The sequence below is a fragment of the Urocitellus parryii genome, chromosome 3 (genome assembly GCF_045843805.1).
Source record: "Urocitellus parryii isolate mUroPar1 chromosome 3, mUroPar1.hap1, whole genome shotgun sequence".
NCBI lineage: Eukaryota > Metazoa > Chordata > Mammalia > Rodentia > Sciuridae > Urocitellus > Urocitellus parryii.
In genome coordinates, this window is record NC_135533.1 from 72,595,708 (window position 1) to 72,667,796 (window position 72,089).

The window sequence follows — 72,089 nt, forward strand, 5'->3', positions numbered from 1 at the left end:
TCTCACCTTTTACTTTCTGCCAGGCTCCTGGGTCTCCCTTGCAAGGATGTGGTTTCTGAGCCAGCCAAGAATGTGTGTCTATCTACTCTTTCTATGGCTCTCTTATTTACAGGACCTGTCTGATAAAGTTCTGGATCATCCATGTGTATTCCAGCTAGGACTGTACCCTCATGGGAGCAAAACTGCAGGTTTGCCCTTTGTTTCCTACTGACCATGTTACATTCACTGATAACACTGTTGCCACTCTCTGCCAGCAACAATTTCCCAGACAGTTCTGTGTAGGTAAAACTACTGAGCTGGTGGAACTGGGGTATTGTGTCAGGGGAAGGAGGATGGGACCAAGGATACCATTGTTATTACCCAGAAATCGAGTGGCTTTCCATGTGTAATCACCTCTTAATATAGACTTTGTAATTGGTTAAACTTTAAAGCCCTGAAATGGATGTGTCTTACTTTTTTCCTTTTTCACCTATTTTAGGGGAGAAGATATCCTGACATTTTTATATTGACATTGATGGAATTCAATATTTTTTTAAATAACCATTTATTATGAAATAATTTTAGATTTATAGAAGAGTTGTAAAGATAGCATAGAGTTCCTGTCCTTTCCCCTCTTTTCCCCTTAACGTTAACATTTTATTTAACCATGGAATTAAGAAATTAATATTCATACAATCTTTAGGCTTTATTTGGATTTCAACCATTTTCTATCAGTTTCGTTTTCCTATTCCAGGACTGAATACAGAGTACCATATTTTATTTATGTTGCCATGGTATCTTGGTTGCCAATATATGAAGGACCTCAGTCATGAAAGACCTTGACAGTTTTGAAAGGCACAGGTCAGGTGTTTTGCACAATGTGTCCTAATTTGTGTTTTCTTATGACTAGACTGGGGTTTCAGTATGAGGAGGACTATTACAGAGGCAAAGTACCCATTTTTCCCCATAATAATGGAGCTTATGATATTAATGTGGCTCATTACCAGTGATGATAACTCTGATCATTTGATTACATGGCTGTGTCTGCCAGAGTTCTTCACTATAAACCTCCCATCTCTCTTTCTCTAGGCTTGAATCATTAGAATTGAGCCACTAATCCAGCTCACACTTAGGGAAAAGACATACCAAAGTTTGGAGATACGCTAAAACCACACAATAACAAATAATTTGTAAAATATACAAATGTTCTACTTCTCTTTAAAGTTTTGCTCACTAATTTTAGCATTTGTCAGTGAAGGATGGAAGCAGTGATTGTTACTGTGATGTCTAATGGTGATTTAAAAAAATACTAGTTATGTCTACATTTATTAATTAAAATTCCGTAGGAAAGATTTACCTTTATTTATAAGGGCATTTCTTTCATCCCGTTGATTTCACACACAATTCTCCATATTCACGATGAATTGTGCAACTCTGTGGCTTAAATGTGTCTGGAATACATTTTCCTCCCTTAGTAGCAAACTTCTTTTCCTTTAGGAATCAGTGAAATGCTCCTAGAATTAAGGGTCTATGCTCTTGATCACTACATTATTTTACTTCTCAGTACGTAGACTCACTTAGTTTATCTCTAACTTGAAATTCTGAGTTTTTTTTTCCTCCTTAGAAAAGTGCTTATATTTTATCCCTCAAAAGGTATATTGATGTCCTAATTCCCAGTGTTACAGACTGTGACCTTATTTGTGAGTGGTGTCACTGCACATGCAGTTGGTTAAGATGAAGTCGTACTGAATAGGGCAGACTTATAACCCACTATGATTTGTGTCTTTAGAAGAAGCAAAGAGACACACAAGGAGAACGCGCCATGTGACAGCAGAGGCAGAGATTGGGGTGATGCAGATGAAGGCCAAAGAGCACCAAGGAATTCCAAAGGACAAGGAAGGGGCCTCCCCACAAGTTTAGAAGAAACAAGGCCCTGCTGACACCTTGCTTTTGAACGCTCAGTTTCTAGAACTGTGACAGTATATTTGTCATTGTAAACCATCTGCTTTGTGGTACTTTGCTACAGCAGCCCTAGAAAACTAATATACTCTACCAAACAGGACAGTTTGGAGCAAAATGTGAAAAATTAAGTTAAATTTGTCTCAGACTCAGAGCATATAATTCTAAATTTAAAATTTGTTGAATGTCTTTTTAAAATTTTAGGAATAGAGAGAAATTCTGGCGCTTTTTTTTTGGCATAGAATTTTATTTAAAAGATTAGTTACTAAATCCAGAAGATCTGAAATAAATTCATGTAATCTGTCAGTGAGAACACATGCCATTCTAAAAAATATATAGAGTGTAGACTTGTGGTAAAGAGATATTTCCTAATATGGGCTTTAAATTACAGTTCAGATGAAAGGTAACTTCCTCTTGACATTACTGTGAAGTAAGAAATTTAGCTTGGAAGTGAAATAGCTAGTCCATGTGCCTTTAAAAACAGAAAGGTCATTCATAGAAACTAGCTTGTTTTAATATTTCCACAAAAAAACGATAAAAGTGCATATTTTCAAAGATGAATTTAGAAATTATTCTATTATTAATTCTAATCACTGAGCACCTATAGTACTAAATTACCTGTTCTTTAATTTAACCAGCATTTATTGATTATCTAGCATGTGACAGGCACTGAGCAAGAAATGGTACATATAAATGTCAATAAAACCATCTCATATCCTTTGTTTAATAATTAAAAGGCAATTCAAAGGGAGAAAAACAAAATAAAAATAACAGCAGTCATTAACGTTTACCATAATGTGATTTTTCTGGTTGAATTATAACTGGTTGAATCACACAGCTAAAAACAAAATAAACAAAAAGATCCCTTGCATTTCAGCAAATCCCATCAAAGTTTATGCCGAATAAAGGGAATTTAAACAACAATAAGAATAATTTGTATTTCAAAAACTATTTTGGATTCATTTTAGATCTGATCATTCAGAAGTAAAAACTACATTATTTAAGTACACTTTTAAGTATACTGTCTTCACTGATATGAAAATGCATAAGGAAATATATATATATAGGTGCTGGGGATTGAACCCATGGCCTTGTGCATATGAGGCAAGCACTCTACCAACTGAGCTACATCCCCAGCCCAAAATATTTCCATTAGTGCACAATTAACTCAGATTACTTAGGAAGAAGCCTAATGGGGAAGGTAGTACACTCTCAGAGAAAAATGAGGCAGGGGAGGCAGATAGAGGATGACTGGGGTTGATGAACCTAGGGTCACACATTTAAATGGTGACAGTGACAGTATTTGAACAAAGAGGGAGTAAATAATGCAGAAATTTGGAGGAAAAGAGAAGTAAATAGTAAAGTCCCCAAGGTAGGGCATGTTTACCATTTTAGGGGAATGGTAAGCAGGCCAGGGATGCTAAGACCCAGTGAGCAAGAGTGAAAGAAATAGGTGAAGTTGGGGAACTAGTGAATGGCTGGATTGTGTAGGACTTTGTTGAGCATCATAGGAACTTCTGTTTTATTCTGAGAAACATGAACCCACTGGAAAATTTGAGGAGAAAAAATAATGTGATTGTCATGGAAATGCTAATGTATGAACTACTAGGAAGAGACTGGTTTTCTCTGGGGGGCTTGAAGCCCAAGGGGAGAAAACTAAGGTAGGGAATCTAGTGTTAATTGTACCTCAGTGTAAGCCACTTTGTTTTCCTCCTTCGGTATGTTTAGAACCTTTCATGCAATGTACTTTTTTCCCCTTCTGTCACTAAATCACAGAGCTGGTTTCTGCTGCCCCAACACTATGTTTAAACTTGATTATAAGACACTGGTAGATATGATGGCTGTAATAACATCCTATCACCATTACACATAAAAGCTGATGATAATTACCATCCCATCTTGGCATATGCTGTATCATTTTCTGCAAAACACGTTTCTGTTACTTGCTGCTTTAGGAAACCAAATGTATTGAATTTTGGACATAACCATCAAGATATTATTTTTGAATATTTTATGTAGTAAGATTGGTAAAGAGTCCCTACATTAACTTTCTCAGACCAGTAAGTATACCTAGAAAATATTTTTTCAGAAACTGTTACATTTGATTGTTAATTTCTTTCTTGTTTTCTATCATATGTGAAAAAAATCCAAGTAACCTGTAGTGATCTATATACAAAATAAGGCATTGAGCCTAATGACCTTCTCTTAAAGTTTCAAATGTATAGTTTTGATTGTTGTATTAGATTATACAGTAAAAAAAATGTGACAGAATTTTGAGTACTTGTGAATTCATGTAAAAGACAGTTAATGAAATTCAGAATGAAAATAGGTTACTTGCATAGGCTCCCAGACAAAGCATCTCCGCACTCAAAATGATTCTAAACTTTAATTAGCCCAGTCTCAAGTTTTTGTTTGTGTATTGTTTTGTTTTTGTCAAAGACAAAGGGGAGAAAAAAGTCATCAGAAGACAAATAATTACTTTAAATAACAACCTTTTATATTCTTAGCTATTTTATGCATCGGGGCAAACAATTAGAACTCCAAGATCTATGGAATATAGGTTTTAAATAGAAAATGAAACTTCTGTTTTTCTTCTTTACCCATGTTAGAAATCAGTAATACACTAACATTATTTCCATTATGATTGGAAATAGCCTCACAAGTTTTCTTAAGTCACAAAACAGAACAAACGAAACGCCTCTACCAGCTGTCACTGATTATAGTGACTCTTAGGATTGAACCCTCTCATTATCCTTGACCTAGAGCCTGACTTCTCCACTGACATCATGAACAAGATCACTCTGTGCTTCATGGGGCAGTCTAGTTCACTGCAGGATGCCTCCCTGGTCTCTTCCCAGTGGATGCCCATAGCAACTACTCCTCCCATCACTACCTCCAAGAAATGCCAACTAAATCTTTTCAGGCCCATCCTTGTTTGAAACCATTCTCCTCAAGATAAACCTGATAAAGAGAAGGCACAAACCAAAATTCTTAAACTTGGTTTTCTAACGAGTTGTTTTCCGTTTTCTTACTTTCGTACTCAGGCATTATCTATCTCACAAATTCTGTCTAGGTGACCCTGATAGGGCACTGAAAAAAGACATTTGGATATTAAAAAAATCACCAATTTAATAAAGGTCTCAGTTGATGACATCTTATTAATGCACATTTTTAAAAATTGGGTAAAGGCATATATTTATCCACGTATCCTTAAGATCTTTCTCTATATAGGTCTATATAAATAGATTTCTCTCTGCTGACTGCCTTGAATCTTAACTGAATTCTCATATGTAGTTTTTAAAATTTTGATGCTTTGTAAATAAAAAAGAGGGATAGTGAAATCTCTGTAAGCAGTGTTGCATTTTGTCATGCTATTTTCCCTGTTTAAGAGCTTCTGTTGCTTTTAGAAAGCTAATGTCTAATTAAAAAATCTCTATGAACAAGGGTTTAACAGAACAATATTTATTCTCTCTTCAGTAAATCTATGGTTCTCCCCAACATAAAACTTCTTACACAATCAATGAAGTTCTGAGCCAAGAACAGAATCATAGTAAGTTGGAAGAAAAATTGAAATTTACTTTTTATTATATTAGTAACCATGGTAATGGAAGACCAATCCAACACTTTAAAAGTAGCACTTATGAAGGAAATTGGGAGGATTTTTATTTATTGAGATGCTTGCTAAATATAATATTATTACACTTGGAATAACAATTGCTTTGTTGCTGAACATTTTGGGCTTCAGTAAATTGACTTTTTACTTTTTCACCTTTTTCTCTTTTTCTTTCCAAAACTATAGACAGCTGCCAAAAAAAAAAAAAAAAAAAGAAAGAAAGAAAGAAAAAAGAAAAGTGAAAGTCTTTTAGAGACTATAGTAGTTAAAGAATAGAAATTAAAAAATAATGTTACAGAAATAGAACAAAGACTTAATTACTTTTAATTTTAATTGTGTTATATTAAACAATGCAAGTATATAGAATTAAATTGAATTTGTTAGCAAACTTTCTGGCAATCAAAATATTAACACATAAAATTGTTCTTTTATCTGAAATTATGTAGATCATTAAGCATAACATTCTGAAAATAACTTTCAGATTTCAGTTACTGAAACTGTATATGGAAATACCTTTTTTATATTAAACTGTATATTTGTGTAATCAAAACATTGATAAATTTCTCTTGCCTAATAGTACTTCTTAAAATGAAGCACGGAACTAACTTTAAGGGATTTTATGCTTTTATTTACTTCATGCACTGTATTCAGAGGGTTTTCTCACTAACTGAGGAAATTTTGGCCCAAGGTCTCCATTCTTCAGATGAGTCTGTGTGTTAGTTAGCTTTTTGTTGCTGACAAAATGCCTGACAAGAACAACTTAGGGGACAAGTTTATTTTGGCTTGCAGTTTCAGAGGTCTCAGTCCATGGTCAGGAGGCTCCATTGCTGTGGGCCTGAGATGAGGCAGAACATCGTGGTGGACGGTGGAAGGGGCTGCTCAGTTCATGGCAGCCAGGAAGGAGGGAAAGGGTGAGTGAAAGAAGAAGGAAGAGAGAAAGACAAAATTGGGCAGTAACAAACCCTTCCTGGGCATGCCGCCAGTGACCATTTAGCTATCAATAGATGAATCCATCAAATGGTCAGAGCACTCACAATCCAGTCATTGCCTAAAAGCCCCACCTCCGAACCTCGTTGCTTTGGGGACCATGATTTCAACACATGAGCCTTTTGGGGGACATTCCAGATCCAAACTAAAACAAAATACAATAATACATTGTTATAAATATTACTTTTATAATATATGCCTTTTAAATAAGCTGGGGAAAGAAAGGAAAACAAGCATACATCCACAGAATTTGTTAATTTTAACCTTCCTTATTCCTTTCATGTTTTCTTCAGGTTCAACTCTGAACCTCTTTTGTGGGACACTCCAGATCCAAACCATAACAGCTGCCTTCTATTCCCTTGCCTGGCCTGAAATTCAGGGGTTGATGGATTGAATAATCAAAGCTATAATTCATCGCTTTCAATGTATACGTTGAATATATTTGAATCTGATATTTGTATCTCCTGAAACTATATTTAAACTGCGATTCTCAATGACTTTCCATTCAATGTCAGAAAAATTATCTTTTTTTCCTTCAATGAACAACTTTATTTTTTACATATAAAGGATAACGAAAAACCATTACTAATCCTACTGAAGAAAATCCAACATTTCAATTGATTTGCTCATTAAATACTATTTAAGAAATTTTCTAAAATATAATTTGAAAACATCCAGCATGTGTCTTTAATTTCAGTATAATGGATTCAAGACTGAATATACAGGTTACAGGCATCAGAACTAGATAACAAAATTATCATAGTAGTCGTCATCATCATCTTCATGTTTTCTTTTCAACGCATTTGATGTTTCATTGGCAGTATTTTGTGATGATACCATATTGGTAATAAGGATGTGTTTGTATTAAATTAACAATGGATTAACTAGAATACTCTGAATTGCTGATGTTGCAGGAATTGGGCCTTACAGCAGGGAATTGTAAATCTGGTTTCTGTACTATAAACCTTTGCCCCATAAGAGTCACTGGAGTCCCTACTTTAGTTGAAACAAACATAGTTTGTGTGGGTTTTGTGCCTAGGGTGGGAATACTTGGTCTGCTAGTAACTGAACTAACACTTAATCATGAAAATGTTATTCTTGCAGTAGAAGTAGATGCCCCCCACTTTTTTGGGTAAATATTTGAGCCTATAATTTAGAGCTGTTAAGCAATATCAATTAGGTGGCAATGTAGAACTGAATAGCTTGATAAATAGTAAAGGGGGTTGATTTCTTTGCTTTGCAATATCTAATAAAAAGTATCTTGGGAGAGGAGAGGTAAAGGCTGGTCAGCTGGACACTGCATTGCCAGTGGCACATCATTTGCATCAACTGTATCATTCTAAGCATGGCTAGGACTTTAGCATCATCTAGAACTGTGGTCACATATTGGGAGGCAAACTTCAACATCTGGTTCATATTCTGAATAGCAATATCCTTCAGTACCCGTGCATCTCTTGGCATACTCCTGGGAGAAGACATCTTGTCGAACTCCGTGATATCCCACCATCAAGCTTCTCAAGCTAAATCACCCACATTGATGTATTTCCATCCTGATCTTGATGCAAGTTCTTTGCCTAGTGTGCTGTTTCCAACTCCTGGAGTATCAGTGAGCAGAATGTTCAGAAACAACATAGTCCTGCACCTATACGAGTGCGTCAGCTCACTGCTCTGCAGTCCAGAGCACTACCAGGAGGAGTCGCAATGTCAGAAAAACTCCTTGAGATAATATAGGTATTTTCCTTTCATTGCTAAATTAAAAAAAAATACTGAGCTTCAAAAAGTGAAATGTGGTACAATAGCATAGATGAAGCCAAAACTCTGGGGAGCTAATTCTCCCCTCATTTTCTCTGTGTGACAGCATATACACACAATCTCTCTCTTTCTCTCAAGAAAAAAAATAGATATCTCCACTTTATACAAACATATATGACCATCTTTTTGCTTCCTCTTCTATTTTAACTTTTATTTAATGGGTTGATAACACATTGAAGTTTTCGAAATAGATTATTCAGAACTGCTAAGTTTCCTTTTATAGAGAAGCTTATATAGTCACTTGATAAATAATCTGTTTCACATTTGGGTCTCAAAAATAAAATAAAAAAGTATTATCCTAACATGCATAGTTATTTTACTGAATGTCCTACTTTGCTTGAGATAGTATAGATTTATGCTGATTGTCCTGGGTGATGGTTATAGCATTCCTATTACATCCCAAAGTATCTTGGCTTGAAGGGTAAAGTGAATGGTTCAAAACTTCTTGAGAAAAAGGAGCATTGTAAGTGTCAATTGAAATTTAACCCAAACGAAAGCAAAATAACTAACCTGTGTTTTATGGATCAGAGGTCAACTAGAACATACACCAGAATGCAACTGCTGGAAAACAACTATTATTACAGTATATTGTGCTCTTATAAATAGAAAATGTAGGCTGAAAACAGTATTGATCTTTGTGTGCAAACACCATAACCCTTTTTTTGTGATTATTCTTCCTTCCAGAATGTTCAGTGACTTAACTTCTGGCCCTCATTCTGGGCAAAACAAGCACTCTTCCACTTTTAAGTTCAGTTTCTAGAATGGGATGATTTAAAGGAGTGAAGGGCCATATTTACTCTAGGAAACAAAATATTGTAAATATTATTTTTTCAATAAATAAGGAAAAAAATATAAACCTTTTGCTGGAAAATCTCTCCTACAGTGAAAAAATTCCATAATAGTCCAAGTAACATGCAATTGACATTGTTTTCACTGAGATTTTCCCTTTAAATGATAATGATATCTATACATGGAAACTAGTTATCATGCAGTGGGAAAAAAAGACATGACAGCCTATTTGTTCTGCTTACTCTGGTTACTTTGCTTATTTTGGTTAGATTTTTTTCCCCAGAAGCCAAGAGAATCTTTAGAATAAATGACCCAAATAGGAATAAAGGCAATAACAAACTGATACCTGTATATTGAAACTCTTTGGTTTTATTAGATATAAAGATAAGTAAAGAAAACAGTTGAGCATAAGAAAACAAAGTCTGAGTAATAGTGAGTGGACAATATGTTTTTTTAAATAAATAAATCATAACAAAACCAAATCAGGCATTTCAGTGTAATTAAGACTGATATACATTTTCTGTCTTCAAAACATCATCCTATATTAGTAATAAAAATATTTACTAAGAAACATACCAAAAGTGAATAATAACCTACAAAAAGTGATTTTTTCTTTCCTCTAATAATTACATGATTGAAAAAATATATGGATGGGTTCTAATTAAATATTTTTCCTCAAATTTTCCTGTGGTCCCTATTGGAATTTGTTTTCATTAATATGTCAAGTGAATTTTTACTGAATAAGAACTCAGTGTGTCTTTCATTTATGTCTTGAAGGTGTGTGGCTTTGAACAAATTACCTAATCACTAAAACTCTACACATTCTCAGTCTTTCTCTTTATGCCTTGTTTAAAATTAAACTTTATATTTTAATATAATTGTATATTTACATGGATGGAGTTGAGGTTTGTAAATATTTTCTCCCAGTCTATAGCCTGTGTTTTTATCCTCCATCTTTCTAAAAATTTTTATCTTACTGTGGGAAGAAGACTGACGGTTAATTTTTATGTCAACTTGATGTGGTTAACAGATGCCTGGATAGTGGGTAACACATTAAATCTGACTTCCCTGTGACAGCATTTCTAGAAGAGGTGAACATCTGAATCTGTAGGTTGAGTAAAGAAGATCTATCATTAGCAATATGGGTGACTAACTGAATGAGGGGTTAGATAGAGCAAAAAGGCAGAAGGGTTGCTTTCCCTCTCTTCTTGAGCTTGGACAACATCTTCTGTTCTTGGACACAGAAGTTTGTGGTTCTCAGACTTTTGGGCTAAGAAATTATTGTTTGCCTTCTTTTTCAGGCCTTCAGTGTAGGACTGAATTGTGCCACCAGATTTCCTGGTTCTTCAGCTTACAGATGACACGCCTTGGAACTTCTTGGCCTCCATAATTGCCTAAGATGATTTCCCTAATAAATAATTCCTTATATATTTATATATATTCTGTTGTTTCTGTTTCTTTGAGAAGTTCTAATATAAATACATTTAATGAGATGTACCCTATTAAAAAACATTATTCAATAAGTAACTGCTGACTTTAAGCACCAAGTTATAGATCTCTTGAGCCCATTCTTTTTTTATTTGTTCATTTTAGATATACATGACAGAGTATATTTTGACATATTTTACATACTTGGAGTATAACTTCCCATTCTTGTGGTTGTATATGATGTGGAGTCACACTGGTCTTTGTATTCATAGATGAACATAAGAAAGTTATGTATGATTCATTCTACTGTCTTCCCATTTCCCTATCTCCTCCCTTCTCCCCACTCCCCCTCTATCCAATCCAGTGAACATCCACTCCTCCTTCCCCTCCACCTATTGTGAGTCAGCATTTTCATATTAGAGAGAATATTTGGACTTTGGTTTTTGGATTGGCTTACTTCACTTAGCACGATAGTCTCTAGTTCATCCCATTTACCTACAAATTCCATAATTTTATTCTTCTTTATGGCTGAGTAATATTCCATTGTGTATATATACCAGATTTTCTTTATCAATTCATCTGTTGAAGAGCACCTAGGTTGAATCCATAGCTTAGCTACTTTGAATTAAACTTCTATAAATATTGATGTGGCCTTGTCACTGTAGTATGCTGATTTTAAGCCCTTTGGGTATCTACTGAGGAGTGGGATAACTGGGTCAAATGGTAATGCCATTTTTTTCAGAGAAATATCCATATTGCTTTCCAGAGTGGTTGCACCAATTTTCAGTCCCACCAGAAATATATACCTTTTTCCCCACATCGTCGCCAACATTTATTATTGTTTGTATTCTTTATAATTGCTATTCTGACTGTAGTGAGAAGGAATCTTAGTGTAGTTTTAATTTGCATTTCTTTAGTTGCTAGAAATGTTGAACAATTTTCCGTGTATTTGTTAACCATTTGTATTTCTTCTTCTGTGAGGTGCCTGTTCAGTTTCATAGCCCATTTATTGACTGGGTTATTTGTTTGTTTGTTTTGGTGCTAAATTTTTTTAGTTCCACATATATCCTGGAGATTAAGGATCTATCTGAGGTGTAGGAGGCAAAGATTTTTGCCCATTCTGTAGTTCTCTGTTTGCATTCTTGATTGTTTCCTTTGCCATGAAGAAGCTTTTTAGTTTTATACCATTCCATGTATTGATTCTTGGTCTTACTTTTTGTGCTTTAGGAGTCTTGTTGAAGAATTTGGTTCCTAAGCTGACATGATGGAGACTTGGGCCTACTTTTTCTACTAGTACGCGCAGGGTCTCTGGTCTAATGCCTAGGGTCTTGACCCACTTTGAGTTGAGTTTTGAGCAGGGTGAGAGATAGGAGTTCAATTTTATTATTTTGCTTCATATGGATTTCCAGCCTCCTGTCTCACTCTTGTGGCTGAGGATTGCTTTGGCTATTTGGGGAGTCTTATTTTTCTAAATGAACTTCATGACTTCTTTTTCTATTTCTATGAAGAATGTCATTGGAATTTTAATAGGAACTGTATTAAATCTGTATAGCACTTTTGGTAGTTTGGCCATTTTGACAATATTAAGTCTGCTATCAGAAAACATGGGAGATATTTCCATCTTCTAAGGTCTTCTTCAATTTCTTTCTTTAGAGTTCTGTAGTTTTCATTATAGAGGGCTTTCATCTGTTTTGTTAGATTGATTCCCAAGTGTTTTTTTTTTTAATTTATTTTTCTTGAGGCTATTGTGGATGATTAGTTTTACTATTTTCTCTTTCAGTTCATTCATCACTTATGCATAGAAACAATTGATTTATTGGTGTTAATTTTATATTCTGCTACTTTGCTGAATTTGTTTGAGTCTAGAAATTTTCAGGTAGATGTTTTAGGGGTCTTCTATAGAATATTGTCATCAGCAAAAAGGATAATTTGAGTTCTTCTTTTCCTATTTGTATCCCTTTAATTTCTAATTGCTCTGGCTAGAGTTTCCAGGACTCTGTTGAATAGAAGTGATGATAGAGAGCATCCTTATCTTGTTCCAGTTTTGAAAGGGAATGCTTTCAATTTTTCTCCATTTAGAATGGTATTGGCCTTGGGTTTAGCATCTTTACAATGTTGAGGTATGTTCCTAGTATCCCTAGTTTTTCTAGTGTTTTGAACATGAATATTGTATTTTGTCAAACGATTTTTCTGCATTTATTGAGATAATCATATGATTCTTGTCTTTAAGTCTATTGATGTGGGGTATTATGTTATTGATTTCTATATGTTGAACCAACCTTGTATTTCTTGGATGAACCCCACTTGATTATGGTGCACTATCTTTTTAAAGTTTTTGGATGCAATTTGTCATGATTTTATTATGAAATTTTGCATCTGTGTTCATCAGGGATATTGGTCTAAAGTTTTCTTTCCTTGATGTACCTTTGTCTGGTTTTGGTACCAGGGTGATACTACCTTCATAGAATGAGTTTGGAAGAGTCGCCTCTTTTTCTATTTCATAGGATATTTTGAGGTGGATTGGTGTTAATTCTTCTTTGAAGGTCTTGTAGAACTCAGCTGAGAATTTGTCTGGTCCTGGGCCTTTCTTTGTTGGTAGGTCTTTAATGGCATCTTCAATTTCAGTGCTTGAAATTGATCTGTTTAAATTTTCTATGTCCTCCTGATTCAATTTAGGTAGGTCATATATCTTTAGAAATTTGTTGATGTCTTCATGATTTTTCAATTTAATTATAAGTTTTCAAAATAGTCTGATCATCATCTACATTTCAGTAGTGTCTGTTGTGATATTTCATTTTTCATCATGAATTTTAGTAAGTTGAGTTTTCTCTTTCTTTCTTTTTATTAGCTTGACTAAGGTTTATAAAATTAATGAGCTTTCCTCTTAGAACTGCCTTCATATTTTCCCAGAGATTTTTATATGTTTTGTCAGTGTTCTCATTATCCATTGGTCTTTCAATAGTATATTATTATTATTATTATTATTAGTAGTAGTAGTAGTAGTAGTAGTAGTATGGGGGTTTGAATTCAGGGGCACGCAATCACTAAGCCACATTCCCAGCTCTCTTTTGTATTTTATGTAGAGACAAGATCTTATCGAGTTGCTTACTGCCTTGCTGTTGTTGAGGCTGGCTTTGAACCCACAATCCTCTTGTCTCAGCCTCCCCCCCCACCGAGCCACTGAGATTACAGGCATGTGCCACTGCACCTGGCACAATAGTGTATTATTTAATCTACAGGTGTTACAATAACTTCTCCTATTGTTAATTTCATCATTTATTTCTAATTTCACTTCACTATAATCTGATAGAATGCAAGGTATTATTTTTTTGTATTTGCTAAGAGTTGCTGTGTTAACTAAGATACAGTCTATTTTAGAAATGGATCTGTGTGCTGCTGAGAAGAAAGTGTATTCAGTCTTTGATGGATAAAATATTCTAAATGTGTCAGTTATTTCTAAATTATTAATTATATTTTTTTAACTTTCTAGCTTCTTTTTAGTTTTTGTTTGGAGGATTTACCCATTGTTTAGGAGGTGTGTGAAAGTCGCCCAGTATTACTGTCTATTTGATTCTTGAAGTTGAGAAGGGTTTGTTTGATGTACGTAGATGCTCCTTTGTTTGGGGCGTAAATATTTATGATTATTATATCTTGCTGATGTAAAATTCCCTTAAGCAGTATGCAATGACCTTCTTTGCCCTTTTTGATTAACTTTGAAGTTCACTTTTATCTTATATGAAGATAGAAACTCCTGTTTGTTTAAAAGATCCATGTGAATGACATGTTTTTTCCAATATTTTTACCTTCATTCTGTGTGTTTGTCTTTGCCTATGAGGTGAGTTTCTTGGAAATTGCATATTACTGCTGTTTTTTAATTCAATCTGCCAGTATGTGTCTTGTTTGATGAGTTTAGGCGATTTCTACAATGTTATTTTTGAGAAATGATTTTTTTATTCCTTGTCATTTTGATTTATTTCTTATTTTTAATTTGAATAATTTTCTCCTTCATTTGTCTATTATTTCTAGTGTAGTTCCTCCCTTTACTGGTTTTCACTTTATTTTTCATCTTCATGAAATATTTCATTGAGTCTCTTTTGTTGTGAATTGTTTTAATATTTGTTTAAAGGTTAATACTTCATTGTTAATTCTGAAGTTTAATTTTGCTGGGTATAGTATTCTTGGCTGGCATCCATTTTCTTTCAGAGGTTGATATATGTTATTTGAAGAACTCCTAGCTTTGAGGGTCTGGTTGAGCTATCACTTGAGATCCAAATTGATTTCTAAGTGTGAGCTATCATTTTTGTCTAGCAGCCTTTAAAATTCCATCCTTTTGCATGTTAGGCATTTTCTTGACAATGTGCCTCGGTGTGGGTCTGTTGTAATTTTGTATACTTTGTGTCCTGTATGCCTCCTGTATTTGATTTTCCATTTCATTTTTTAGGTTTGAGAAATTTCCTGATATTATTTCATTGAAAAAATTGTACATTACTTTGGGATTTATCTCTGAGCCTTCATCTATTTTGATACATCTTAAATGTATCAGGTTATCGCATGTTTCTTGGAAGTTCTGTTCATTGTCTCTTAACATCTTTTCTCTATGGTCAACATTATTTTTAAGATTATGTATTTTGTCCTCATAGTCTGAAGCTTTTTCAAGTGGACCAGTCTGTTGCTGATGCTTTCCATTGAATTTTTAATTTGGTTTATGGATTCCTTCATCTTGAGGTTTTCTGCTTGATTTTTTTTTCCAGAATCTCTGTCTCTTTAGTGAAGGGATCTTTTATTTCATGTATTTTTTTTTTCTGATTTCACTCCTGACATTGTCCTTTACCTTGCAATTCAGTTTATATATATTGTAAACTCCTCCACTTACATTTCTTCCACTGTGGTGTCAGCAGATTCTGTTATTGAAATATCTTAGTTTGTTTGGGGTTATTTGTCCCCCTGTTTTTTCATGTTGTTTGTGTATTTATTCATCTAACCATTGGATCTGAGGCAGTAGAGTTTCTATCCTGTGGACTTCTAGTGTCCCTGTAGGTTTCCAGTACATCACCATTTAAGGGGGGAACAAATCATAACTAATTCATACAATTTATAAAGCATTAAACCAAATAGTTTCTGCTATGATGACTGCAATGTTAACTGTCACAATAAACAGAAATGATATGATCAGTTGTTGCTTATAATAAAAACCGCAAGTTTGCAAGAGTGTTTACATTTTCAAATGGTAGACAGAGAACAGAAGTGATATAGCATGTGATGATTATGATGGAGGAGGAGAGAAGACAGAAGCAGGAGATTAAAGGAAGAGTGAAAGAGAACAATAGAGATTGGTCCTTAGCAGAAGAAAAGTGAGAATCAAGGGAAACGGGTAGAAAAAAAATATGCATATATATATAAAAGCAAAAATTTAAAAAAATGAAAATGAAAATAAAAGAATATAAAACAAAACTAAAATACACTAATTAAACATCCTACTTCTCTCTCTCTCTCTCTCTCTCTCTCTCTCTCTCTCTCTCTCTCTCACACACACACACACACACACACACACACACACACACTAATCCATGTAAAATAACTGGCTTCAAAAATGCTAGAGATGCAAAGAAAAAAAATTAGGAAACTGTACAAATGTCCATATACGATTAAGCTCACAAACAGTGAAAAAGATTGGAAAAAAAATCTTGAGGAGAAGTTAAAGAATTGTTTCCATTGTTATTCAAAATATTCTCAGCTTCTCTTCTCAGCAGTTTGAGGTGGGGTCTTCTGAAGTGTGATGCTCCATCCTCTGGATTGCTGGGGTAAGAGAGGTAATCCTGTAAGCTCAAGTGGGCTCCAAGGTCTTTGCTGAATGCTAATTGGTCTGGAGATTTTAAATCAGTGTACCTCCAGCGCCTAGTAGTTGCTGGTCCATTCTGGAAGACTTTACCCTGAGGATCTCCCCTGGGTTCCACTCATGTGATGTGGAAGCCCATTCCTAGTTCCCTAGGTCACCTGTAGACCCCACATTTCCTTGTCTTGGGTTCAGTCTCCAAATAATTTCTCCCACCCCACACTTCCAAGTTCCTGGCCAGGACATCTTTCCCAGCAGGTTCTTCAAGCAGTGGGATTGAAGAGGGAAGGGGTAGAGCTGGGTGGGTTTCCTCAACTAGTTGCCTCTGTGTAGACCTCTCTCAATGTTTGAGTTTTTTTCCTAGTCACTTAAGCACACTCTGTGTTGTGCAGCATGTGGTTACTAGGCCTGTATTTCAAGCCAAACTTAGGTTGAAGAGGAATTGGCTTTCTCAGTTGCGGAGTCCCCTCCTTATAGCTGCAAAATGGTTCTCTCCTTTGTCCTCCACAAGCCACCTGGAGATATGGTGGCTTCTTTTCCCACCCACGGACATTGTTTAGTGGATCCTTCAGGTTTGTTGTGCAATGTCCTTTGTCTCTGAAGGTTCCCTACCCAGGCTTGCCTCGACCTCCAAACATGGGGGTTGCTTTAATTCCCTTATGCCTCCACTTTGCTCACAGAGGGACCACTCTGGTTGGAGCTTTCTGCTCAGCTGTGGCAGGGCTGTGCCTCTGGGGATTTTTTTTTCTTTATTTTATTATATCTGACCTCCTGTGTTCTTAGTCTGCTTTGAATGTTCAGTATTAGGTTCTAGTAAAGTTCCCCCAACATACCTTTTTATTTTTTTGTTCACCTACATTGTGGTACTTGTCTGCTTTTTTGATTTCACACCACAGAGAAGCCAGGAACAAGACTTCCTCTATTCCCCCAACTTCTGGCATATCCCATTCTTCTTGATTAGCTGATATTTTATGTGTTTTGATTAGTGAATTCCAACTTCTTCCCCTCACCCCAGCCTTTGGCAACTGATATTTCAGTGTTTGATGTTGTGACTGTGTCTAGTTTAGATATGTCATATAAGTAGAATCATGCAGTGTATACCTTCCTGTAACAGGTTTATTCTAGCATAATGTCCTCCTGTTTTACCCATGATGTTAAATGTTGCAGAATTTCCTTTTTAAAGGCAGATTAGTATGTTTAAAATTTCAATATCACATTTTTAAAAATCTACTTATCTGTCGGTGGATCTTTAGTTTATTTTCACATCTTGGCTATTGTGAAAGTGAATAATCATGAGAGTGCTAATGTGTTCTTGATTTCATAATCTCAGTGTATTTGATAAATAGCTTTAAGTGGGATTGCTAGGTATATATGGTTCTGTTTTTAATTTTGTAAATTTTACCATCTTTCAACCCCATCAATAAAGTACAAGGGTTCCAATTCTACAAATCTTTGCCAACACTCCTTGTCTTTTTTTTTAAATATAATAGCCATAGTGAAAGGTGTGAGGTAATATTTTATTATGGTTTTTATTTTCTATTGCCTGATGGCTTGTGCTGATAAACATTTTTCTCATATACCTATTGGTCTTTTGTATATCTTTCTAAAAATGTTTATTCAAGTCCTTATTCCATTTTTAACTCATGTTATTAGGTATTTTTGCCATTTGGTTTTTTGAATTTCTCGTATAGAATTAGGCTCCTTATTAGACACGTGGTTTGCAGATATTTTCTCCCATTCCATAGGTTGCCTTTTCATTCTGTTGCTTGTTTGATTTGCTATGCAGAAACTTTTTAGTTTAATATAGTACCACTTACTATGTTGTTGTTGACTGTGCTTTTGGTGTTATATTTATGGAATTATGCCAAGAAAAATGTCATGAGGATTTCTTCAATAGATTTACAGTTTCAGCTCTTACTTTTAAGTCTTTAATCCATTTTTAGCTTTAGAGGTGTGTGTGTGTGTGGGTTGTAAGAGAAGTGTCAAATTTCATTTTGTTTGTACACTGATCTCCGATTTTTCCAACAAATATCTGATGTTATTTGTCAAAGAGATTATTCTACACCCACTGTATATTCTTGGTACCCTTGTTAAATAAAGAGTTGAACATAGGGGTATGGATTTATTTTGGAGCCTAAGAAGGCAATCAATTTTTGTATGCTGACTTTGTCTCTGGCAAATTTATTAGTTTATAAGTTCTATTAGTTTTTAACTGATTCTTTGGGGTTTAATGTATATAAGTTCATGTTATTGCAAGCAGAGTTTATTAGTATTATGAATTATTATATGGCAATAAATTGGATACCATAGAAGAAATAAATAATAAGTCATATAATTTCAACATTTTTGTAGATTTTCCAGGATATTTCTTCTGTCTTTGGTTTCTAGTTTATTGTGGTTTGCAGAGATACTTGGTATTATTTAATCTTCCTAAGTTTGGTAAGATTGTGGCCTAAACATGATCTATGATGAGAGGTATTATTTAATCTTCTTAAATTTGGTAAGATTGGGCCTAAATGTGATCTATGATGAGAAAATTCTGCATGCACTTGAGTACAATGTAGATTTTACTGCTACTGAGTGGACTGTTTTGTATGTCTGTTAGATCCACTGTGTCTGCACTGTTGTTCAGTTCCTCTGTTTCCTTGGTGGTCTTCTGTTTGGATGTTTTATCTATTATTGAAATGGAGTCTTCTACTATTATTGCATTGCTATTTATTTTTCCTTTTAGTTTTTTCAATGTTTGTTCTATATGTGTAGGAGAACTGATGTTACGTACATATATAATTATAAGTGTTATATCTTCCTAGTATATTGATGGATTATCTTTACATATTGCCCTTTGTCTCCTGTGACAGTTTTCAACTTTAAGTTTCTTTTGTCATAAGTATAGTTATTTCTACTCTATTTTTGTTCATTTGCATGTTATCATTTGCATCTTTTTCTATACCCTCACTTTTAGTCTGTGGCTATTAAACCTATATGTGTCCTTAAATCTTGAGTGACTTTCTCATAGACAGCATAGAGATGGGTCTAACAGTTTTTTTTAATGATTGAACCAATATGTATCTTTTTGTTCATTATATTAAAGTAATTATAGATAGAGAAGGCCTTTAAGTGTTCTTTAAATCAGATTACCAACTAACTTTTATGAAAGCCTGAAGTTTGGGATATTTCCCCCCCCCCCCGAATTTAATGTAGTCTGAGTGTGAAAAATCTCCATTTTAAAGAAATCTCTGACTTTTGTTTATGATGACATAGCTCTCATATACCTGTGTAAAGGTAGATTACATTAAGGCTTATGATAAACCTTCAAGGCCGGGCACAATAGTGCATGCCTATAATCCCAGCAGTACCAGAGGCTTAGACAGGAGAATTGTGAGTTCAAAGCCACCCTTAACAAAAGCAAGGCACTAAGTAACTCAGTGAGAACCTATCTCAAAATAAAAAAAAGTACAAAATAGGGCTGGGGATGTGGCTCAGTGGTCAAGTGCCCCGGAGTTCAATCTCTGATATCCAAATAAATAAATAAATAAATAAACAAAACTTCAAGCCAATGTTTCTGTATATTATTTATTTGTTTGTTTGTTTTTTACCATTTGTTTCTAAAGAAAAAGTGTTAAAAGGAAAATCCCAATATTTGGGAATGATATCACCACTAATTTAAGTATAATCTGTGATCTGTGTCTTTTTGTGTGTGTGTGTGGTATTGGTGCTGAGTAGAGCTACCAAGAACTATAAAATATATGTTAGTTAAGAAATTTTACGTAACTTCTTTCTACACCAAAGTATTCTTGAAATGTAATTTTTGACCCTGACTCTGTGACAATGTCTTACTTCTTCTGTTGTTAAATATCCTCATTTTATGGAAACTTTTGTACTCACATTATAGAGAAGAACCTTTTTTTTTTTTTTTTTTCCAGGACTCTCTTTTGAAGCTCTTCTGCATGACTCCTCACTTTTGGGCAAAAAGCCAACATTAGAGAACAGTGTTGCTGTGTTTTTGGTGTGTGGTGAAGTCCAGTCCATTACCACATGCTGAGCTCATTACTCAAGACACAGTACCCTACATCTGTGTTTAACTGCCTTTTGTCTCCTGATGGTGCCAGCCAAATGCCCATTACCTCTGCCTACTTTGAAAGAAACAAACAAGAAAAACCCTTGGACTGTAAATATAAGTATACATCAATGTTATAAAAAAGTACAATGGAGCCGATATTTTCTGGTGCTGTGAACAAATGTTTTATTTAAATCCAAAAATAATGCTGTAAATTATTTCCAGCTTACTGAATTCAATAAGTTGTCCCTTCCCTCTGCTGTTGCTTCAGGTCTGTATGCCCTAGTTGTCCTTCTTTATGCCTGCTATTTCTGGGGTATGGCCCCCTCTCATGATCCATATTCATGATATCATGTACTGTCCTCCTACCCCAAGTCAGCTGTGGGAAGGCTGAATTGCCAGTGTGTGATGAAAAATATGAATGAAATTCTATGACTTTTTATCCGACTTTCTCTAAGGGCCATTAAATTGCCACTGAGCCCTGTTCTGACTCCTAGAAACAAGACAAATTTCAGGCAGGGGAGAATTTAACTTTAATCCATTCTACTGGGAATCCCTAACCTACTTTTAGTCCATGGTGAATTTGGTCACTTGTCTGATCAAAGGTGCTTCTGGTTTCTCCACTCTGATTCCATGTTGTTTTGGTGACCTACCACGCTTCACGTTTTCTCAAGGGAAGTTTCTGCCTTGCCTCTTTAGTTGCTTTGCTCTTCCTTGCTGTGAAGTGGAGCTCTGGCTGGTATATGGGTATCTTACTTCTCTGCAGGTACCATTTACTTCCAATGTTGGAATTCCTATTCTCATTATCTGTTACCTTTGTATACAAAGGCTTCACTAAATACTGTTTGTTATTTGTCACTGGTTAGTCAATCTAGTTGGGTCACAGTCACATTCCTTGCACCTTGTTCTTCCCAGAGTATCTGCTGAAATGATGTGTACCGGAGCTGGTTACCTTCTGAAGCCTGGCTAAGTTCACTTCAACCTCCCCATTCATGACTCTAGGTTCTCCATGTAGAGTCATGGAGAACTCTGGAAAGGCCCTGTTCTGAAAGGCTGTGTTTTGAATCTTGTCCATCAGAGGAGACATCTTTTTTCTACTCACATGGGTTGTCCACTCAGATTTGTACAATTTTCTTATGTTTATAATTGTGTCATGGAGACTGGTAGAAACCCTAAACTGCTCTTCTTACCCTAAGATTCAGATGACAATTATTTGAGTACTTTTCTCCAATTTGTTATCATCTCAGCACTAATATTTCTTGAATGTAAATTAAATTTATTCTGTAATTTTATCATCTAGATTGATTTATTTTTTGGCAATGGAAAAGCAGAAGGATAAAAATACTCATTTGCTTCATCTTATTTTACCATAGCTTGTTAGCTATAAAAAGCTCATGCAAAATCAGAAATGAAAGTGTGCAACTGTATGTTTTGTGATGGAGTAGAATTAGAAAAACAAAAATTCCAGCTGAAAATAATGTGTAGTGATAGGGGAAAGGAAGCATTAGGTTAATTCTTGCAAACATGAAAAATATTTTAAATAGCAACAATTAATAACAAAACAATTGGATGACTTAGAAGGCTGATTGAAATTTATAAATGATGTAAATACATTATGAAGACTCCATTGTACATGTTCACTCATCCAGAGATTACAGTCTTATGATTCTCAACTCTTGTGAAGTCTTATTTCCTTGACTTTTCTCACTGTAAATCTCTGTTCTGGGGGTTGGGGAGATTTGGTTAGAACTTTGGGAGGTCCTTAGTGACACTATTTCTCATAAAGATCATATTCTTCTAACTCAAAATTGCAGTATCTCATATTATTCCAATCCTCTCAATATCTCAAGATATGGACACTACTGGCTTAAAGCAATTTGAAATATTTATATTTATATTAAAATGAAATTCATAGTTTTTCATTGAAATTGTATTGTCCTGTAACTTGCTAATTTGTTCACTCAATTCTTTCATGTTAATTTCTTTGAAAGAAATTCAAGAAGCAGGAAAAAGGGACATGGTTTTATTCTCCATGTTATCCTCACTGTTAAATATGTCAGAATATCACTTGGAACGAATAGAGTATTAGCAGGTAGAGAAATATATGTTCTCATTCCATTATAACATTGAGAGAAGTGAACTTTGAATAGTCTCTTCTAGCAGAGTTGTTTTTACCTGTAATGTGTGTGGCCTAGGATGTTATCTTACATTTGCTTTGAAACATGGAATAAATTGATATTTTGCAAGCCATGTTGAGGATTAAAAATTATACATAATATTATTTCTATGGTGACCTCTGTAGTGATTTCCAGGCAAATGAGTGCCAAACTATCCATGGAATGCAACTTTTTTCATAATTGAAGTTATCAGACGAAGTCTAGTTGGGAAATCAAAACCCAGAGATTTAAGATAAGGAATTGGTTACAGAAATATTGGAAGGGCTAGAGAAGTAAACAGGAGGGGTGGTGTGGGACTTGAATAGTTAAAAATGGCACTGAGAAGAAAAGAGGTGTTATCCAGAGATCAGGAAGCTGAGGTTGTTTCCAGGCTAGAACTCAAATTCACATCCACTGCCAATCTACTAGAAATGACATTATTTCCTGCCATGGCTCCACTTATAGAACCTAACCAAGAGTTACCTGGAAAGCATTTCTTGGAAATGTAGTTTGCACACTTTTAGCCTTCTGAGATATATAGGAAGCCTAAAAAAATAGAAACTGGAGCCAACAACCTGGGGATGCAGCATATAATCATGATTACTAGATCTTTTCCCCACATTTGGAATCATTTTATTAGGGTGATTTTAATTTTTCCATGTGCACATGCATTTTGGATATTGTCTGGAAGATGGACTGTTTATTATAGAGATGCTATTGAGCAGACAAAATATTATATACACATAGTAGTAGGTCTAACTAATGCAATATTCTGATATTAAATGCAATAAATAATCCCAGATACCCTAACTTGAATATACTACTTCACTTCTGTAGTGTTCATTTAAAATAATTTATTCTTCTAAAAGACTTCTTAGGAAAGCCTATATATACAACTGGTAATGGAACCACCTAAAGTAACTGTTTGAGGGGGCTGGGGTTGTGGCTCAGTGGTAGAGTGCTTGCCTAGCATGTGTGAGGCCCTGGGTTCGATCCTCAGCACCGCATATAAATAAATAAAATAAAGCTAGAGTAACAGTTTGAAAACAGTTGAAAACATTCAATAAGTTTACTGATGGCTACTATATATGAGGAATTTAGTGTTTCTGTGTATGTATGTATATGAGACAGAGAGCAAAGAAGATATTCAAATAAAAGCAAAGAATTTTCAATTTATACTATGTTTAATCTACAGAATGGATAAAAGTTTGTATCACAGCTAAGCCACATTTTTTTTTCTAGAATCTGAGGCCATTATTTCCTTCATATGCATTCTGGTGAAGCTGTCAATGAGTAACAGGGATCACACCCTGCCCAATCACCAGCTAACCCCGTGCCACAGTAGCAGAACAAGTGGTTAAGGAGTCATATCTTGTTCTGTCACGAGATCTGTTCCTCACTAAGGTTTGCCCAGAGAATATGTTGGCAGGCCGCTCTCAATTATTTTTTCCCAATTATTCTCTATTCTGTATAATAAAAGGTTATTTCATAAAATTCTTAATATTATGACTATTGTACTTGTATAAGTTACCTGAACCATTACAGTGATTTTCTATGAAATGATACCCAAGATTTTAATTCATCCTTTATTATTCATGAAGACATTGAAATTATTGGATTCTTTGATTATTAATTTAGTATAAATTAATAGAACCTGGAAATTAGATGTCAAAATTTGCACTGGCATCAACAGCCAAGAATTCTGTCCCAATTTTACCTTGTATAGGGCCTGATTACAGTGAGACTGATTAGCTCCAAGTAGGACATTTATTATTAGCTTCCAAAATACTAACTTGGGTGCTCACTTCGGCAGCACATATACTAAAATTGGAACGATACAGAGAAGATTAGCATGGCCCCTGCGCAAGGATGACACGCAAATTCGTGAAGTGTTCCATATTTTTAGATGAGGAAGGGGATGCCCAGACAGAAGAAACCCAGCCCTCTGAAACAAAAGAAGTGGAACCAGAACCAACTGAGGATAAAGATGTGGAAGCTGATGAGGAAGACAGTAGGAAAAATGATGCTTCCGATGATCTAGATGATTTGAACTTCTTTAATCAAAAGAAAAAGAAGAGAAAAACAAAAAAGATATTTGATATTGATGAATCTGAAGAAGGTGTAAAGGATCTCAAGATTGAAAGTGATGTTCAAGAGCCAGCTGAACCAGAGGATAATCTTGATATTATGCTTGGCAATAAAAAGAAGAAAAAGAAGAATGTCAAGTTCCCAGATGAGGATGAAATATTAGAGAAAGATGAAGCTGTAGAAGATGAAGATAGCAAAAAAGATGATGGGATCTCATTCAGTAACCAGACAGGTCCTGCTTGGGCAGGCTCAGAAAGAGACTACACCTATGAGGAGCTACTGAATCGAGTGTTCAACATCATGAGGGAAAAGAATCCAGATATGGTTGCTGGAGAAAAAAGAAAATTTGTTATGAAACCTCCACAGGTTGTCCGAGTAGGAACCAAGAAAACTTCTTTTGTCAACTTTACAGATATCTGTAAACTATTACATCGTCAGCCCAAACATCTCCTTGCATTTTTATTGGCAGAATTGGGTACAAGTGGATCTATAGATGGAAATAACCAACTTGTAATCAAAGGAAGATTCCAACAGAAACAAATAGAAAATGTCTTGAGAAGATATATAAAGGAATATGTCACATGCCACACATGCCGATCACCGGACACCATCCTGCAGAAGGACACCCGGCTCTATTTCTTACAGTGTGAAACCTGTCATTCTCGATGCTCTGTTGCCAGTATCAAAACCGGCTTCCAGGCTGTCACGGGCAAGCGAGCACAGCTCCGTGCCAAAGCTAACTAATTTGCTAATCACCACTGATTTTGCAAAGTGTGTTGTGGAGATTTGGCTGGACAGGTTTACCATCAGAGTGGATATACCATTATATTAAAAACAAGATAGAAAAGCTGCCAAAAAAAAAAAAAATACTAACTTGGTTGCTATCTTCATTTCCAGGTAATTCCTTGGCCTAATTTATGGATAAGATTTAGTTTTCGACTTTGGATGAAAGTTTGTCACTGAATAGAAGAACTGAAGAGGATGGGAAGATAGGCAGGTATCTCAGATGTGAGAAAGATAGGAGTTTTAATGGAACCAAATTGGCTCCTGCCAGAAAAACCAAACCAAACCAAATCAAGAACAGCAACAAGAAAAAACCTCCACAATTTCATGTTTTTTTTCCTGTTTTCTACCCCATCCCCTTGCTTCCTGTATCATAGGATTGTTTGTAAGAGTACAGAAATCCAGTTGCCTAAATACGAATCTTGTATGTATAAGGAGTGTGAAGCTTGGCTAGCACAATTCCCACAGTCTCTCACCCATAAAACTGTGGGATTTTTGCTGCATTTCACTTTCTCCTCTAGAAAACCCAGTCCAAACTGGTAATCCTGGCACTCTGTGTCTTGTACCACATTTATCTATAAAACACAGACAGTATAGCACAGATTTTCTAACGAAGGTTAAGTGAATTAATACTTGCAAAATGCTTAGAATAGTGAGAGGCGAAATGTGAGCATTCTACCAATATCAACTCATTTTTACTATGCGCTTTTACTTCTTTCACTTTGTTTACCAGTTATGAATTGCATCATTTTCCCATGGTTGTCTTTTTAGGTCTTCTACCAGCTTAAATTGAATTTAATGAAATTTCCTTTATGAAATAACTGCAGGTGGTCCATGGCCTCCTCTATCTCCACAAACCTTGAATGATACAACACTCAGTCAAAACAATGATGACCGAGGTATATTTTACTTTTAAAAAAGTGACTCCAATCCATTCATCTGTTGATGGGCATCTAGATTGGCTCCATAGCTTGGCTATTGTGAACTGTGCTGCTGTAAACATTGATGTGGCTGTGTCTCTGTAGTATGCTGATTTTAATTCCTTGGGATATATAATGAGGAGTGGGATAATTGGGTCAAACTAGATTCCTAGTTTCAATAGGAATCTCCATACTGCTTTCCCAAGTGGTTACACTGATTTGCATTCCCACCAACACAACCCTTAAAAGTTAATTAGGTGGTTGTAATTATAGTAAGTTGAATACTGAAACTTGAATGGTAAATCCATTTGTGTTTTTCTATACATATGCGTGTACACACACCATATCAAATAAAGATCGATTCAATACTTCTCAAGCCTTTGAAGAACAATTCTAACATTGTTTTTCTGAATTTGGAAAATTACTCTAAATATTTTTTGATAGAGCTTCTTGAGAAAAATGTGAGCAAAAATTGTTCTATAATGAAGAACTTTGTGTAATAACTTCTGAGAATTTGATGACACTGAAATTAAGTGTCATAATTTGCTGAAATTAGGTTTTCCGATTTGTAAGAAACAGCTTTAAATCAAAAGCTATAGAAGTTTCTACATGTGTTACCACCCCAACTCTTTAGTCGTTAGTGATATCTATGACTTAGTGCTGGGGCTCGTTTAGACATAATAGAATATGATTATTACTCTTTTTTTGAGAGAGTCAAGTAATAATCATTTAATAGCAAGCATTATCATTATGCTCATATATATCATTATATATATATAAAATGAAACACTGATTCTTACTGAGTATATATTATTTACTGAAGCACTCACATGATTATATTTAGTGAAATAATCAAGTGTGTTAATAAATAACATATGTTTCTAGGAATAAAAGAGGTAATTTTGAAGATGTCTTAATATTATGCCCAATAACTTTATTAGAATTAGAGAACCATATACATGCAAAGAGAAAATGAAATATTTTCATTGGAAAGGTGAAGATATTTTCACCTTTCCCTTTCTAAGGAGGAAGTGTCTTTTGGGGAATTTTAAAAAGAGCAAACATTTCTTTTAAAAGGTGAAAAAACTTCCCACACTTTAACAATATTTTAAAAACGAGGCAATAAGTAATATAATAACAATTTATATAAATATGTATTATCTATTCAAAAATAGATTCATTATTCAGAAGAGCAATTGCCTATCATTATGTCTCAGCTTACAGCCCAAATTACTAATATGTCTAGAGCAAGAGCTGTATTTGGAAAGCCAGGGAAATCTCTGAAGGATGCAGTCCCAGTATATGGTAAATATTAGAGGCTCAAATGTGGTTTTAAATGTGAACACATTTGGTAAATGGTAGATGGTCATATTAGCAAATCCCAGAATAGGTTTTGTTTAATGGAGGTGCTAATAGAGGTTATTCCAAGAAGATTTTGTGATTTTTATCAGCCAGGAAACAGAAATCAATGTTTTAGGAATTTTCTTATGACATTGTATAGTTTCTGAATTTACACATAGGCAATGTTTAGATCACATTCTTTACCATTTATTTTTTCTTTAACTATGAAACTTGTTTTCATGAGGCTTCTCATGACTACTCTCCACAGGAGGAGACTTTGAAGTGAAATGTGTTATTGTTATTGTAAAAGTAGAACTAAGAAACACAGTTCTTTCCAAGTGGGTGTTGATCATGTTTTTCTCCTCCACAAAGCACTTTGATTCATACATACAACACTGTAGAAATCACCTTTTAACACATTAATGCTTCTACTCAGAGATTCTATAACTTATTTAAATATTAGTTAAATTAATTATGGAAATACTATATATCACTATGAAGGCAGAATGAAAAGAATGCTTTATAAATGTTTGAAAACTTGTGAAGGAATTCAATTTCATAACATTTTTCCTTAGGTAAGAAAATGTTATGATTTAGATATGAGGTATCCCCAAAAAGTTCACAGGTAAGACAATGCAAAAAGGTTTGGAGGAGAAATAATTGGGTTATAGCCTTAAACTTATCAGTGGAATAATCCCTGTTGGGAGTTGTAACTGGAGGCAGGTGGGGGTGTGGCTGGAGAAAGTGGTTCAGTGTGGTATATATTTCGTATCTGTAAAGTAGAGTCTTTCTCTTCTTTCTGATCATCATGTGAGCTGCTTCCTTCCACCACAGGCTTCAGCCATGATGTTCTGCCTCACCTCAAGCTCCGAGGAATGGAGCCTGCTGTATGTGAATTGAGACCTCTGAAACTGTGAGCCTCCAGATAAACTCTTCCTCCCCTACAGTTGTTCTGGTTGGGACCTTCTGTCACAGTGAAAAAAAAATCATAAGCTATTTAAAACATCATTCTAAATGACAAGAAGGACATTCTCTTAAACTTATCACCCTTCTCATTGGCATGGCAAATGCACCACAAATATTTCTACTTATATCCCACTGACCACGAGACAGCACAGTTTACATTTACAATCATGTGAATGCAATTATCTACATTCTCTATTGGAGTGACAGGAAGAATGGTTCGTTATATAATTAAACAAAATATTTCCCAGATATCCATTGTGTTCTTAGGAAACCAAAAGCAGAATTTAGCACTCCTAATCTTATGCATCATGTTTTATTCATTTAATAAGTATATTGGATTTGTTACTTTATAGGTTGTACACTTGTATGTGACTCCAAAGAGCAACAGAAATATTGCTAAAAGCTCTTCAAGTATATTTTGTATATTGATGATGCTAGTGCCTCTGTTTTCTTTATGATATTTTAGATGTGAAAAGCATTGAAGGAAGACAGCTCAAAACATAAGAAAGCAGGGACATTGGTCATTCAGAGCTACAGTCGATTAAATCCATGTGGATCAACACAGTGGTCCAGCTGGACTCCCTCCACCCCACAGTCTCAATGAGTAGCCTTTTATATCCTGGAATTGAGTTTATTTTAATAATAATTCATTTTATTACAATGGCTACATTATTTTTTATAATAATTACTATATTGGCAAAAAATGATAGGCTATGGAAAGCAAATACACAAAAGCCTTAGTTGAGGGTATACATATCTGCATTAAATCCTAATCTTGCCAACATCATAAATTTAGCTCTGAATCAAATCCAAGGCTCTCAGTCTTCCCTCTTTGGTTCCCTTTGATGTCTGACTCACCATACAGTCATACAGCTGCAATACTCTTGGTAGCAAAGATATTTCCTTACATATGTTTAGAAAGTTGTGTTTATTTTGAAGATGTAGGACATGAAGTTGGGAATGAGACAAAATCAAAGCAAAACAGATGAATCAGAAGACATTGTTTGTTTTCCTTAAGATTTTAACCTTGCTAAATAACAAAATAAATCCCAGCATAGCAACAGGACCTCTGTGGGATTTAGTGGGGATGACACTCTGTTTGTAAACTGTGGCAACTGCCCTAACAAGAGAGCACAGTAATATGCTAAGCCAGATGCCCTTCAACATCTGAACTAATTTACTCTCTGTAGCAGAGAAACAAGAGGAAAGCAGCCAGTTCAGAAAGTAAATCTGAGAAAACCTAGGAACAATGGCCATTCAGCAAATAGGGAGACTCAAGCTGCTACGTTAAATCATTTTCAATCAATATATGAAATCTAAGATAAGTAGGAGTCTGGGAAAGAAAAAGAAAATGAATGAGGTAGAATGGTTTCTCATAGATGTTATGTTGAAAAAGTCTGTCATCCTGAATACCCAGTGAGTACTCTCTTTCCTGGGTACCAACTTTATAACTTGTGATAAAGTTATAAAGTACTTGGATTTTACAAATGTTTAAAAGAAAGTCTTTGAAGCATAAATGAAATTATAAAGGAGAATTGAAAGAAAAGAACAAAACCAATATATGGTCTTATTAAACTAGTTTGGATAGATTTTGGTTAAAAAATACACAGACACACATATATGCATATATATATATTTGTCTATCTTTGGTATAATATTAATGCAACTAATGCAGATATTTTACTATTAATTTTGCATTATTAATAAATTTTACTTCTGGAACTTGAGACATTTGCATCAAATGTGCAGAAAAAAATTGTTCTTGCTTGATTCTGCTTTATGGCTTTCTGTTGTTATGATATCTTATTTTGCTTATTCTCTTCTGTACTAAAACTTGGGATGGTAACAGTGGGAGTAAATCTTTACCTCCTATACTAGGATAGAAAACCACTAACCTTCTGTATAGAGCAAAATCTATCAACTTAATAGTTTGAAACGCAATAGAAAATAGGCCCAGGGGAGTCCAAGGGAAAAGGTGAATGAGCGAGCTAGAATCTATATCAGAGTTTTGCTTTGTCCTTGGCTTTCCCTTTTTCTGCCACAGTTAATACCAGGCTGCCTCCAAGAGGTGAACCCATCTGCTTCTTAAGCTCTTGGCCATGTAGAGACTAGAACTCTCACTTTTGGTTCTTCTAATTGCTGCTGAGAAAGGCTAGCACTTCTTAAAAAAAAAAAAAAATTGTGAGCTTCCGTAAGAAAACCAAACTTGGAGACATTGAAAAACATGACACATTTCATCTTATGAAATAAGAGTTATGAATTTACTAGCTAACTGTGTTCAGGTAGCTGTGTAAATTTATTCTTACCTTGACTGTAACTGTACTCTCCTGTGAACTGTCTTTTCCTGGATGATAAGCATATTTGGTCCCAGAATATGAGATAATCTCCCAGACATCTTCACACTTTTACTCACACAGAGAGTTGCTTACTCTGCTGCTTACCAAATATTTATCCTAATTTCTTTTTAAATTTCTCTCAGACAGCTAATTAAGGATAATTGTATAATAAGCACTAGAAATATATCAGTTAAACCAAACACACACAGACACTCACCCACACACTGACACGTGTGCACATGCACACAATTCAACTTGAGGCTTAGAGTCTAATGAGAGAGAGTGAAAAGTAATTGTGCTTTCATCAATGGGTGTTATCAAAGGAGATGAGGAATACAGTGAATGATAACAGGGGGATTATTAAATTTAATAAAGGCTCTCTTTCTAATATGGATGATTTGGGTTTTTAAATCTTTTTCTTAACTAGGCTTACTAGGGTTTGCTAATTATTTTAATTAAATTATTTTAATTTAAAAATCTTCATTGATTTTTTTTGTTATTTTTTTTGTTATTTCTCCATTTTATTTCATTTATTTTGGCTGACTTCAGTGTCTTTTTCACTTCTAATTAGTTTCAATATAATTTATTCTGCTCAGTTTCATTTTTTTTAAGGTAAGAAATCAAGTCATTTTATTGTGTCTATTTCAGCCTATGGCATTTTCTGCCCATTACATTCTATTTTAACAGGAGAAACAACACAAAATTTCTCACATACTTAAGGCATGGGAGTATGAAGCTCCTTCTCACCCATTCTAACCATTCATTCTCCTTTTGCACTTTAAAAGATAAAGTCTTTTATTTTAAAATTTGTTCATTTTATATATACATGACAGTAGAGTATATTTTGACAGATTATACATACATGGAGTATAATTTTCATTCTTGTGGTTGTACTTGATATGGAGTTATGCTGGTTGTGAACTCATATAAACACAGGAAAGTTGTGTCCAACTCATTCTACTGTCCTTCCTATTCCCATACACCTCTCATCCCTTTATTCCCCTTTGTCTAATCCAATGACCTTCTATTCACGCCCCCATACCCGTATTGTGTGTTAGGATCTACATATCAGAGAGAACATTCGTCCTTTGTTTTTTGGCATTGGCTTATTTCCCTTAGTATGATTGTTTCCCGTTCCATCCATTTACCAGAAAATGCTATAATTTCATTCTTCTTTATAGCTGTGTAATATTCCATTGTGTATATATAACACATTTTCTTTATCCATTCATCTGTTAAAGGGCACCTAGGTTGGTTCCATTGCTTAGCTGAATTGATCTTCTATAAACATTGATGTGGTTGTGTCACTATAGTATGCTAATTTTAAGTCCTTTGGGTATATACCAAGGAGGAGTATAATTGGGTCAAATGGTGATTTCATTCCAAGTTTTCTGAGGAAACTCTGTACTGCTTTCCAGAGTGGTTGCACCAATTTTCAGTCCCACTAGTAATGTATGAGTGTATCTCTTCCTCCACATCCTCACCAACATTTATTGTTGCTTATATTCTTGATAGTTGCCATTCTGACTGGAGTGAGATGAAATCTCAGTGTAGTTTTAACTTGCATTTTTCTAATTGCTAGTGATGTTGAACAGTTTTTTTCATATATTTGTTGGTCAATTGTATTTCTTCTTCTGTTAAGTGCCTGTACAGTTCCTTTGCCTATTTATTAATTGGGTCATTTGTGTTTTTGTTGTTAAGTTTTTGAATTCTTTGTATATCCTAGAGATTAATGTTCAATCTGAGATGCAGGTGGCAAAGATTTTCTTCCTTTCTGTAGGCTCTCTCTTCACATTCTTGATTGTTTCTTTTGCCTTGAAGAAGCTTTTTACTGTGATACCATCCAATTTATTGATTCTTGATTTTACTTCTTAAGCTTCAAGAGTCTTGTTGAGGAATTTGGTTCCTAAACTGACCTGATGGAGTGTTGGGTCTCCATTTTCTTCTATTAGGGACAGGGTCTCTGCTATATTGCCTCAATCTACTTTGAATTGAGTTTTGGGCAGGGTGAGAGATAGGAGTTTATTTTCATTTTGCTACCTATGGATTTCCAGTTTTCCCAGCACAATTTGTTAGAGAGGCTATCTTTTCTCCAATATATGTTTATGAAGCCTTTGTTTACTATGAGGTATACATGTGGGTTTATCTTTATGTCTTCTGTACTGTACCATTGGTCTCCATGTCTGTTTTGGTGCCAATACCATGCCATTTTTGTTACTGTAGCCCTGGATATAATTTAAGGTCTGGTATTATGATGCTTCCTGTTTTACTCTTATTACTAAGAATTGCTTTGCCTATTCTGGGCATCTTATTTTTCCAAGTAAATTTTGTGACTACTTTTTCTATTTCTATGAATAATGTCATTAGAATTTTAATAAGGATTGCATTATATCTGTATAGAACTTTTGGTAGTATGATCATTTTAACAATATTAATTCTGCCTACAGGATCACTTTCTTTACCAGTCATTTTCATCCACAGTGTACAACACAATTCCTTCTATGAAGATTGATATATAACCTTGGTCAGGTTCAGAATTGGATATGGAATTCAAAGCAATACACATTATTTATCATACAATTGTGTATTAGGTCAGTGTTCTTTCTGCTCTGAATAAGTCTTAAAGGAAGAAGTAAAATATTTGTCTTACCTCAGTAGGGTGTTGAGGGAAACCAGTCTTCCAGTAAGCAGAACTGTAGCAAACAAATTAAACACAACTGCCTAATATTGCCTAGACTTTTATCCGTCAGCGTAGTGTAAGTAGTAATATTGGAGTTCTTCTAGGAATGTCTATTTTTTCTTGTTCATTTCAGTATATGGTATACCGAAATGGTAGATGGTTATGAATATTAGTCCCACAGGAGTCTTTATAATATTAAGCAAGAATATGTTAGCAACAAATCAGTCCACAAAAGGGACTGAATTTTTTTTTTAAATACCCTGAGCTCCCAAGTCCATTTACCTCTCTGGGAAATATGAAATCAGTATCAATCACGAGCAAATTTATAAGTAAAGTGTTATTAATTCAAATTTTTCTTCTAATAAAATATATCCTGTTTTTGTTCTATTCCTAGGGAGGTTCACAAATGGGCTCCCTGAGAAAGAGCAAAAGCCGGCATGAAATATGGTAAGTGTGGTGGATGGCTTATCCTACGTGTGGTGAATGCCTTGGAGACTGTAGGTTTGCAGGGGTGTGAGTGTTAATATGTACTGGAGGAGGGTCTAGATGGCTAACAACGCATGAGCAAGTTATCAGTCAGCTGACCTCATCACTACTTTTATTTTTTTAATTTATCTTTTGCCTAATGTCACACTTCAAAACTATCACTACTCTTCTGAAAACTAAACTTTCAAAGGATGGTATTATTTTTAGTTCATTAAGATAAAGCTACTGAAACTCTCCAGCTTTCTTATATTACACTTCAAAGTTTCTCTGCATCTTGAAGATTGTTTCTTTTATATCAATTTAATTGCCTTTGACTGCACGGAATAAAAAAAAAAAAACCCTGCATAAATTGTCTTTAAAAATCAGGAACGTATTATCTCACATAACAAAAGGGGTTAACCATGTTACTAAAGCCCAAATTTATCCCATTTTATATACTTAAATGATCTATATTGTACTTTGTCCTCAGACTTCCTCTTCATGTTTATAAGATAAATGTAACAGCCACAAGCTGCAAACTTTCAAAGGAAATCAAAGGGAAGATGAGGGCAGTTTGTCCTCATTGTCTCACATTGAGAATAAGCCTTTTCCCAGAAGACCCCATCTCAGAGTTCCTCACATTTCCTACACTTTCGCTTTTTGCCACAGAGCCTCCTTGCCTCCCTGTCCTGATTAGTGTTTATTACCATTTGACACACTGTGGTTTACTTCTTTAAGTATTGTCATCATTCTCTAAAATACACAAATTCTCAAGGAGGTCAGGATTTTCTTTTTCTTTATCCATTACTGTCCTCCCTTGAAGTTTGTACCTGGACACCTTGTTCTCTCACAGACATCTTATGCTTGTCTGTGGCACAGAAAGTTTTACCTTCTTTGAAATTCACCTCATCTCTAGGCTTCTGGAAGTGACAGTACACTCACCTCGATTTCCTCTTACTTCTCTGACCACCTTCCAACGTCTCTGTTCATTTATTTTCAACCACTTTTAGTGATAATAAATCAGAGATGGATGAAAGAGAAAAAGCTGAGTTTTTCCAAAGTGTTTTGATTCACCTAACCAGATCAATTTAATTAAGACTGAAAAATAGGCAACTGCAAATAAATATGTATTGAATGTAGTAGACAAAGAAAGGGGAGATAAGTAAGACCTATCTCTTATTTTTCCTAAGCCTGATTCCAAAGTTGTACTATTCTCCTAGTCTAATGACTTCTTTTAGATATATCTGGTTATTGTTGTTATTAACATTCTCAAATACCCTAACTACACTGGGCTCTCGACTTTGGATATTTGGTATTAGAATAGAATTTGTTATTCTGCACAAAGTCATACAAATTCGTAGCTTAAAATAATCATGTTACATGTCAATTGCAAGGTGTGGTATCTCTGTTTATTATACTCATTCAGGATTAAAATAAAAGTTGTGAAATTGAACATATCTGGAAGGCCTAATAATGGTCAATTAAGTGTTTCAGCCAGAATTTGATATAAAGTCTTTCCTAACTACAGAGGAATTAGGACATATAATAATTTATAGCATGTTCAGTTAAATTTTCATTCCTGTTAAACAAAATTTTCAATTATTTTTATTTCCCAAATACTTCATGGGGTCAAACTGACACTAAAATATTTTCATCTTTTATCTGAAATTAAAATTTAACTAAGCTTCTGGTTTTTGTTTATCTAAATCTGATAACCCTACCTCTAGTCAGTTTTTTCCACTTGTTATTCTTGTATTCATTTTTCATTGATTTATTCTTAAAATGAGTTCAGAGAACATTAGAGTCTTAACTTTTAGTCCTGTGTCTTTTTTGTTTCTTCATATGAACACACAGTTTGGTCTGCTAGAAACTTTTAAAGTTGAGAACATCATATACCAAAATATATTTAGTGTGTGTGTGTTTTTTTAACTTCTTGTTTCAAGATGAAAACATTATCATGCTGTTATTTTGGAAATTTCCCATCTCTCTTTACTATTCTATTTCAGACTTTAAAACAGGATATTATTGGTCCCTCCTACCTCTAACATTTCTGTTTTAGAATTTTACTTTTCCCTTGTGGATAGGATGGGAGTAAGCACAAGAGTTACCCCCTGAAACTTAGCATAGGGCCAGTTAAACCTAAAACTGGGCAGATACTGAGGCCAAATTCCCAGAACTTCTGTAGATGGAAATTATGGAATAGGTTCCATGTTAGGAGAAAATACATGAACACACTGTATAATACTATACTATACTGAGCAACACTGGATAGTTGTAACAGTCTTGGACTTTGAGTGTGAATCATGGTCCTAACTCAGTGTTTTACTGTTCTTGGGGGACTATTGGCTCAGGGTGTATTTGACTTGGTGGCTTTTGTGAACACGAATGTGACATGGGAGCCTAGAAATAAACCTCAGGTCAGGAGAGTGTGGCGTGAGACTTTTTTATAGTACTAACGGAGAAAAAGAAAAAAACTGGCACCTGGGAGCCTAGGGCTGGTCTATTCTAATGATTCTGCTCAGAGACAGGCAGAGTCCTGCAATGCCTAACCAGTAACTCTTCCCAGGGAGAGCTTGTAGGGGCAGGCACTCTCTTAAGTTGCCTTTTCTTTAGATTATTCTCACGTTGCTTTTTGAATGTCAGTAGAGTATTTGCAAGAAACCTGTGTTTGAATTGATATCTAATACTGTAATGATAGTGACAACATACCAACAGCAGCCTTCTGGCAAATCTGGACTTGGATGCTACCTAGTGCTAAAACAGGATAAGTGACTATAAGCTAAGAGAAAATAAGTAGTCTGTTCATAATTTCTGGGAAGACAGGAACAAACAAAGGCAGGTTAGGAAGACTGGAATAAACATCTGATTCTTGAATGCCCAGATGATGTTGCACACCAACAAGCATTTAAAAAAATTTTTTTGTTTGTTTTACATATGCAATCCATGACAGTAGAGTGTATTTTGACATAGTATACATACATGGAGTATAACTTATTCTAATTAAGATCCCATTCTTGTGTTTTGATAGGGAGTTTCACTGGTGGTGCTTTCATATATAAACTTAAAAGCTATATTTGATTCATTCAACTGTCTTTCCTATTACTATTCTCCCTCTCTTCATTCTCCTTTGTCTAGTCCACTGGACCTCTGTTCTTCTCTTCTCTACCCACCCTCGTTGTATGTTAGCATCTGTGTGTTAGAGAGAACATGCAACCTCTGTTTTTGGGGGGATTGACTTATTTCACTTAGCATGATTGTCTCCAGATCTATCCATTTACCAGCAAAAGTCATAAACTCATTCTTTTTTATGGAGGAGTAATATTCCATTGTGTATATGTTCCACATTTTCTTTACCCATTTATCTATTGAAGGGCATCTAGGTTGGTTCCACAGTTTAGCTGTTGTGAATTGAGCTGCCATAACCATTGAGGTGGCTGTGTCTTTATTGCTGCCTATATTTGCAATTGTTGGCATTCTGATTGCAGTGAGATGAAAAGAAACACAATGAGCTTGTGAGAAATACAGAAAATAGAAATATTCCAATGCTCCAAGAAACTTAACAAAGAGATATAAGCAATTTAAAAAATCAAACAAAAATTCTTAAGCCAAAAATTACATTCAGAGAAATTTGAAGTGTGGCAGAATGTATTAATAACAGGATAGACCAAACAGAAGAAAGAAATAGCTCAATGACACGCTATTTGAAAATACACAGTGGGACAAAAAAAAAAAAAAATAAAATAAAGAGGAATGAAGAAAGCTTATAGGAACTTTGGGACAGTAATAAAAGATTTTTAATATTTGGGTTATGAGGGTTCAAGGACTTGAGAATGCCAAAGGGGTAGCAAACTTATTCAAAGAAATAATAACAAAACTTCTCCAGCCTGGAATAAAATACAAATATCCAGGTGCAGGATGGTCACAGGTCACAGGTCAAACTTAACTCAACCAAGTCTATCCCAAAACATCTTATTGTCAAGTTCTGACAGGTAAAAAGATAAAGGCAAGATTGTTAAGGCTGCAAGAGAAAAGAAACAAATAGCGCAAGGTGGGCCCCCATTCACCTGACAGCTCCCTTCTCAGCAGAAACCTCAGGTCAGGAGAGTGTCTCGGGAGACATTTTATAGGACTAACGGAGAAAAAGAAAAAAACCTGGCACCTGAGAATACTGTACCCAGCAAAGCTATCCTTTAGAAATGAAGTAGGGATAAAGACATTCTCAAACAAAAGCTGAGAGAATATATCTCCACTGGATCTGTTTCTATAAGAAATGCTAAAGGAAGTTCTTTCAATTGAAAGAGACATTAATGATTCAGAAGAAAACTTTTGGAGGGATAAAACTTACTGGTAGGAGTGGTTATATAAGCAAATTCAGGACACTCCAATATTGTAAGCATGATATATATGCACATTCATATCCTTAGTACGAACACTAAAAAGCAAAATAAGTAAAAGTAACAATTACATTAATATGATAAGCAACAGGCTTCAGAAAGATGTAAGGTGGGATATCAAAATTTCAAAATGCAGGGAGAAATGGAATGCCACTAGAGAGGACATTTTCTCTTGTCTTTTTGTTTCTATGATTATCTTTATGATTAAATTTGATATACAACAAATTTGATAATTTAGAAGAAATGAACGAATTCCTAGACATACACCTTACCAAGACTGAATCATAAATAAATAGAAAAACTGAGCAGACCAATAACAAGTGATGAGATATAATCAGTAATACCCCCAGCCAATCAAAGGAAAGGCCATGGCCAGATGTTTTCATTGCTGAATTTTACCAAACACATATGCCAATTCTCCTGGAGATACACCAAAAATTGGAGGAGGAAGGAATTCTGCTAAACATATTCTATGAGATCAGCATAATTCTTATATCAAACCAGTTAAGGACATAACAAAAACAGAAAGCTATAGGCCAATATCCTTTATGAATATCTATGCAAAAATCCTCAACAAAATACTAGCAAACCAAATCCAAAACACATTGAAAAGCTTATTCATCATGATCAAGTGCATTCATCCCAGGGATACAAGAATGTTTCAATACCTGAAAAGCAAGAAATCTCAACAGAATGAAGGATAAACACCATATAGTTATCTCAGTGCAGAAAAGGCATTTAATAAAATTTGATGTCCCTTCATGATAAAAATGCTGAACAAATTACACATCTAAGTAACACACCTCAACACAATAAAGAGCATTTATAATAAGTTAATATTATATTGAATGGAGAAAAACTGAAAATTTTTTTCTAAGATCTATAATAAGATAATTATGCCCATTCTCATCACTTTTCTTCAACATTGTATTGAATGTCCCAGCCAGAGCAATTAGGCAAAAAAAATGAAATAAAGAGCATGCAAGTTGGGAAAAAAGAAGTCAAATTGTCACTGTTTGCAGATTATGTAATCTTACATATAACCCCAAAACTCCACCAAAAAAGCTATTGAAATAAATGAACTCAGAAAAGTTTTAAAATACAAAATCATCATACAGAATTAAATAATATCACTATAGGTAGATAACAGATTATCTGAAACAAAATGAAGAAAGCATTCCCATTATTGAAAATGAATGCATAGGAATAATTATATACATATATATATAATAAAATACACACACACATATATACAATTATATATATTATAAAGTACATACAAAAAATTATAGCTGAAGAAGTTAGAGATTTTTATATTGATGAAAGAAATTGAACAGGACACAAAATAATAGAAAGATATATATCTTCATGGATTGTAAGAATCAATAATGTTAAAATGTCCATACTACCTAAGGCAATTTACAAATTCACTGCACTCCCTGTCAAAATATCAAAGATCTAGGGAAAAAATGCTAAAATTTATGTAGAACCACAAAAAAACCAAATAGTCTAAGCTATTTTGAGAAAAGAACAATGCAGGAGGTATTATGCTACCTAATTTCAAAACACAGTACAAAGTTGTAGTAATAAAAGCAGAATGGCATTAGCATAAAAATAGATGCATAGACTAATGGAACAGAATACAGAGCCTAGAAGTAAACATATACATCTACTACCAAGTGATTATTGACAAAAATGCTGAGAGCATACATTGGAGAAAAGACAGTCTTCAATAAATGTGTTGGGAAAATTAAATATGATAGACCTCTGTCTCTCACCAATTACAAAAATCAACTCAAAATGGATTAAAGTCTTAAATATAAGACCTGAAACTATGAAAATACTAGAAGAAAACAGGGTAAAGTCCTCAGGATTAGTAATTTCCAATGTTGTAGGACTTTGAAATAGTCAAGGAGTTTTGGATAAGATCTCCAAAGTACAGAAAATGAAAGCAAAAATAGACAAAAGAACATTACATGGAACTAAAAGATTCTGCACAGCAAAGGAGTGCATAGACAATCTACAGAATGAGAGAAAATATTTACAATGATACATCTGACAAGGGGTTGATAGTCTTGGTACAAAAGAAACTCCAAAACTCAATAACAAAAAAACAAGTTAAAAATGGGCAATATATTTAAATAGACATTTCTCAAAAGAAAGCATACAAATGGCCAAAAGGTACATGAAAAAAAAAAGTTGAACCTCACTCATCATCAGAGAAATGCAGATCAAAACTATAATGAGATATCACCTCAACATAGTAAGAATGACTAAAATCATAAAGACTAAAGAAGTATTGGTGGAAATGTGGAGAAATGGGAATGCTCACACATTGTTGGTGAGAATGTAAATTAATATAGCCATTATATAAAACAATATGGAAGTTTATCAAAAAAATTTAAAACAGAAATGCCATAGGATCCAGCAATCCCATGACTGGTTGTACGTATACTCAAATGTAATGAAATCAGTATGTTGAAACATCTGCTCATCCATGTTCATTGCCATATTATTCACAATAACCAAGAAATGGAAATTACCTAAGTTTCCAATAACCATGATTGGATACATTTTGGTGCATATACACAATGAATGAATATTATTCATTCATTAAAAGAATGACATACTGTCATTTTTGACAGTATAGAGGGACCTAGAGATCATGATCATGAAATAAGTCAGGCATAGAAAGACAAGTACTGCATAATTTCATTCATATGTGGAATCTAACAGTTGATCTCATAGAAAATTGAGAGTGATATGTTGGCTAGCAGAGGGGGACATTCTGAAGGGGGTGGGATAGGGAAGTTTGATCAATGGTATTAAGTTACAGTTAGATAGGAGTAAGAAGCTCTGGGCGTACCATTGCGCAGCATGGTAACTAAAGAGATTAGGTACTAGACATTTCAAAACATGAGAAGAGAGATTTCAAAAGTTTTCACTGAGAAAAGTTGCTAAGTGGGGAAATAGATACTTTTAACTTGAACCTGATTTAAACATTACATTATATTTTCATATAGTGAACATAGTGAACATTAAATGGAACCCTGTTAATATGAACAAAACCCTGTATCTTCAGTCTTGAGTGTGGGTTTATATACATAGTTGCTTAAGTTTCTCCATTTAAAAAAATTTATTGCATAATTATATAAGCATGGCATTCTTTCTAGTATTAAATGGAGATCCCAGCTTAATACCATGAAATATATTGATTACAGTTCCTGTATTAAAAAAATTACAAATGGAAGAATACTGAAATATCTTTGAAAAGCAATTAAAGATCTGAGATTTTGTGAGGGTAAATGTTCACCAGTTTTAGAGTTTATAGATTTTAGGCATATACTCTTTGAGAAGTAGTACAGTGATCATATCTGAGTCTGAAAATTCAAAGCATCCTGGGCATATCTAATTCCAATAATCTTTAGGCATCTCTAATGGTAATCATTAAGTACTCAAATTTGATAATTTTCTAAATTGTACTACTCCTTCACCAGACATTCAAGCTAGGATCTTATGATGATTTGGGCACTCTTTATCCTTTGGTTATCTTTACTTGATCATAAAAGTTGTTCAATTTTAAACATAAAATGTATCCAAAATGGTTTTTCTCCTTTTCTTTCCACTCAGTGGTACATTTCCTTTTTTTAGAACTTCACACTCTATTTGTGATTGATAAAGTCTAAATTATTTTCCTTCTAGTACACTGAACATAGGAGTGATGCTTTTGTCTTTAAATAAAAAATAAAACTTGGGTAACTTTGCTCAGAAACTTGAGTTTCTTTATTACCTTGATCTTTATTTTCCTCCATGATCTGGCCTCTAGCCAAATGAATCTTCCCCCAACTATTTTATACTTGCATCTACATGCAATGGACTCATCCTATGGACGAACCACACTGCAATTATGGGCTATGTTTTACACTGTACTGTGCATGTTCAAGTGCCTATTTCTTAGTGGTTTCCATTTCTTCTTTTCCTAAAAGTTCTATTATGGGTTTTCTCCCCAAAAGCTCACATGTGAGACAATGCAAGAAAGTTTAGAGTTGAACTGATGGGGTTAGGAGAACTTTAACCTAGTCAGTGCATTAATCCCTTATAGGGATTAAGTTGGTGGTAACTATAGGCAAGTAGGGTGTGGCTGGAGGAGGTGGGTCCTTAGGGGCACGCCCTTGGGATATGTATTTTGTCCTGGTTAAACTGAACTCTGCTTCGGGTGTGAAGTTCCCAGCTTTTTTCCTCTGCCACACTCTTCTGCCTTGATATTCTGCCTCACCTCAGTGGCCCCAGAGAATAGAGCAGGCCATCTCTGGGTTAAGAACTCTGAAACTGTGATCCCCCAAATAAACTTTTCCTCCTTAAAATTGTTCTTTTTAGGCCTTTTGGTCATAGCAGCAAAAAAGCTAACTAAATATCTATTAATATCCGCCTTATTTCTCAAGATTTGGTCAAATACTTCGTGAAACTGTGCTTAATTTCTCAAACTGGAAATAATCACATCTTTATAAATGTTGTTTAAAAAATTATTTACAGCCATGACAATTATTGTACTAATTATTATGACGGTTTAAGTTATTTTTTACGTATATGTGACTCCCTTGTCTGTCCCATCTCTAAGCTAAAAACTCTGATAGAGGTTGTTTGTTTTTTTCCCCTGATTTTATTCATTTTAGGCACTAAATAAATATTTTTAGAGATGATGAATAAACAAATTAGGAAATAAATATGGATGGTTGCATATAATATTCAGGATGAAAGAAGACTTTCCAGAAGGAGAAAGACACCAAAAACCAGGTGACTCAGCATGAAGAGTTCCTTTGTTGGATTACCAAATAAGAAGGTGTGGGTACTGGGAATGGTTCAGAGCAACACCTGAATGCCTTGTCTTTCTCTACCTTTCCATTTAAGCTAGTCACCAGTTTCCTCTGCTCTAAATACAAACTGGTTTTCTGCAAAGCAGAAATTCAAAGGGCTTTAATGGTAGCAAGTATGGAAATCTTATGAAGGTAATTATTATTGTAGACTTTGAGGTTATTAGTGAACATGTTGTCAACAGTTCTTTAATATAAAGATAACAACTTGGAAAAAAAAGGTGGGACTTCGGAAGTAAAACTTCTGTTTACATAAATCATGTCGATTAAAAGGTATATTCTGTTTACCTAGTATACTCTTCCTCTTGATTTGATACACTGTAAGAGATAACCATTACATACATTTACTGACATTCGAGGAACAATTAATTTCCTGACATAAATGTGCCCAAGAAAAGAGAATTTATTTTGGTGATAAAGAATTTCCAATAATCTCAGCTGAGAGACACTTGGAGCTTATAGGGTTTACCTAAAAAATAATCCTGGGTAGGTATATTAAATTGTTTCTCCAATCGGAAGTCTTTGAGGAGATAGAAACTAACATTGTTGAGTGCATAACAGGTAAAGTAGATGTTTTATATTCATTATAGAACATTTGTGATAATACCACGAGGCCAATGTGTAATTTTCAAGACAATATTGAAGATGTGAGAATTTTTATTTTTGTCTTACCATTATATTTTAAAAGACATAACATGAGTAATAGTGATGAATTATACCCTTGGTTATTTGAAATGTAGTAAACTCTTGCCAATTAATTTTAGACACATTTTTCATAACCAGCTATTTCCTGAAATCACAGAGATAAAAGTGGTTCAATAACTTTTGGTGTCAGAGTCAGAATTCAAACCAATTCTACATGATGCCAAAGCCCATATTCTTTCAAGAAAAATCATACTCTCCACTAAGGTGAGCTGATTGATAAATATGAAGATGTTTATGAGTCTCAATGGTAAATGAGCTCTGTGTTTCCTTGTGTCACAAATGTTTTCAAAATTCCATTTTTTTTCCTTCTCTGATTTGGAGATTTGTCTAATCCATTATTATAAATTTGAGTTCAGTTTGAGGATTTACTTATTGAATACCCATACAGTTTTTATTATTGTACAACTATCTTCTCTAAGTTTCATTCCTGTTCCCATATTTTTTGCTATTGTAAGTGAATAGTAAAAAAATCTCCTGTTTATTTTCTGGTTTCCTTCATAGAGTTATGGCAAGTTACTGATTGCATGTATATATTTTTTAACAATCCCAGAACTAAGAATTAATAATAAAATTAAAATAAATATATATCTTGAGGTCATGGTTAAGCTAGAATAAATACATACAGACACATTTTTGTTGGGGGGGGCGGTCCCAAGATCACTCTCTGAAAATTAGAATAAATAGCAAAGTCTATTATTTCAGAGCTGCATAGAAAGCTCTGTAGAGCTCTATAGATTTTTTATAGAAAGCTTTATAGAGGAAGAGAGTAAACTAATTTCACTTGAGTTTGACCAATCCTCAAAGGCAGGGAGGATAGTGTAAGTGATTTAGGGTGTAAGGATGGGAAGGCTTCTTCAGGTGTCCCCCCATTAGAGGTTGTTGGCTTGGGGAAGCTGGAGGCAGCATCTTATGTAACTGGTAAGGGGACCATGCTTGGTGTCCTTAGTTCATACTAAGGTATAAGTTGGGGCAAGAACTGGGAATCTGGTAGTAATTGATTTTTTGGGCTAATTGCTACAAAGGTTGTGGTTTGACTTCACTGGATGGGTTGTTTCTGTGTCTGGGTAAAAGTTCAGTTTTTCGTTTTAAAAATTTTTTAATCTAAGCTTTTCGATAAGGTCTGCTGATTGTCCATTTGTGTATTCAGACTCTCTCAGTTATGTGAGAAAAACTTAGAGAATGACTGATCTATTAATATTTTCAGTCCACAAAACAGTGTGTCAGAGCAAGGGACACATTTTGTGAAAATGGCACTGTTGACAATGAGTCCATGACGGATTTACTATCTTACCACGTACGCCTCTACCCAGGGGTAGCCATTGGAATAGCCTCTTAAAAATCTCAATTAAGGTTCCAGGTTGTGGACAATAGGCAGTGAAAAATTATGTAAGAAACCAATAGATAATGTACAATACTTTGTCTACAACAGCTAACATTCTCAGGTATGGGAACCAAAGAGTGGATTTAGGATTGGTTCTTCTCTCCATCCTACCCGGCACCCCAGGAAGAATTTGTCTCTCATCTCTCTAAAATTACTATCATTTATGTTAGAGGGCTGGCTACTTTGACTCACACAAGTCAGATAGATAGATAAATTCTCCTTGATTTTTTGTTATAGATAAACCGGCTTGAAGTACAGTTTGTGTGGCAATTAGAGTTGTCTGGGGGATGGAGCAATTTTGGTAGTCGGTATTCATCTTCAAGTTAGTTCTCCATCCTTTCTGCTTCCTTCCTCTCTCACAGCAGCTCTACATAATTGCTCTCTCTAATCAAGCAATAATACGTATGTCATTGATTTACTCTCTGCATTTTGTGGAACCCAGTCTAAGACAGCAGGGTCTCATGAACAGCTATTTTGTTTCTATTTTATGGAGTACAATTCACTGATTTGTGGTAATTGAACAAAGATTAGATTTAGGACCAAAAGATCATTCATTCAGTTGAACTTGTAACAAATTTATGAAAGAAAATACTAGGGAGGAATTTGGATATATGTGCATGCAGGTTGTTTGTTGTACTAGGAAAAAATAGGCATTTATTCAATTCTCAAAGAGGCCCCCAAACCCCAAAGATAAATAGCCACTTATGTAGGGCATGTTTCAGCAGTTCTGTTTGCAGAAGATTCATTGCTCTAAGAAATTTTTAAATTGCCGAAGAAAAATACGAGACTGTAATTATGATCTCAAGTATGCTCGTGCAGATCTGAAGAGTGGGAAACCATGCAGTCTCTGATAACTGCAAGATAATTATAAGCAGCATGCAGAATATAATTGTGGGTGTGATTGCCAAGAACTGAGAGAAGCATGAACAAATAAGGGATCTAAAAAGGAAATTAATTTAAAGGAATCAAAGTACTTGAAATAGCAGGCAGGTAAGAGAGTTTATGTTCCCCTGGGGCAATTTCTAGAACAGTGGTAAAGCATCAATCTGGTGAATTATTAATTGTATTTGAAAACCATAGATATAAAATATTGATATAAATCAGGTTATTTCCTTGAGCTGGAGTGATCTAAATCTTTCTCAACCTATCTCTGTGGTTAATGTAAGAAATAGCACAAAAAATCGTAACTGGAGAATTATCACAGGAAAATAATATATATAAATAAATCTTTACTATTAATTATTAGATCACAGACTTTTTTCTATTTGCAAATATTATCAAGTATTAAAAAGTGCCTATCATTACATATGATTTTTCCTTTTAGTAATGCGTCATGTATCTCCAAATAGCAAACACAATGCAGTATTTATTACTAGGACATTTAAAGAGAGGACGGTTTTGTCATTCTCTTTCACATATTTAGGTCAATTGAGCCAGATTTTAGTTTGTAGAATAGCCATTTTAATCAAATGAAAATGTTGGCTTACCTCTATCTATTGCTTATTTGTTCTCAATTCTGTCATTACTGTTTTAAATGTTTTTTTACTAGTCAACAAAACTCTTCAATACTAACTTTTACACATGTATTTGTTTTTCTTTGACTCTTTGGGCTTCTCTTCATTCCTTGCATCATTAATGTTGGAGTTTCCATGATACATCCTGGGTTTTAATTGTCCCCTCTTCAGTGAATCTCTAGAGAACTGATGTCTCCTATAATTTCAAATTCCCTTACAATGAACTGTGACTCTATTTATTTATCCATCTATTTATTTATTTTTACCTGTTTTTTTTTTCCTGGAGGATAATCCAAGTACCAGATAGACCAGGTTGTATGTAGGTCAGCAGAATTGAAACAAATAATCAGAAAAGTTAAGTTCAAGTATAGAGTTTTGCAATCTGATCATTCCTTCTCATTTCTTTACTCTTTCAGAGCAACTGGCTTTATGTTGACAGATAAGTCACAACTCTTTCCTAAGTCCTAAATTTGTCTGAAAAAATTTGGCTGGAGATTTTTGATGCAATGGAGTTGAAGGAGGAGGGTCAGCTGACAGTAGTTTCTTGGGTGGGAGAATGGTGCTAACCTCTCACCACCTGTTGAGATAATGAATGCATCTTGCCTTAGGGGTACAATTCTTTGGGAAAATGCCTGTCAGCTACACTTTGGTTAGCAAGCTAATGAGAAAAGCAGGTTGACTTCTTGTCATCAGAAAGGGTCACGGCATGTTTTCTGACACCTGGTGAGAAAGGGAACCTGGCAGTTTGTTGGTCTTGTGCACACACATACCAAGTACAGTGTGAAGACCTCAAATTAACTATGAGGGTCTATACTCTCTCTGAAAATGAAGAAAACACCATGGTAGTGTGAGAAATGACAGAAGAGTGATATTTCAGTAACTTTGGTTTTTTTTTTTTTTTTTTTTTTTTTTTTTGCTTTTGAATAAGAAACCCTGCATTCTCATCTTGCACTAGAAATCACAAATTATATAGTTGACTGTGAGCATGTTTATTAAGTTTCAAGTGTGGTTTTACACTTAATGTGTTTTGTTATCCATTAGGTAATTATAGGAATGGTTAAGATGTATTCAAACTTTAAAACTTTCTTCTTCATTCGGTTCAAAGTATGAAAAAGGAATGTGGAGCCCAGTGTAGTAGTGCATACCTATAATCCCAGTAGCTCAGAAGGCTGAGGCAGGAGAGTCTCAGGTTCAAAGCCAGCCTCAGCAACTTCGGCCTAGGCAACCTAGTGAGACCCTGTCGCAAAAAGTAAAAAGGGCTGAGGATATGACTCAGTGGTTAAGCATCCTGGTATACCTGCCCCCCATCCCACGCCTCCCCCAAAAAAAGGAAAAGAAAAGAAAAATGAAAAAAAGAAAAAGGAATGTGGTACTTGGAGAAAGAAGATGCAATCAGTTGGAGGAAGAACAAAAGAACAATGGTATGATGCCAAGTGAGAGGATAGTTAGTTGTAACTGGTCTACTGTGGAATTGACCTATTTGGTTCCTATATTTAAAGGAATTTAAACAATGACAGTGAAAAGCCAATGACTAAGTCTTCTGGAAGATTCATAATGCTGCATTAGAAATCTTACAATGTTCAAGGAGGATAGCCCTGTTCTACATGTTTCTTTGAATTATTGCAACTATAAGAAAAAGTGAGTGCATTTTGTGTGAGAAATACTTAGCATCAAAAGAGTAGATTGCAGCCAGGCAAGGTGGCACATGTCTATAATCCCATTGGCTCCAGAGGCTGAGACAGAAGGATGGTTAGTTTAAAGCCAGACTCAGCAATGGTGAGGTGCTGACCAACTCAGAGAGACCCTATCTTTAAATAAAATGCAAAATTGGGCTGGGGAGGTAGCCCAGTGATTGAGTGCCCCTGAGTTCAATCCCCAATATCACCCCACAAAAAGAGCAGATTGCATAAATATGAGGGGAACTTGGGGAAGAATGTACAACAATGTGTATGATAATATTAGTAAAGATTCTAGCATTAGAAAAAGGAATTATCATTTCTTTTGACTAGTAATGTTCTTTAACTTTGTTAGGTCATCTTTTGGGGTGAAGGTTCACATATGTAGTAGTAAAGAATTACAGATGAGAAACTATTCAATGGTTGGGTTATATTATTGATTAGGCTTGTAGACTGGAATCACTGTAAAATCTCCAAGACATACTATTTTATTTTATTTTTAAATATAATTATTGTAAAGGGTACCTTGAAAGAGAAGACAGCGTGTTCGATTCCTTACAGTATTGCCTGATATGAATGTAAAGAAATTGGTTTTAAAATCTAATAAGAGCTTGATGATCCCCAGGGCTTTGAGGGTTTTGTTTATCTGTTTGAGGAGAAGAGAAGCTCTTAACTTGGTCTCCTCTCTGATCTGTTGTACACTGAATACATCTTTATGTCTCAAACAAGAGACGTGGGTAACCATAATTTTTACTTAAGCAATGTATGATTAATTTTGTTGATGGTTTGAATAAACTTCTTTACTGCTGTTTTTTAATGATTAATTTTTGGGATCTGATTAGAATTTGGCAGATTTTAATATTTATGATCATCCAGATAATGAATTTTCAAAAACTAATTGTTGGATTTAAATATGTGGAAAATTTCATGCTATTAATCCAAATGGCACAAGAGGAAGTACCTATTAAATTTCTATTATTGAGAAAAGAGAACAATAAAGTTTTAAAAATTTAGTTTGTACATAGGATTTTGAATAGATATTAATAGAGAAAGATATTAGTTTATTAACTGACTTATTATTTTAACTAAATAATGAAAATAAAACCAAATTTTGTTCCATGATTTTTTTTAACCTTGAGCAATGTGTACTGAAAAAAAGATGATTACTTGAATTCAACTTCTGTGTATACAGCTGACATACTTTAAGCCAGAAAGAATGAGGAATCAGCAAAGGAAAATTTGACACCCAGGAAGAAAGGGTAGAGAAAGAGACTATAAAGGTGACTAAAGACAAATTGCCTACTTCATAATTTCCCCCCTGACTCCTAAATTCAGAAAGTCAAGTAAAAAGACTTCAGTGGAGAAATCATTCTCATTCTTATGAGACAAGACATTATAATTCATCAGGGGTCCTCTTAATCACTATCTGATATACTTCATGAAGAAAATCTTTTAATCTCTCTCAAAAGGGCTAGAAGAGATAAAATAACCTTCAAAGTCCACTTTGAGATGAGTGGTCTTTTTTTTTTAATTAAAAATATCTTGTGGAGTGAGACTATATGAACCTCCTTCTCAATTAAAATGTATAAATATTGCTTTATTAGGTTATGAATGACTTTAATATTTCACAAGCCTTTGATCCATTCAGATTCATGGGCTGAATATGAGTTTCTGACTGCTTGGTTTAATGACAAAGTTGAAGAATGTGTCTTAAATGATTCACATCTCTGTGGGGTTGTAATGAGAAAGTCAATAGGTCTTTGAGACCTATTGTTTGCTTCACTCTGTATGTCTGGGGTTCTCTCCCTGACTGTGCTCCAGTAAGCCAGTAAACACATAGGACAGTGTGTGCAATGTTTCCTGTGTATATGCATCTGCTTGGGGTGGCTGTATAGAGTTTATGAGCCAATTATAATGACTCATAACTAAAATGTGTAGAAATACAACAACAGAGTTTTTCAACATTAACACTATTGACATCTGGTGCCAGATAATTTTTTGTGGTGGGAGTTGTCCCGCCATTGTAAAGCACCAAAGAAGTCTCCAGACATGGCCAATGTTTCCCAGGGAAATAAGTCATCCCAGATTGAGAACTGCTAGCCTAGAGTACAGATATTATATGAAGGGTTTTTATTTTTTAAACTAGCTTATGAAACTTTATTCTTACCACATCTGGTGACACATGCAATTCCAATAGGCAGCTGTATTGACTTCTAAAATAAGCAAAGTAAAAAGGCAACCTTTTGTTGTCTTTTGCCTTAGAGTAGAAGGTAAGATAAACATGATCATATGGCTGTCCAGCTGAGCCTGGGTTTATGATGTAATCAATTTTGAAGCCAAAGACCTGGATTTTGGTTTTATTTCCATAATTATTAGCCATGTGACCTTGAAAATGTCCTGGCTGGGCCATAGTATTTTCATCTATGAGGGGTTATGGATATTAACTAAGCCTTGCTCAAAGGGTGTTTGAGCACCAATGTGATTGATATAAAAATGCTCTGTAAACTATTGTGTGCTGTTGGAATATAAGGTAGCTTTATTAAAATACTGTGGAAAGTGGCAGGGAAAGTTGTGTGCTCCTTCAATAAACATTTGTAGTAAGAACTCCTGAATGGAATGTGCCCGCTTCTTAATGTGCCTGGTGATTCATCCATTGCTAAGTTGTTTTGTGTTTCATTCTTTTAAATTTCCCCCTTTGTACATGTTTCCTGATACTAAATCTTTTAGTACACTATTATAACCATATAACTTATAAATAAGCCAAATCATGTTTTGGCAGCATATCTTCTAAGATGTTGTAACAATAGAATCATGAGCAAAAATTTTGGAGACCTCCATTCTGGAAAGCAGCACTCTGGAGAATCAAATGAGCTAAAAATGGCTTGGGGAGCACTTTTTTCTTTTCATGACCACACATTATTGCATTATCTTCTAAGGGACTAAAATAGGGATTCTCAGATGACATAACATCAAGATCATCTGTAGAAGTCTTTTCAACTAGACAGCCATGTAAGCCTAGTCCCAGATGTGCTAAGTCAACACCTCTAGAACCTCCATGGAACCTAGCTTCATTGGGTGATTCCAACATGCAAACATATGTAGATGTAATTTAAATTCTTAGCAGTTATAAGCTAGCTGCTGGTTAATATCTTACAAACTTAGCAAATGCATGCCAGGATTTATAGAAAGACTTCCAGAACAGAGGAAGGAAATGCAGATAGGAATGTGAAACAAACAAACAAACACCACCTTATGTGTATTCCATAGTTATGATGAGCCCTAATCCAATATGAGTTGGTGTCCATAAGAAAAGAGAAAATTTGGACTAAGACACACACAGGGAAAATATTTGAGGTAATGCAGCAGAGGCTAAAGAATATTAAAGATCTCCAGTAAACCCCTAGATGCTAGGAAAGACATGGAAAAGATTCTCCCTTATTAGCAGGAACCAAGCCTGTTGACTCATGGATTTCAGACTTTTAGATTTCATAATTTTGAAACAATAAATTTCTGTTGTGAAGCCTACACAGTTTGTGACACTTAAGACAAGCCTACCAAATCAACACAGAAGGATTTAGACACCAAAAGCTCATGAAATATTCAGGGCAACTCAACAGAGTTTAAGATTCAGGAATTGCTTGTGGTACATTCTAAGTATGTTACTTCATCTCTTTCCTCCAGCTTTATAGTTTTGTGTTTAAGTTTGACTCAGTAAGTGGTAGGATTCCAAAATTTCAATTGATCTGTAAGCTTTTCTCTTCCATGAGATCTAGATTAGTTTGCCTGGTAGCATATCTAGAATATTTAGATAATATCAATGTAGTTTTCCAGATTGACAAGCTCCTTAGAGTCTAAAATTTAGCTCCTTTTGTACTTCTCAAAATAATGAGTGAATATTTGTGAAAACAGCAAATTCTTCCTGCTATACAAGTTTTGGTGTAATAAAAAACAGACTTTAGGCCTTCGAATGAAGGTTTTTTTTTTTTTGTTTGTTTGTTTTGTTTGTTTGTTTTTTTTTTTTTAGAGAGAGAGAGAGAGAGAGAGAGAGAGAGAGAGAGAGAGAGAGAATTTTAATATTTTTTTTTTTTTAGTTTTCGGCGGACACAACATCTTTGTTTGTATGTGGTGCTGAGGATCGAACCCGGTCCTCACGCATGCCAGGCGATCGCGCTACTGCTTGAGCCACATTCCCAGCCCCTCGAATGAAGTTTTCTTTGTACATGTAAACATTTTTGAAGAAATGTAGAAAACAATAATATAATCAGTATTTTCCCTAGTCAGGACTCTGATTATTTTTCATTTTTTTTCTTGGCTGTGATTTTATGTAAGAAATATTCTAAATATGTCTTAAAGCATTGATTCAGTAACATGAAGTCTGTCCCCCCCCCCAATCATATGATGATAAATGTATGTTTAAAATTTGAACTCTACTTGATTTTTATCTTTGCTAAAACATTTAAAAAATTTTAAATACAGTTATAACAAAATCCAAAAGTTCTTAGAAATGTGTTGTGGAGACTGTTTTGTTTTGCTTAAGTTAAGCAAGCTCCTGGGTGAATTGACTTGGAAGGTTTGCCTGACATTGCTGAACTACATTTGTAGACTAGCTGTTTCTTATACCTGAAAATCCTCTCTAGGGATTTTTTTGGGGGGTTTACGTTTGCTCCTGCTATTTTATATTTCACTACTTTCAGATGCCAAGAGGGGTATCATTTGGAGGTTTGCATACTATTTATAATTGGGATTCTCTTGAGGCAGGGTTCAAATCAACTCTTAGGCTTCAGTCCTAGCAATTTACCTCTTCACTGTTTATTTCTTTCACTGTAAGTAGGAATTTAACGTTCAAGCATACTATTTCAGAAAGGGATAATGGAAATGAGCAGCCTGATTGCTGATGAAACTGGGTATAATTAAATAGTTGAGGGCTAAGCAACCCTTTCTTAGTGATAAAGGCCTTTGCATTACCAAAATAAAACAGTGATTGATTCATCCATTTCCCAAAACAGTCTTCATTTTTGCAATAGGATACTTAGACTTGTGAATTTGTAGTCTAGTTCTTTCCAAAAAGTAATTTTGCAAATCAGCTAGTAGCAATTCAGCCTTAGAGTCAGACTCTGTGGGAAACCCTGGCTTTTGCCACAGCCCCTGTGTGACTTTGTACTAGTTATTTAATCCTGTAGTTCTCAAGCTCCCCTTCTCTTAAATAAGGGTCACAGAAGCAGCCACCTTACTGGGTTATTATAGAGATTAAATGAAAGAAAATCTGACCACAACTTTATACCTTCTGGTTATTATTATTAACTTTCTAATAATTCAGTTTAGCATTTTATTTATTTCTCTTTTTTCCGGAAGGGTACCAGGGTTTTAACTCAGGGGCACTTGACCACTGAGCCACATCCCCCTAAATAAAGTTTTGTATTTTATTTAGAGACAGGGTCTCACTGAATTACTTAGTGCCTCGCTTTTTGCTGAGCTGACTTTGAACTCACAATCCTCCTGTCTCAGCCTATTGAGCTGCTGGGATAACAGGAGTGGGCCAGCCACCACACCTGGCTTATTTCTCTTTTTTGAATGAGAAATGATGTCAGGTATCGGCCTTCCATGGAGGGGTTTTCAGGAATAATAATTCAGTTAGGTAGAAAAACATGTGAAACAATTTCCCTGCAGTAAGATAAAGACAGGTGAAATGGAGTGAGATGTAGATTCTTTGTCTCTTCGATTTCTAGAATGAGACCCATGAGCAACAGAAAGTGAGAGCAAAGTAACAAAATTTATTTTTGAAATAAAAAGGAAACAGAACTCTCACAAGGGAGGGGTCCTGAGTGGGTTGCCACTGAGTGCTACTGGTTTATATTGTGTTGCTGGAGATGACCTTTAAGCTATTGGCTGATGACATTTAGAGGGGTCATTTCTACATCCAATCAAAGTGAGACACTTGGTGACCATGTAGACCATTGCAGAAGTCCGGCTGGGCAAAATAACCGAGAGGTGACAAGCAACTTGAAGGTTGAAGCGGGAACTACTTTATTGCAAGTGAACTCAGTGGGAACTGAGGGAGAACTCAAAGTAGCGGGCACCCAAGGTAGCAGGAGCCGCCTCTCTGCGGGACACCAGAGGTATATATGCTTAACTAATTACACACAGCTTATCTTAATTAACATCATCTAGATACAGCAGTCAGCCAATAAGGAACCCTTATCATCTTTTTTTTTGGTGGATATTTTTTTATTGGTTGTTCAAAACATTACAAAGCTCTTGACATATCATATTTCATACATTAGATTCAAGTGGGTTATGAACTCCCATTTTTACCCCAAATACAGATTGCAGAATCACATTGGTTACACATCCACATTTTTACATAATGCCCTATTAGTAACTGTTGTATTCTGCTACCTTTCCTATCCTCTTCTATCCTCCCTCCCCTCCCCTCCCATCTTCTCTCTCTACACCATCTACTGTAATTCATTTCTCTCCTTGTTTATTTTCCCATTCCCCTCACAACCTCTTATATGTAATTTTGTATAACAATGAGGGTCTCCCTCCATTTCCATGCAATTTCCCTTTTCTCTCCCTTTCCCTCTTACCTCATGTCTCTGTTTAATGTTAATCTTTTCTTCCTGCTCTTCCTCCCTGCTCTGTTCTTAGTTGCTCTCATTATATCAAAGAAGACATTTGGCATTTGTTTTTTAGGGATTGGCTAGCTTCACTAAGCATAATCTGCTCTAGTGCCATCCATTTCCCTGCAAATTCCATGATTTTGTCATTCTTTAGTGCTGCTTAATACTCCATGGTGTATAAATGCCACATTTTTTTAAATTCATTCATCTATTGAAGGGCATCTGGGTTGGTTCCACGGTCTAGCAATTGTTAATTGTGCTGCTATGAACATTGATGTGGCAGTATCCCTGTAGTACACTCTTTTAAGGTCTTCAGGGAATAGTCCGAGAAGGGCAATAGCTGGGTCAAATGGTGGTTCCATTTCCAGCTTTCCCAGGAATCTCCATACTGCTTTCCAAATTGGCTGCACCAATTTGCAGTCCCACCAGCAATGTACAAGAGTACCCTTTTCCCCACATCCTCGCCAGCACTTGTTGTTGTTTGACTTCATAATGGCTGCCAATCTTACTGGAGTGAGATGGTATCTTAGGGTGGTTTTGATTTGCATTTCTTTGACTGCTAGAGATGGTGAGCATTTTTCCATGTACTTGTTGATTGATTGTATGTTTTCCTCTGAGAAGTGTCTGTTCAGGTCCTTGGCCCATTTGTTGATTGGGTTATTTGTTATCTTATTGTCTAATTTTTTGAGTTCTTTGTATACTCTGGATATTAGGGCTCTATCTGAAGTGTGAGGAGTAAAGATTTGTTCCCATGATGTAGGCTCCCTATTTACCTCTCTTATTGTTTCTCTTGCTGAGAAAAAACTTTTTAGTTTAAGTAAGTCCCATTTGTTGATTCTTGTTATTAACTCTTGTGCTATGGGTGTCCTATTGAGGAATTTGGAGCCCGACCCCACAATATGTAGATCGGAACCAACTTTTTCTTCTATCAGACACAGAGTCTCTGATTTGATATCTAGCACCTTGATCCACTTTGAGTTAACTTTTTTGCATGGCGAGAGGAGGGGATTCAGTTTCATTTTGTTGCATATAGATTTCCAGTTTTCCCAGCCCCATTTGTTGAAGATGCTATCCTTCCTCCATTGCATGCTTTTAGCTCCTTTATCAAATATAAGATAGTTGTAGCTTTGTGGATTAGTCTCTGTGTCCTCTATTCTGTACCATTGGTCCACCCGCCTGTTTTGGTACCAGTACCATGCTGTTTTTGTTACTATTGCTCTGCAATATAGTTTGAAATCTGGTATCACTATACCGCCTGATTCACACTCTCACTGGCTTTGCTTCACAAACCACTCCTCCTGGCAAACTGCCAGGCGCCATCTTGACTTGATTTGCATCCCCAACATCCTATGTCTAGAGAGGAGGTTGATCATGAGCTGACCACTTGCTGGACCAGTGCTACCTGGCTTACTAGATACTTTGTGCATGGAATTGTTGCATTTGAGGTCCCTTCCCTGTTTGCCTATCATATTTCTGATTCCTGCTCTCACATATAGTGAGTTCATTGTACAGAAGAGGGTACTCACCTTCAGGGAAGATTTCCTAGTTAGTCATGTCAAAAGATTAGAATAAGACATAAATACCAAAAAGCCATGTGATACCTTCTATATGCAAGTGCCTAAAACTTTCTGAATTTCAGAGAATAAGGTACAAATCAGAGAGAATGAGAAATGGGTTGATAGAAGTACTCTCCTAGAGATGCCATATGGAGTATCTTAGTCTTTATTCTTTAGTATTGAGAGACCAAGTGAAGTATTTAAGCAGAGCCATACTACAGAGCTGTCCACGTGGTGTGTGGAAGATGGACTTAGGGAATTCAAAGCTGCAAGAGACATAATAGGAGTGAAAATGACCATCTAATCTGAGACAGCTACAGCAGAAGCAAAGAAGAAAGTATGGGCAGGACAAATGTTTAGAAGGTAAAGCGGGCTGGGTTCAGTGATTGGCCAGAATGCAGAAGTGAGAGAAAACAGAATGAATCCAGGTTCCTGGGTTGTGCAACAGTGCAGAGAGGCTGCTATTAATTGAGAGAGAATTTCGCAGCAGAATGGAGAGTATTGGGTGGGGTGGAGGGGGAAGATTCTATAATGATGTGTCTGTTGACTTGGACACCTTTTCTTCTGAGACATAAGGCTCCAGGAGGATATAAGTCTTTAAAGAGAAAAGCTTCTTATTCCCTGTGCTCTTTACCCAAGAAGAAATTATACCTGAACTCATGCAAGTGTATAAAACTCTAAGCAGAGAAAACTGTTGAGCTTTATAGCAGAAAGAATCTTCACATATGGATGAATTTTTAGTTTTTACTAATTTAGTAATTTTTGGTTTTTACTTTTTACCAAGCTCTCTATTAATACTGCTCATTTTGTCTCTCTCCTATTTTATTGACAATATGTGTCTACTCTATCTACACATTTTATCTCAAGATTCTCTTAGTTACTCTTAGATGTGTTTAGAAATTTCTCATTTTAGTCTTGTGTGGAGAACTCAAATAATTTAACCACTGTCTTTAAGATGAAGTACATATTCATTTAAACCCAACATATTTTTATGAGGTACCTAAGTCCCTACCTGATGATGAAATCAATAGTATAAAAACAAAACGTAAATATATATATTTTCAATTATTTGAACACTTTCTTGAAATTTTCCATCTACCTTCACAATGACTTCAATCCAGTCAACCTCAGGATGAACAGCCCCATTGCTGGCTGGCCTTGGGTTTTGAGGAACTTGGAAAGCAAGGGTGGGAGTGCCTGCTGTTTCTTTTCCTGCTCTTTCTCTAGATCTAACTTACTGGTGTATGAGATAGGAAGAAGAGGATATGGAGGCAAGGTTTCTCTTATGTAACTGATTTTCTGTTCTTATTTCTGACCTCAGTGTGTGCATTTGTCTTACTCTGATTTGCTCTCCTTCTGCTTCTGTTCGACTCTGCTACATGGCAACAATGTGCCAGGCATGGTTCCCTTGGAGTAGCATTTATTTTTGCCTTTGCTTCCTCCCTCTGTGGTGCCACCAAGTCTTTCTTCAACCTCTTGGACAATCTCTGGGTGGGATTACTTCACTTGGCCTTTTGCTTTCTGAAAAGAATATTACTTCTTTAACCTTGTTTAACTTCTACCTTTTTTTAAAAAATATTTTTGCAGTGCTGGGGATAGAACTCAGGACCATGCACATGCTAGGCAAGAACTCCACCATTCCTGCCCACTTCCTCCTCCCTCTTTTACTTCTTCATGATCTCTTCTTTATCAGCTGGCATCAACTACTCAGAGGGCCTTCTGTCTCCAGGAGTTTATACACACGTTTCCAGTACTAGTCCTGAGTTCATCTACATCCACTGGAAGGGACACATGATAGGGTCTCCCAACAACACTGCCTGCTGATTTTCACTTTGCCTCCTGTGACAATGGAATGGCCATACAAGTTTACAGTGCATAGAGCAACCAGCCAAGGAAAAATGTAAGGTTCCTCTTTTATGCAATCTCTAGGTTATTCTACATTCACTGTCAATTCTGTTTTGGAAAGGGAAATAATACCATAATTTTTGTACTTTGTATTCAGGACTTTGTTTCCTGGTCTCACCTTCAGAATCTGCATGGTTCTCTAATTGCTTTCTTATAGGAAAGATGGTATTAGTGTGAATTCTGCTACCTCTTAAAATGGTCTTGGGAGCTATCTGGCCTCATTGTTAGTTGCTTTCTTTAGAATGTAGCTCTTTAGGATGTATGTTTCTTTATCCTAAGCTTTGAGTTTTCACCACAAGTCTAGGAAAACAGGAAATGTTCCATTGAACTCTCTGTTACCAAATTTAACACTAAAACAGACTTAATACCATCTGAGGAAAGAGTTTTTTAAGAACTTCACAGAGAAGACACTCTCTGGCATTGTAAACAATGCTGCTCCCTTCTGAGGAAATCATACCCACTTGACAAGATGCCACATGCTCATAAGGAGCCCTGCTAATGAGCAGCATTAGAATGGACATTTTTAGGGACAGCAGAAATCAGAGGAATTTCAGTGGAAACAGACCAGCTTAGGAGTTAGTCTGTTTATCTTTGTTCATTACTCAATTGTCTGGTGAGCAAGTCACTTTAACTCCTTGATCTCTTCAGTCTTTCTCTGGAGATAGAAGAAGATCTTAAGAGGGTCTTAAAATGTGATAAATCTATGACTCAGACTTATGATTCTCATAACTTTCCAGTAGGAAGGTTGAGGGCAGACTTTGTGACTTTCTGCTCTGAATTGTCACGTGGGGAGGTTCTTTAGTGTCCTTTCACAGCTAGATTTTTTTATATTGGACTAAACTTGAAATCAAATTGTTCTGGGCCAGATTTTACTAGTCCCTAGACTTAATGAATAGAGATATTAAGTAAATCATCACCTTTGGTATCATTTATGATCTGAGACAGCATTGAGAGATGGCTGATCTTCCCATGGGGTAAACCAAGAACCAGGAAAATCTGGCTTAAAAGTAAGAAACCAACAGTAATAACTTGTACCTACAAATCCAGTAAGGTCAACAGAGAAAGAACATTAGTGTAGCACCAGTTTTTATATATACAGCTATATCTATACACAATTGTTTATTTATATAAAACTATACATGTTACCATCATTCTGTCTCTATTCTGAATCATGGATTTTAGTCTTATAAATAATTTTGCAGTTTTCACAAATTTTATTTTATAAAGGAACAGATATTACATGTCATTATTAATAGAATATATATCATATTACCTGATATAGAAGTAATACTTTAGACATAGAAGATGTATAAATAAATATACATACACATATGTGCATTATACATACATTACATAATATATACATATATACATATATATTACATATACATATATGTAATATATATATAATGCATATTATTATCTAATATATAACATATATTACATGTATCATACATATGTAATATATGTAACATTTGTTAATAAAATATTTTGGCAAAAATTGAAAAATAAAAGAATTTGTAATAATTATATTATTCTAAGTATAGAAAAAAAATAATAGTAATATTGGTACTAATATTGTTTGTCTCTATTTTAAACAAATACAAGAAAATATATACCCAATTTTTATTTATTGTGGTAAGTTATTAATATAACTTTCCTCCAATCAAATTGCAATTCTGTTTTTTCCTGAGGTTTTAGGAGTTGACAGTTATAAAGGGAAAAACGCATTTTAACATATTTCTGTGTAAACTTATTGTCTTAATCTTTTAGGAAAATATTGGTAGCAAACATCAAGTAATGTAAGCATGTCATTGGATTTTGACTGAGGAATTGTTCTAAACCATTATATTAGTACATTAGTTACAGGATGGGCAAACATCTATAAGGCCATTTATAACAGCACTATTTATAACATGAAAAATTGGAAAAATTAAAAGCTAAGTATATTTGTGAAATATTATACATACAATCATTTGCAGAATATTTACATGAGTTACACTGTAACAATATTTTATTATTGAATAAAAGTTACAAATAATCTAATAAGATGATCCCAAACTTGTTCTGAAAAAACCTCCCTAAAAAGAGAAAATCATTATATTTGAAAAAAAAAGTTTCAGTTATTAACTATCAGTGGTAATATTTGGGGTGTCTTCATTTTTGTTTTTACTTATAATTTGTGTTTTCCTAAGATTTCTATGTTGAAAATATATAAAAATTTTAAAAAAGCAAAAATATTTGTATTATTCCAGTTATATTTTTATGACTGTCAGTTTTTAGGAATGCAATTGAAATGGTTGTATTTTAATAAGAAAATGTTAGAGAGACATCTTCATTCATGTAGATACTCTACATGTTATAGTAAAATTTAAAATGAAGATGTCATTTCCTCATTTTACAACAATACCTCATATTTTCAAAGTGCTCAAAAGTTTACAAAGCTCTCATGTCATCATTTCACTTGTTCTTCAGAATATAAATGCTAAGAAAACATAATATTGCTTTGTTTTTAAATCTCCAGAAAGAGTCTATGTGATTAAGTAACATGCTTGTAGCTCTAAAAGTCAGGAATAGGAGGTGAGCCTTGTCCATCATTCTAACCCTAAGGTCACTGCTGTTTCAATTGTAGTGTTTAATGAAAAACATAAGGACTGAGCATCCCAATTCTTTTATAGCATTATTATCTGCAATTATGTAAGTCCATAGCAATAACACTAATATAATTATGCACTACTGAATGACTTGCCATATAGAAAAAAGATTCTCTCTACTTTTCATGTTGTTTTGAACTGCTAGGAAGTTCTCTCCTTAACAGTTTAACTTTTCAGGTATTTGTTTTCTTGTTTCCAGCTTCTGGATTAGAAGCAAATGAGCATACAAATTGTTCTTTTTTTTTTTTTACCAGAAATTGAACCCAGGGATGCTTTACCGCTAAGCAACATCCCTAGCCCTTTTTATTTTTTATTGTGAAACAGGGTCTCCCTAATTTACTTAGGGTCTCACTAAGTTGATGATGTTGACTTCAAACTTGTGATGCTCCTGCTTCAGCCTCCTGAGCTGCTGGAATCCAACTGCATGTTGGCATGTGCCACTGCACCTGGCCATAAATTGTTCTTGCATATATAATTTGTCATATCTTAAGCAAGTTATGAATGTTTCTTATTCTTGCTTATAATTATAGCATTTTAATTATGGGTTGACTCTGATACAGGCCTGCTTGCCTTTGGAAAGATAAAGTGTTGGCCATGATCCTGCAAGTCTTCTAGTCCTCATGACCTTTGTTTCTGTTTTGAACATATGGGCATTCTGTTGTCAGACATCAATATAACAGACATATTAATGCCAACATGAAATGGATTGAGTGAGTCAAATCAGACTTCAAACTTTTAGGTGGGAGAGTCAAGCCCAGGCTGTGGTGACCACGTCAACACAGTGATGTCAGCCTGATTCATTCAGGACAGCTTACAAGCCTTTCTATGAGTTGAACATATTTCTCTGTTTGCTTATTTCTACAAGTGAGAACTTAAGATTTAATTTACATTCACAGGAAGCACTCTCTTATTAGACATGAATCTTTGGAACATTTGATACTCCCCCCCCCAAAGGTATAAATAAAAATGGACTTAAGTAGTGCTAAAAGAGAACTATAAACAGATAAGTTATGAAAATGAGAATGTATGCATGTATGGATATTTATATATTTTATATATACATAAAATAAATTATATATATAAATATCATAGTGTATGTATATAATATATATATATATATATATATACATTTATACATATACATATCTACATAACAACTACATTATAATTTTTTTTGGAGCAAAGAATTAAGTAATATAATTTGTTTCCAAAGTCATGGAAGACAACTTATTATCAAGCACAGAATTTTTATTTATTTTGGTAAATCAATTAAAAAAAGATATATTGCTTAACAAATTTTAAGTAACCAGTATATTATCATTGACCATAGATACAGTGTTGTATGACAGCTCTCTAGAGGTTATTAATTTTGTTAATATGAAATATTATAGCTATTGGCTAATAACTACCCATATCCCCATCTATTTATCACCTGAAAACCATTTCTTGACTGTTTTGGATAAATCATGTAAGGGGAATCATATATTTGTCTGTGACTGGCTTATTTTACTTAACATCATATCTTCAAAGTTCCTCTAGGTTGTTTCATATTGAATAACTTTCTTTTTTTAAAAAAAAAGTTTCATTGTATTAAATTGAGTTATATACACCATGTTTTCTTTATCCATTCATCTGTTGATAGATATATATGTTGTTGTATCTTGGCTATTGTGAATAGAGCTACAATAAATATGAAAGTGTTACTATTTCTTGGAGGTTCTAATATAAAAATTTCTGAATAATACTCAGAAAAAAAGATTTCTGGATCATATAGTAGTTTTAATTTTTCAAGAAAATCTCCATTTTGTTTCCTAAGTGATTATACCATTTTAAATTCCTCCCAAGAGTGTGTAAGGGTTCTGATTTTTTCACATCCTTCACAAAACTTGTCTTCTGTTATTTTGTTAATAACCATCCTATTAGATGTGCGGTGATATCTCATTGTGACTTTAATTCCCATTTTCTTGATGATTAGTGATGATGAATAGTTTTTCACTTACCTCGAAGCCACTTACTTGTTAATCTTCTTGAAGAAATGTCAATTCCAGTTCATAAGGCCATTTTTTTAAATTGGGATATTATTTTTTTCTATTGAGCTACAGGAGATCCTTCTATATTTTGGATGTTGACTCCTTAACAGACAATATGGTTTACAAATACTTTCTTCTATGGCATTGATATCATTTTTACTCTGTTGATTATTTTCCTTTACTGTGCAGCAACACCTCAGTTTAATGTAATCTCACTAATCCATTTTTGTTTTTGTTGCTTGTGCTTTTGGTGTTATATCCATAAAAATCATTCCCAAAACCAACGTAATAGATATTTTCCTCTATGTTTTCTTCTAGAATTTTTACAGTTGCTGGTGTTATATCAAAGATTTTAATCTATTGAGTTGATTTTTGTGTGTGTATTATATAAGGTAATTATCTAGTTTTATTATTTTGCATGAGATGCCAAGTTTTCCCAACATAATTTATTGAAGAGACTATTCTTTCCCCATTATGTGTTCTGGGAAGCCTTGTCAAGATCGATTAACCATATTTGGGTGAATATATTTCTCGTTTCTGTGTTTCATTTCATTAGTCTGCATATCTGTTCATACATAAATGTTTTGGGGAGTTTTTCATCACTGTGACCAAAAACCTGACAAGAATTAGAGGAGAGGCAGAATATCATGGAAAAGAGATAAGGCAGAGGAAAGCTGCTCAGTACATGGCAGCCAGGGAAGGAGAGAGAGGGAGGAGGAGAGGAAGAGGGAGAGAGAGAGAGAGAGAGGAAGAATACAGGACGAAGATATAGTCCAGGAAATGCCCCTAGTGGCCTACTTCCTTCAGCCACACACACCTGTCTACAGTTACTGTACAGTAGTCCATTCAAATTATTAATCCAGCAAGTAGAATAAACCACTGATGAGATTATAGTCCCCAGAATCTGAACATTCCTATATTCCTTAGTATGTAAAGATTTCTGGGATCCAAATCATCATAACAAATACTATACTGTTTTGATTATTATTAGTTTTATAATATATTTTGAAATCCAAAATATTGATGCCACCAACTTTGTTCTTTCTCAAAATTGATTTGGTTATTTGTAATCTTTTGTGGTTCTATATGAATTATGGAATACACTTTTTGGTCTTATAAAATGCCACTGGAATCACGAAAGGGATTGCATTGAATAGGTGTATCACTTTGGGTAGTGTGGACATTTTTACAGTATTACCTCTACCAATTTGTTTCAGTCAGTTTTTTTTTTTTTTTTCTGCTGTGGATAAAAAAAATCTTATCAGAATAACTGTAGAGAAGGAAGAGTTTATTTAAGGGCTCACAGTTTCAGAAGTCTCAGTCCATAGACAGCAGGCCCCATTTCTCAGAGCTCAAGGTGAGGCAGAACACCACGGCAAAAGAGGGTGGTGGAGAGAAGCAATTCACATGATGATCAGAAGGAGAGAAAGAGAGAGAGAGAGAGAGAGAGAGAGAGAGAGAGAGAGAGAGAGAGAGAGACAGCAGGCACTCTACTTGCCAGATACAAAATATATTCCCCAAAGCCATACCCTAATTCCCACCTCCTCCAACCACACCCTACCACTTTATTTACCACTCAGTTAATCCCTGTCAGGGGACTAATTCACTGAAAGGGTTAAATCTTACAACCCAGTTGCCGCAGTCTGGCTGGGCACAATTCAGGAGCCACTTGTCAAAAGAAACTAACTTATTTTTAGAACTACAAACTGCCAAACAAAACAGCTCCTCAGGAAAAAAACCCTCAGAGCCCAACTGCCACCACCGGCTTCCACAAGCCTCTCCCCCACCCAAACTTCACCACCTCCCACAATCCTCCTGCTCTTGAGGCCGATTGGTTGGGTCGCGTGGGCGGAGCCAAAGAAGTCCCCCAATGAGCAGCTCCGTGGTCTGAAAGGGCAGGGAAACAGCCCAATGAGCAGCTCCGTGGAGGAGCCAATCAGCTAGATGTTGCTGGGGCCACTGTGAGCCAATCATCAGCCCGCAGCTGGAAGTTTGCTGGCAGCTGGAAATTTGCTGGCAGCTGGAAGTTTGCTGGGGCCCCTTTGGCTGTGGCTCTCAACACCCAATCATTTCTTTTCTGTACCTTCTTGCATTGTGTCACACATGAGCTTTTGGGGGCACCTCACATCCAAACCATAACATAATCCATCAATGCAGAATGCTTTTCATTTGTTTGTGGCTTCTTAAATCCATTATTATTTTATAGTCCCAGAAGTAGAACCCCTATGAAAACCTAAATTAAGCAAATATACCACTTTATGATAACTTTGAAGTAATTATGTTCATAGAATTGAAAACTTGGGACTTACTGGGTTAATCTCTTAAATCAATTTTGTGGTTTTTCAGAACATAAGTCTTTTACCTCCTCCATTAAGCTTATTTCTAAATATTTATTTTTTTGGTGCTATTGTGTCAGATTAAATAAACAGTAGGTCATTTGCCTTATACTATCTGTACTTTGAGTTCCTACATAAGGAGACACACCTTACTTCATATATGAACAAACTGAAACCTAACTTAGTGTATAATAAACAGCTGAGTTTCACCAATTACAGGCAGCCTGGTTTCAGCAAATCAGTCAACTCATTATTTCATACCCAAATAAAGCAAATGCCTCATCATATCATGCCCAAGGAAGGTAGATATCTAACTATAGCCAGTCAAGTGATTTCTCTACTTTGCTTCCGTGTCCAGCCTATAAGTACTTGCTGCTCAGACTTCTTTTTTTTAAAGATCAGAGTTTTATTTATTTTTTTTTTAAATTTTTAGTGGTCGGTGGACCTTTATTTAATTTATTTATTCACATGTGGTGCTGAGAATTGAACCCAGTGTCTCATACACACTAGGTGAGTGCTCTACCACTGAGCCAAGACTCCAGCCCCAGCGCAGACTTCTTGAAGTTTTCAGAATCCTTCTGGTTCTGAGTGCTGCCAGATTCATGCATCATTCTTTGCTCTAATAAATTCTGCGAAATTCAATGTGTCTAAAGCTTTTTTCTTTAGCAATTATAAATGGCATTGTTTTCCTAATTTCCTTTTCGACTTGCACACTATTAATGTATAGAAATGAAAGTGATATTTTAAGGTTGACTTTTGTATCCTACAACTTTAATGATTATGTTGAGCTACTCTCCTTCTATGGTTTTTGAGAGTTTATCATGAAAATGTATTAAATTCCAACAATGTTTTGCATCTATTGAGATGATAATGATTTTAATCCTAGCTTCTATTAATATGTTCTATCACAATTAATTGACTTTTAAATGTTGAACCATACTTGCATCCCATAAATAAATCCCATTTGTTAATGATGTATGATCCTTTTAGTGTGCTATTGGATTGGATTTGATAGCACTTATTTGAGATTTATTTTGTTCTTATGTTCAGCAGGAATATTGGCCTACTGCTTTCTTTTCACATGCTTTTAGTATTTGCGTAAACCTGGCCACATAAAATGAGCTTGGAAGTAGTGTTTCCTCTTCAAGTTTTTGGAAACATTTTTAAAGACTGACATTAGGTATTCTTTAGTTATTTGGTAGAATTCACCAGTGAAGCTATCTGGCCTGGGGCTTTTTGAACAGGGAGCTTTTAATCATCAATTTAATCACCATATGTATTGTTGAATTCAGATGTTCTATTCCTTCTTGATGTAGTTTTGGTGGTTTGTACATTTCTAAGGATTTATCTGTTTCATCTAGGGCAGGTAATGTGTTGGCATGTAATTATACATAATCTTTTAGCATCCTTTGTATATCTGTCACATAATTTGCAATCTTTCCTATTTTATTTGTGATTATATCTGTGTATATATATATATATATATATATATGTGTGTGTGTGTGTGTGTGTGTGTTTGTGTGTGTGTGTGTGTGTGTGTGTGTTTTTCTTAGTTTAGCTAAGGGTTTGTCAATTTTGTTTATGTTTTTTAACAAAATCAAGTTTGGTTTCACTGTTTTCCCCCCTCTGGTTTTTCTATTTTATTTAGTTTTGTTTTAAGTCTTTGTTATCTTTTACTATCTTCTAACTGTGTATTTATTTTATTCTTCTTTTTGCAGCTTCATGAGGCATGACATGAAGTTGTTTATTTGGGTCTTCTTGTTTTAATGTAGACATATTTATCACTATAAGCTTTCCCCAAAACTGCTCTCCATCTAGCCCATAAATTTTGGAATATTTTGTTTTTATTGTTACTTCTCTTAAGGTGTTCTAAGCACACAAAATTTAAAAGTAAAAAATGCTTTCACACTTCTCTGCCTTCTTAATTATCTCAGCATGCCTGGCCCTAGTCACTCATTTCTCTTTTATGCCTACCTATTCTTCACCAAAAGGAGTCAGCTCATAGATAGCTTTCAGATGTTGTATTAAGGAAAGGGGCTGGCATTCACTATAGTTTGTTCTTCATACTAAGAAACATCTGTGATTTTCTTTTTGTTTATTTTGTTGTCTCTTTGGTTTTCTCCTATAACATCTTTACACATTTGTACATACTCTTTTAGGAGTAAGGTTGATGTAAAACGTACCCTTTAACAAGTAGGAAGTGTTTGTCATTGCATTCAGTCACTCATTCAATGTGAGAAATGTTTACTGAGGAATATCAGGTAATAGATATTGTTCTCTGCACTGGAGATTTATCTGTAAAAAGGCTCAAATATCCTATTAAGCTTAATTCTACTGGGGGAGACAGATGTAAAAAGAAGAAAATTCAATAAGATATATGATAAATTATGAAAGTACTACAGAGAAAAATAAATCATGGGACGGTGAGTTAAGTAGTAGAAGTTAGATTATATACAGGAGAGCCTGAGAAGGTCTCCCTAAAATGTGAAATTTAAATCAAACCTCAAAAGCAGTGTGGTATCAGCCATTTGAAAATTGGAAGGAAATACTTTAAAACTTTATTTATTCCACCACCATTTGCTGAACGCCTACTGTAAGTGAGATGTTTCATGGTGAATTACTTAGAATTGACACTGTCCTCTTTGAGCTTAAAATTTAGCTTTTAATACCTGTTGTGGTTTAAATATGAAGTATTCCCCCAAAGCTCATATGAGGCAATGAAAGAAGTTCACAGAGGTGAAATGATTGGGTTATAAGAACTTTAATGCAATCAGTGCATTCATCTGGTAATAGGGATTAACTAGGGAGTTACCTGTAGGTAGGTAGGGTGTGGCTGGAGGAGGTGGGTCCTTGGGGGTGTGTCTTTGGTTACCTCTGTGGTGAGTGGAGCTCTCTCTCTGCTTCATGCTATTCTGTGCTGGACGTGCTTTCTTTAATCACACCTTTCCACCATGATGTTCGCCTCACTTGGTCTCAGAGCAATGGAGTTGGTCATCTATAGACGGAGACCTCTGAAAATATGAGCCCCCAATAAACTTTTCCTCCTTTAAAATTGTTCATGTCAGATTTTTTTTGTCATAGTGATGAAAAAGCTGACTAAAACAATACCTTAAAAATAAACCTTATCACTTAGATTCCAGGGAATCCAATTTAGGCAACTTAGAATTGAGAGTCTCATTTGGCTTTTGAACTGCCCAGTAAATGTATTTAAAGAGAAGAATAACTTAGAATTTGATAAATAAAGAATTAACTAGACATTATGCTTTAAAAACAAAGCCAGAATGTCTTGCTTGGTGGTGGGAACCACCACCAACAAACAGTGAACTTAGAGTCAGTGGCTTTGGTTACTCATACTAGCTAACCAGGATGCTATAAAAAATGCAGGTGCTTACATCAGGAGACTGAATTAGTTGGGTCTTATGATCAATTTTATAGACCTAGAAGTCTAGGATAATAAAGAAAATTATATAAAATGGAAAATACTTTACTTCTTGTATTAGAAAATTCTTTAATCCTGCATCATTATTCCTAGTGCTGTGCTATAAGTTCAAAGTCAATCACAATATACATGTAATACTGCAGCACATTGTCACACTTTTTACGTCAATACTCTTCTTCTACCTTAGAAGTATCATTGTAATCTTCAGCAACTGAATTTTTAGAAAGCCTTAAGGTATATGGGAAATACTTAATTATTTTTTTTTATTTTTTAAATTTGTTTTAATTAGTTATACATGGCAGTAGAATGCATTTATGCACTTTGTTATATCGTACATATATGGGATATAATTTCTCATTTTTCTGAGTGTACATGTTGCAGAATCATATTGGTCATGAAGTCACATATATTCATACAGTAATAATGTCTATTTCATTCTACTATCTTTCCTATACCCACATTCCCTCCCCTCCCCTCTCATCACATCCCTCTACTAATCTAAGGTAACACTATTCTTCCCTAGTGTCCCCCAATTTATTGTGAGTTAGGTTCTGCATATTAGAAAAAAGATTTGGCATTTAGTTTTGTGGGATTGGCTTATTTCACTTAGCATGGTATTCTCCAACTCCAATAATTTACTGGTAAATTCCATAATTTCACTCTTCTTTAAAGCTGAGTAATATTCCATTGGAAAAATATATATATATATAATAACATTTTCTTTATCCACTCATCTATTGAGGGACACCTAGATTGGTTCCATAGTTTGGAAATTATGAATTGAGCTGCTATAAACATTGATGTGGCTGCATAACTACAGTATTCTGATTTTAAGTCCTTTATAAACCAAGGAGTGGGATAGCTGGGTTAAATGCTGGTTCCATTCCCAATTTTCTGAGGAATCTGTATACTGCTTTCCATAGTGATTGCATGAGGATGGTATGAAACATAAAAGTGAAAACCAGCAATGAGAGAGAATACTTAATGTTTTAATCAGCTTTTTTTTTTATAATGTTGTGACTAAAATATCTGACCAGAACAGTTTTAAAGGAGGAAAAGTTTATTTGAGGGCTCACAGTTTCAGAGGTCTTAGTCCATTGAAGGCAGCTCCATTCTTCAAGGGACAGGAGGTAAGGCAGAACATCATGGTGGAAGAGTGGCAGAGGGAAGCAGCTCACATGACGATCAGAAAGCAGAGAGAGAAAAACTCCATGCTCCAGATACAAAATATATATCCCATAGCCACACCACCAATAAACCACTTCCCCTAACCATATCCACCTGCCACCAGTAACCATACCCCACCTGCCGCCAGTTAGCACTCAGTTAATCCCATAGGGATTAATTCACTGATTAATTTAAGGCTATAACCCAATAATTTCTCCTCCAAACCTTCTTGTATTGTCTCCTATGTGAGCTTTTGGGAGGCACCCCACATCCAAACCATAAAACTTAACTTGTCTCATTCACTGACTGCACTCTGTTTGCTCTATGTGATTTGGGAAGAGTTTAGCTGGCAGTTATTAGAAACTGGGCTGGAAGGAGCTGGATGTTATGTGTCTCAGAGAAAGTAGGAAGCCAGGATGCCTAGTGTTAACTCTGCTCAAGTTTGTAGAAAGTCTCTGAAAAATTTACCTTTGCTCTTGATTAAACAGAATGCAGTTTTATCTTTTTTGCAAGACCCATTTTTGTACACTTGGATAATGAAGGAACTGTACTATATTTCCTTTTAGAATGAAGGAAATAATTACCATGGAGTTTAAGTGACTTTTCCTAAGGTCCTAAAATCAAAGGCAAAAATTTCATTTTAATGTATTTATTTGGAAACAACTTTATTCCAAGCAAGCGATAGAGCAGTCAACAAAAGAGACACCTTGCTCTACCTATCAACAGCAACCCATACAGGGGTTGCCCCCTTTTATTATTGTTTGGGGTGCAAGGCACAGTCCATTTCAATTCTCTTCCTCCTTCCTTGTCCACCCTTGGGTCTTCTTTGCCTATTCCTCATCTGCCTCAGCTTTGAACACTGACATGCCTGCAGTTCTCAGACTTACTTTCTGTTTTCCTATTGCTCTTTCCTATACTTGTCACTTTTTCTGTTGTTTTTAAGTACCTGCTAACTATGCTGTTTCCTGACTTTTCCTCAACTCCAGACTTAAATGTCCAGCTCAACAGTTCTGAGTGTCTGGCAGGAATCTCAAACTGACCAGGTTCAAACCAAATTTCTTTCTTTCTTTCTTATTTTTTTTTAGTTGCTGATAGAACTTTATTTTTATTTATATGTGGCGCTGAGACTCAAACTTAGGGCCTCACACATGCTAGACAAGTGCTCCACCACTGAGCTACACCCCCAGCCCTCAACCAAATTTCTTTTACCTCCAAAACCACCTTCACCTGTTATAGTCTTGCCATCTCCTTTTCAGTAAGTCTAGTCTTCTAGTTGCCCAGGCACAAAAGTCAAAAAGAGTCATCTCAACTCCACTTTTTAGAACTAAACTCCAGCCAGTCAACAATTCCTCTCAGCTCTAAAATCCATTCTATCCAGATTCTGATGACTTGACTTCTCTATTGCTGCCTATTGCATCTTTCCTAGGGGATTACTGCAAAAAGGGGGAGCTTGCATTTTCATGGAGATCTCCTGATTTCTAATCTAGTACTCATTATGAGCCACAGGAAAAAGATGAGTTCCAGGTTGCATAACAAGGCTGCCTGACAGAGGCTCTTTGGGAAAGGGCGAGGATAAAATATAATATAATACACATCTTCCTGTCTTTAAAAGAGTTGTAATATAACATGATAAGACACACAAACTATTT

General features: G+C 35.0%; 1 non-coding gene and 2 pseudogenes across 1 annotated transcript; 2 read left to right on the forward strand and 1 right to left on the reverse strand.

Moving 5' to 3' along the window:
- Positions 1 to 7,279: 7,279 nt before the first annotated feature.
- LOC113196498 (transcription initiation factor TFIID subunit 9-like) lies at positions 7,280 to 8,017 on the reverse strand (annotated as a pseudogene).
- Positions 8,018 to 24,410: 16,393 nt separating this feature from the next.
- On the forward strand, positions 24,411 to 24,517 carry LOC113196832 (U6 spliceosomal RNA). Its single transcript, XR_003302608.1, has one exon. It is a non-coding gene; the product is annotated as a U6 spliceosomal RNA (small nuclear RNA).
- On the forward strand, positions 24,483 to 25,549 carry LOC144253712 (eukaryotic translation initiation factor 2 subunit 2 pseudogene; annotated as a pseudogene).
- The last annotated feature ends 46,540 nt before the right edge of the window (positions 25,550 to 72,089 follow it).